The sequence below is a fragment of the Nicotiana tabacum genome, chromosome 4 (assembly GCF_000715075.1).
Source record: "Nicotiana tabacum cultivar K326 chromosome 4, ASM71507v2, whole genome shotgun sequence".
NCBI lineage: Eukaryota > Viridiplantae > Streptophyta > Magnoliopsida > Solanales > Solanaceae > Nicotiana > Nicotiana tabacum.
The window spans coordinates 49,854,397-49,926,485 of NC_134083.1; the positions used below are offsets into that span (position 1 = coordinate 49,854,397).

A 72,089-nucleotide genomic window follows, 5' to 3' on the forward strand; every position below is an offset into this window, starting at 1 on the left:
CCGCTGAACTCACCGGAATAATGAGGTCTCTTGTCAAACCCCTGGCCTCCCTGAGCAAAAACCATCTCGACTCGTATGGCGACATTAGTAGCCACCTGAAAAGAAATCTCACTCTCAGTCTCCTTAGCCATCTGCAATCTGATAGGCTGAGCAAGTCCATCAATAAACCTCCTCACCCCCTCTCTCTCGGTAGGAAGCAGAAGAATAGCATGATGTGCCAAATCCACAAAATGGGTCTCATACTGAGTAACGGTCATACTGCCCTACTGGAGATGCTCAAACTGACGGCGATGCTCCTCTCTCAATGTGATAGGCAAAAACTTCTCTAGGAAGAGTTGAGAAAACTGGTCCCAAGTAAGAGCAGGCGACCCAGCTGGTCTGGTCAGCAAATAATCTCCCCACCATTTCTTGGGGGAACCAGTCATCTAAAAATGCAGCAAAATCGACCCCATTAGTCTCCACTATACCCATGTTCCGTAGAACCTCGTGACAGCTGTCGAGATACTCCTGGGGATCCTCTGAAGGAGCACCACTAAAGTGAATTGGGAAGAGCTTGGTAAACCTGTCCAATCTCCATAAAGCCTCAGAAGACATAGCTGACCCATCACCGGTTTGTGGCGCAACAACCGGCTGAACTTCTCCAACTGGATGAGTTGTTGGAGCCTGATACTGGAGAGCTATCTGCTCTGGAGCGGGAGTAGTGGGATTCTGGGCTCCTCCTCCAGCCTAAGAGACTGCTGGTGCATGGGAAATACGCCAGTCTGGGCCACACTCACCATAAGGCCCACCAAACAGACTAAAGCGTTCTGAAGTACTAGGTGGCAATGAACCCCTCCAGAACCTGAGCTGGCCCGACAGGAACAGTTTGGGCTGGAACCTCCTCGTCAAGCTCTATCTGAGGCTCCACTGTTAGGGCTACTGCTTGGGCTCTAGGCTGAGCCCTGCCCCTACCTCGTCCACTGGCACGGCCTCGGCCTCGACCTCTACCCCGCGTAGGAACTGCCACTAGAGGATCTGGCCGCTGGAAGTATAAATCCCCAAATTTCCGAAATCCCTAGTTTCTACCCAAACCCCTAATTCTACCATGAAAACTCTAGATTTTAGGTTGAAAATTCATGAAATGTAATGGGTAGTTGAAAGAAAATGGTTTAGAATCACTTATCAACACTTTGGGGAAGAAAATAACTCTTGAAAATCGCCTCTAGCCCGTTTGGTTTTTTTGAGAAAATGAATTAATGGCTAATTCCAGTTTTTGATTTTGTTTTAAGTGCTGGGCGACAGTGTTCATCGCGTTCGCGAGAACACTATTGCGTTCGCGATGAGTAAAGGCTGCCAAGCCTTCGCGTTCATGAGACCGTATTCGTGTTCGCATAGGCTACCCCCCCAGCCTTCGCATTCGTGAGACATTGCTCGCGTTCGCGATGAAGGAAAGACTGACTCCTCCCCCCTCCCCCCAGTGCCTAACACTACGCGTTCGCGAAGGGTAACGCCCCTATTGCTTCGCGTTCGCAAAAAAGAAAATTCCAGCCTGGCCAGCTTACCCTTCGCGTTCGTACGAGAGCCTTCACAAACGCGAAGAAGGACATACCAGAACACATGCTGCAGCAAAATACCAGATTTTCTAAGTTCAAAACATCCCATAGCCTATCTGAAACTCATCCGAGCCCTCGGGGCTCCAACCCAAATATGCACACAAGTCTAAAAACATCATAAGAACTTGCTCGCACGATCAAATCGCTAAAATAACACCTAGAACTACGAATTTAGAACCAAATCAAATGAAATTCTCAAGAACACTTTAAAATTTCTATCTTCTCAACTGGACGCCCAAATCCGTTTCTCACCAAATTTCACAGACAAGTCTTAAAAATTATAATGAACCTGTATCGGGCTCCGGAACCAAAAATACAGACCTGGTACTAACAATGCCAAACATCACTCAATTCTTAAACACAAATAATTTTCAGACTTTTAATTTTCATCAAAAATTCATAACTCGAGCTAGGGACCTCCGAATTCGATTCCGGTAATACGCCCAGGTCCCATAATTCGATACAGACCCACATGGACCGTCAAAATACGCATCCGGGACCGTTTACCTAAAATATTGACATAAGTCAACTAAAATCAACTTTTAATGTAAAAATTCTTATTTTCATCAATTTTCAACATAAAAGTTTTCTAGAAACATGCCCAGACTGTGCACGCAAATTGAGGAGGGTAAAAATGAGATTTTAAGGCTTAAGAGGGCAGAATCGAGTTCTAAAACATAAGATGACCTTTTTGGTCATCATATACGAGCATCAGTTTGAGGTGTTAGAGGGATTTGGAGCCGGTTATGGAACTTCGGAGCGAGGTAAGTCTCTTGTCTAACCCTGTGAGGGGGAAACAACCCCTAGGTGATATTTATTGTTATGTGAAACTAGTTGTGGATGCTACGTATGTACGAGGTGTCAAGAGTCTGTACGTAGCTAAAGCATGCCTATGTCCGGGTAGACTTAGGACCTTATCCTATAATAATTGAATTATTTGAACTTGTTCTGTTGGATTATTTAATTAAAGTTATAACTGAAATTGATTTAGAAATAAAGGTATCAGGTCAAGCTTTAATACCCTGAGTTATTGCTAAGGTATTCAATAAATGTAAAGAGATGTACTTATCATTATGCTCATGTACTTTATTGTAAGCGCGTATCTTGTGATTCGGAAACTTCCTTCCTTTCTTGTGGAGCAGGCCGAATTCCTCAGCAGTAACTCTCGGAATGGGATAAATTCCTTCCTTTCTTGTGGAGCGGTCCGAACGCCTCGGCAGTATCTCTCGGAATGGGATAAATTCCTTCATTTCTTGTGGAGCGGGCCGAAACGCCTTGGCAGTATATAGAGGTGCATCTCTGGTTCGTGCCATTTGACCCTTAGCAGTGTACACACTACTCCGGATCGGGCCGAACGACCTCGGCAGAATCATGCGTTATACCGCTAATAGTCCGAATATTCACGAGATAAACTTTTCACTGACGCCCGGTATTTTATGGTATTTCTTATTTAATTGGTATTGGCACTTGGCATTTATTCTGAGGTATTGAGGTAGGAAACATGATCGATAAATTTATGATAAAAAGGAAATAATTGGACATTATAAAACTTCAGATTTTTCCCCTATTGCTGTGTACTTTACAATTGTATGAATTATCATATTATTTATTTAACTGGACCTCTAGTAAGTGTCGATGTCGACGCCTTGTCACTACTCCTCCAGGGTTAGGCTAGATACTTACTGGGTACGCATTGATTTACGTACTCATACTACAATTGCTGCACATTTTGTGCAGGTGAATATATACCTGGTGGTCTTCTGGGTGCAGAGGCGCGGATGTTGCGGGGACTTACCGTGAGCTGCATTTCATGTTATGATCCGCAGCCTGCAGAGTCTCCATCAAAGTTATTTATGTTTTTCCTGTCTAATTTATATTCCAGACAGATGTTGTATTTTATTATATTTCCTAGTTGATGCCCATGCTCTTGTGACATCGTGTTTTAGAGTGATTATGGGTAGTTTGATATTGAAATTGTGAAAATATTTTTATTTACTTTGTAAAGTCCATCTTTTATTATTAAATTGAAGGAAATCATGATTTTAAATATTAAAAGGAGTAATTAAGTTAATTAATTATGGTTGGCTTACCTGACAGTGGTGTTAGGCGCAATCACGACCTATAATGAATTTTGGGTCGTGACGACATGATATCAGAGCATTAGGTTCACTTAGGTCTCACGAGTGATGAGCGAGTCTAGTAGAGTCTTGTGGATAGGTACAGAGATGTCTGTACTTATCTTCGAGAGGCTACAGGACTGTTAGAAGCACTTTCCTTTTTGATTCCTCATCGTGCGATTTGATTTCTTTGAGTCATATGCCTTCATTTCCTTCCTATTCAATCTTGTGCGACGTGAAGCGCTTGTTATAAATTTGGAAATGAGGAATTTTAATGTTATTGCAGATGTAGTGCGGGATGTTTCTCCCTACTTATTTGATTAGGCTATTGTCGTCGCCTTGCGGAAGGCCGTTCCATCATTTCAGTTCAGTATCAGCATTTCCTATGGTTTGAGATTTGTCAGTGATTGTTATGATGATTTGTGGGTTGCTATCGCATACTGTTGGTGTAATGGTAGGATGCTTATCTATGGATCGCGGTAGTAAATGACTTGATAAAAGGACTTTTCCTTTCACGGCTTAGAGGTTCAGCATTTAGCTCCGGCGGAGGAGAGGCAATCGAACTATGAACGTTCAGGTTTGGGTTGATGGAGCAACAAGACTGGGTATTTCGAGCGTGGTGGAATTTTCATCTGTGATGTGGTGTCATCGTCCTGGATTGGATGCGTTAAGTTCGCCGGTGTTGTGATCTTCTTCAATTCGCCTTCGGGGCGGGGTATTGTGAAATGGTGCCGAAAAAGCAGTTGTCAGAAATAACAAGGTGTAGCGATTTCGGAATCGAATTGGTGTTTTTAGTGTTGATGGATCGAGAAAGATGATCTTCGGAAAGGTTTAAAGTTGGTAGCAATTGATTGGTTCAAGTGCTACAGAGATAGATTTTGATTTAAGGCAACAACTGGACAGCAAAGGATGAGGAAGGACATGTGGGAGGTATCTTGCGATGGTTAAAATTCTAGAAGGCCAAGTGTGAGAAATAGAAGTCGAGTAGTTGCTTAATGGAGAGGGTTTGACCAAAGTGGGAGAGTAGTATATGGGTTTTGTGGTAGGATATCTACACGCCTTGGGGAAAGTTTAGAGTGATTTAGGATTCATAGTGGACAGCAACTAGGACTACAGACTAATTGGGAATATTGGCTACTACTGAGAATGGTTGGATACGACAGGAGGGAGTTGCTTAATATAAAAGGGGAGGCAACATAACTTTGATTGGAATGTATTGTCGCACCTTTAGTTGATGTTAATGGGGAGTGAACGGACTTGTACAGCTGTTGAATGAGCACGGGCTCAGGAGGGTTTATTGGTTTCGTAGTAATTGTACTCGGTGAAGCATCGTTGAAAAAGGTCGGCATGGAATTTCCACAGGTGGGATATCTCCTGTGAGCAGGTTAGCGATTGAGTGGTGTTCATGAATCTTCTACGAAGAATTTTACTGGCTATCCGGTAAGAAGTCGAATATGTAAATGTGGCTAGTGATTCAGAGCGTTCATGGAATGGCTAATAGGAAGATTTCGAGGAATTTGGCGGGCCAATTATGCGAGGTCATGTCAGTAAGGAAGAAGGAATCTTGGTAGGTTCCAGGGTCATGTAATGGTAGCTTCAATCTAAGTGGGAGAGCCCCACCGCCTACGGTTGGATTGCATGGTTGTCTACTTATGAGGTTTCTGGTTATCGGCATATTTGTGGGTTGTTATGACTAAGGAAAGAGAACATAAGTGGTGATTTGAGCCAAGGATTTGAGGAATATGTGCTACAATTGGCCTTATCGATTCATGTTCATGCTTTGGGAAGACTCAGAGTTTATACTTCGTGTAGATGTGATGTACAAGGGAAGTGAGTCAGCCGAGTGCTTCTTTGAGAAGGTGTTCATGTGCTAGCAGGGCCTTGGAGTTTGATCATAATTGGGAACAAGTCAGAGTGGGTGACTCTCAATAATGGTTCTAGTGGGTTCAAAAATTCAAAGTGCGGTGCCTAAGGATTTCGAGCCAGTAGTATAGTTAAGTATTGAGCTTTTGCAGTGGATTATGAAAAGTGGCTTGGAGTGTTCTACGTTATCTTCAATCTGTGGTGTGGCATTGGAGGAATGTGAGAAAATAACTTCGGATTTATATAGGGATTTTCAGAATTGGTGTACCAGTTGAAGATGAGAATATGCGCGTAAGGAGGGTATGGGATGGTTTGTGGGTTTTGGAGACAATGTCGTCTCGTGAAATAAGTTCACTCAGGATGAGTGCGTATATGGGTTCATGATGTTTTGAATGGATCGATTAGTATTCCTAAGGCAAGTCCAAAGTAAATTAGAAGAAGTCGGATCGGTTAACAATGGTTGAATTGGCATGATGGTGGCAATGATCATTTCCTTTAGCGTATTAAGTTATACATGTGATTTGTGGCGGTATGTGTAAGGCTTGACGGTCGTCGTAATTGTTTTTAATTGGAGGCATTCTAGTATTATGGCTTGTTATGTGTAGATGGATCCCGGAAGAGTTATGGTGGTTTAGAACACTACTTGAGGATTGTATTTTCTGCGGTTGTGAGAATTCAGCCGCGTGTTGCAATGGTTCTCCGAAAATTAGTTAAGTGAACAGTTTATATATGATGAAGTGTGTACCCTATTAGTGGTTCAGGAGTTTTGATGAAATTCTTGTACTCTCACGTATTGGCATGTTAGGTGCAGTGGGCGGCATGGAAATTTGAAGCTGAGGATCAAGGTTGCGGTTCGGTGTTGACAAGAATGTCATGAGCTCGGATGAGCAGGGAAGAATTCAGATGTTTGGAGTAAGTTGGTATTGTCTTTAGCGTCACCTGAGATCGGTGTCCTGTGTAAGAGGCTTTGTGTACTGATTTACGGCTTCTTGATTTGCTTTATAGCATTAGTGTGGCTGGTGGTATGGATGTGCAGACTTATTACCTAGTACGGAAGGTCGTGGGAGAGTATCCCACGAGAAGATTGTATAAGTGTGACATGTAGTCACTTGATTGATTAAAGATTGAAACCAAGTATGGAGATTTGGTATTATCGCTAACGTGGGAGTTTAGGCCTGAAAGGCGCTCTATTCAGTTGGTTGTGAATTGTGGAAGTTTGTTCCGGATTCAACGGTTATTCTTGTGTGTCATAAGAAAAAAGGTCATTGGGGATCCTTGAGATGGTATTTTCCCGAACATGGTATGATCAGAATCGGTTTGAGGTCTGCTGATGGGTCCATATGTGGACGTGTATTCTACACCAGCATAGGTGTGTTTATTCAGCATAGCATTCCTTATGGAGGAGTATTCGGGCATTGGATGATTATTTCATCGTCATCTACTTCATGTAATACTCAATGGTGCCACGTGGGTTGTGAGACAGCTTAATTATTTGCACATATGTTGAGGTCCCGCGTAGCTTTGATGTTATGTGAGAAGGATGGCTCTAGAGATACAGATCGTATATCGCACCTTAGTTGTTCTTGAATTTCGTAGCGTAAGGCGCTATCCGTCTCCCTAAGATTCGTATTATGCACTTGGCGTGATCAGGGTTGATATTTGGACATTTTGTGAGTATAAGTGTTACGGCTTGATGTGTGTTTTCTTTTGATCGTTATGTGCAAGTCGGGTGGCACGCCGCCACAGGTATGTTGTTTGGATCAGGTTGCATGCCGCAACGGGTATCATGGTTGGATCAGGTTGCACGTCGCAACGGTATCATGTGTGGATCGGGTTGCACGCCGCAACAGTGTGATGTTGAGCACAGTTCCCTATATCTATTCATGTGTGTTTTGTCCCGCATTTTCTAAGAAAGATTCATGACACCTTTTCGGTTGTTTAATTAGTTATGTGGGTTGAGTAGTTCTTTCTAGAGTTCGTTTTCCTTTTGTACCACATTCGAATTTGTGGATTGTTGGCACATGATGGCATCATATGAGACCTTTGCTAGTGGTTGTGGTGGCTTATTGCCATAGCAACTTATACTGGATGAGACAAGATTTATTGGACCTGGGATCAGTGCGATCAGATTTATATGAGGCACATTAAAGAGTAAATATCGATATTCAATCTAGAATGAGGTAATGGTTCTTGTCTGGAGGAGAGACTCCATGAGTTGTGATTCAGCAGATGGTTATGAGTTTTTGCACATCTATTCTGCCATGGCAGTATTGCGAGAGCTAAAACGGGACTTATATGCTTCATGAGGTGTGATTTGGGCATCAGATTCGTGGGATTTTGTCTATTGTTGTCAGGCGATGTCATTATGGTAATGTGAATAATACGGTGCATGGTGTGAATTCGGTAAGATTATACAATCATGTATTGGTACATCGTGTAGTGATGGATACGGTGTTCGTATGTTGGAAACAGACCTGGTAGAGAATTTCAGATGTTGGAATTTGGCTCTAAGGCTTATTTGACTAGATAGAAGGGAGGATTTTCAGGTTTTCTCTAGCTAATGTGCTCAACTGGGTTGTGGTAGCACGGGTAGGTGCACGATGTGTTAAATAAGGAATTCGGACAACTCCAGAGCAGTTCTTTGCATGTTCGAGGACGAACGTATGTTTAAGTGGGAGAGAATGTAACGACCCGACCGGTCATTTTGAGCTCTAGCGTGTCATTTGGCGGTTTGAGGCCTTGAGTAGCTTCACTTCAAGCATTATGACTTGCACGTATGGTCGGAATTGAATTTCGGAAAATTCGGAGTTAGTTTGAGAAGAAAATTCTAATTTCGGAAGCTTTAAGTTGGAAGAACTTACTAAGGTTTGATTTTTGAGTAAACGACCTCAGAATCATGATTGGAAGGTTCCAACAGGTTCGTATGATGATTTTGGACTTGGGCATATGTCCGGATCGTGTTTTGGATAACCTGGGAGCGTTTCAGCGCTTATTGTGGAAGCTTGGCCTTTTGGAAGAATTTCATAAATTTGGGTTGAAGTGCATTTCAATGTTATTAATGTCCGTTTGGGATTCTGAGTTTGGGAATAGCTCCGTATGGTGATTCTGGTATTGGGAGCGCGTTCGAATGTGGATTTGGAGGTCCGTAGGTCATTTCGGGGTCATTTGGCGAAAATTGAAAATTTGGATAATTTTTGAGAAGTTTGACCGGGAGTGAACTTTTTGATATCGGGGGCGGATTCTGATTCCGGAAGTGGGAGTAGGCCTGTAATGTCAATTATGACTCGTGCGCAAAATCTGAGGTCAATCGGACATAATTTGGTAGGTTTCGGCATCGATTGTAGATGTTTGAAGTTTCAAAGTTCAATAAGTTTGAATTGGAGGGTGATTCGTTGTTTCGATATTGTTTAGCATGATTAGACCTAGACTAAGTTTGTAATATGTTTTGGGATGTGTTGGTATATTTAATTAAGGTCTCGAGGGCCGAGGGTGGATTCCGGATGATCGACGGATCGAGTTTGGACTTGGAAGAAGTGCTGGAGCAGTTGCCTTCTGGTGTAACCGCACCTGCGAGGTTTTGGCCGCAGGTGCGGAGCCGCAGAAGCGGCCAAAAGGGCGCAGATGCGATTTTTGTTGGGCAGTGCTGAGACTGCAGATGCGGTCATCTCACCGCAGAAGCAAGACCGCACATGCATAAGGGAAGGCGCAGAAGCGGAAGCAGGCAGCTGGGGGCATCTCCGTAGAAGCAGAATATTTGCCGCACTTGCGGAACCGCAGGTGCGAGAAGTCACTGGGCAGAAAGGTTCTTTAAGAACAGGGAATTGGCCCATTTTCTTCCATTCTCTCTTGGTTGGGCGATTTTTGGAGAGCTTCAAGTGGGGGTTTTTCTTCATCTATGCCAAGGTAAGTTATTCCCATCCATTGCAAGATAAATACATAGTTTTTATATAGATTCAAGCATGGAAATTTGTAGAAATTTGGGATTTTGGTAGAAAACCTAAAAATTGATATTTTGGAATTTTGACCACGAATTTGGGCATGGAATTGAGAATAAATCATATATTTGAGTTCGTAATGTTATGGGTAATGTTTATCTTCAAATATTTTCGGAATCCAGGCACGTGGGCCTGAGGATTGCTTTATCGGCTTTTCGAGCGGAGTTGGAAATTTATCTAAATTGATTGTTATGAGTATTAGAATATATTTTTATTGGTTTGTACATTGTTTGACTAGTTTGGAGCGACGAGCATCGGTTTGAGGTGTTAGAGGGCTTTGGAGCCGGTTATGGAACTTCGGAGCGAGGTAAGTCTCTTATCTAACCCTGTGAGGGGGAAACCACCCCCTAGGTGATATTTATTATTACGTGCAACTAGTTGTGGGAGCTAATAACATACGAGGTGACGAGAGTCCGTACGTAGCTAAAGCATGTCTATGTCCGGGTAGACTTAGGACCTTATCCTGTAATAATAAAATTATTTGAACTTATTCTGCTAGCTTATTTAATTAAAGTTATAACTGAAATTGATTTAGAAATAAAGGTATCAAGTCAAGCTTTAATACCCTGAGTTGTTGCTAAGGTATTCGATAAATGTAAAGAGATGTACTTATTATTGTGCTCATGTACTTTATTGTAAGCGCGTATATTGTGATTTGGAAACTTCCTTCCTTTCCTGTGGAGCAGGCCGAACGCCTCGGCAGTATCTCTCAGAATGGGATAAATTCCTTCCTTTCTTGTGGAGCGGGCCGAACGCCTCGGCAGTATATAGAGGTGTGCAACTCTGGTTCGTGTCGTTCGACCTTCGGCAGTGTACACACTACTCCGGATCGGGCCGAACGACCTCAGCAGAATCGTGCGTTATACCGCTAGTAGTCCGAATATTCACGAGATAAACTTTTTACTGACACCCGATATTTTATGATATTTCTTATCTGATTAGTATTGACACTTGTCATTTATTCTGAGATATTAGGGTAGGATACATGATCGATAAATTTATGATAAAAAGGAAATAATTGGAACATTATGAAACTTCAGATTTCTCCCCTATTGCTGTATGCTTTACAATTATATGAATTATCGTATTATTTATTTAACAGGACCTCTAGTAAGTGTCAATGTCGACCCCTCGTCACTACTCCTTCGGGGTTAGGCTAGATACTTATTGGGTGCACGTTGATTTACGTACTCATACTATACTTGCTACACATTTTGTGCAGGTGCATATATACCCGGTGGCCTTCTGGGCGTAGAGGCGCGTATGTTGCGGGGACTTAACGTGAGTTGCATTTCATGTTACGATTCGCAGCCTGCAGAGTCTCCTTCTCCTGTCTAATTTATATTCTAGACAGATGTTGTATTTTATTATATTTTCTAGTTGATGCTCATACATTTGTGACACCGGGTTTTGGGGATGGATTGTTTGGTATTAAAATTGTGAAAATATTTTTATTTACTCTGTAAATTCTATCTTTTATTATTAAATTGAAGAAAATCGTGATTTCAAATATTAAAAGGAGTAATTAAGTTAATAAATTATGGTTGGCTTGTCTGACAGCGGTGTTAGGTGCAATCATGACCTATAATGGATTTTGGGTCATGACAAGTACAATCAGTAGTTCAAACAATGACGAAAGCATAAACTGTAAAAGCTAACTTGCCAAAATTATACTTATGGTCTCAAATGAAAAATATTCAAATGACAAGAAATATAAAAGTAAGAACATATCCATCATTCGGTGACTTCTTGCTTTGCGTCGAAAACGGAGAAGAGCATCCAATAAAAGATGAGTTGGTTCTTCTAGAATACTTGGTAATCAACCTCAGTAGTAGTAGTAGTAGTGTATTCAATAAGAAACGTATTTTGATCATTAGATTAAAATATAATTTGTGCAAATTATATGATAGAAATTATAGAGTTATCTTAGCTAGCATAAATGAATATGTTGATTAACTAAATAAAAGATTGATTGCTAAGTTTTATGGTAAATACAAAATATTTTTCAGTTTTGACTTAGCAGAAGATGGTACCAACAATTACTATCAAGAAGAATATTTAAATACTTTAATACAAAATGACCTTCTATTGTACATGTTTGTTGTCAAGTTCATTATTTCTTACATATGTTAGTGTCACCATATATATAATAGACTAAGTTAAAATTGATCTTTCATTGCATATAGGTTTATTTTGAAGAAAGATATGCCCGTCATGCTACGAAAAACTTAAATCCGCTGAATAGCTTATGTAATAGTACACATATGGTATATAGAAGTTTTGACAATAACGCCATACATGCAGAACTTATGATATTGGTCAATGTGCTTCTAAGTATGTGTTTATCCCCGAACTCAACTTTCGTCTTTCGAAACTAAAGAATATCCTTTTAAATTTGTGTGAAAATAATTTTTAGTATGTTTATGTTTTGTAATTATAATAAATAAAGTACAAGGACAAACATCCTAAATATTGAACTATATTTATAACAATATATTTTCTTACACGAATAAATATATATTGTACTTTCAAAAGAAATATCAATATCGACAACAAAAATTTTGGTTATGGCAGAGCAGCCAAAGCATTAGAAGGAAAAATATGGGCAAAATAGCCTTTGGGCCACTTAAATTTGTACTCATTCGTCAATCCGGTAAATGAACTTATAAGTTTCTCATTTGAACACTTGTACTTGATGGAATGAATACCAATAAACACCTCCAGCTGAGCGTGTTACTCAGCCGCTATGACTGACTGACACATCATATTCTTAACCTATTATTGTTTGACATGTGTAATTTGTAGGTCCCAATCTCTTTTTAATAATTTATTACGAAAATTAAAACATTTTTCTTTGTTTTCTTCTTCTTCACCATGGCAGCACCAACGCTACATGTTTCATCCACCATGAACAGTGAACATCACCCTCATACACTCTAAAATCCCTCAAATTAACAATGAACACCATCCTTCTTACTCTAAAACTCTCAAATGAATAAAAAAAAGTAAAACGAACACAAACAAAATCAGTAAAATTCATAAAATCCAGACAAATCGGTAAAAACAACTCTTCCATTATCTTTGAAAATCCTCATAGAAATTAGTAAAAAGAAAAAAAATCTCAATAATCTCAAATGAGAGCTCACTCATACATACCAATTCTACTTCTACTTCTTCCTTTTACGTCTTCTGAACAGACATTTTAGAGAAAGACTCAAAATCTATCTCTGAAAATTTCAATTGAAATTTTGTTATTTATTTTTTCTAACCAGTATTTTTCTATTTGAATTGTGGTTATGTCAGATTTGTTAAAAGGCAGTTGGGAGGGCGGGGAAGAGGATAGACAAGAAAAGAAAGGGGAATGGGAAGGGAATCAAGCAACAAGAAAATGAAAGGGTGAAGAAAGAAATATGAGAAGGGAGGGCGTGGGGTGGGTGAGAGTTTTCAACTTTTGCAATTCCATTTTTGTTTTTCCTTTTTATTTGCTTTCTTTTTTTATTTTAATACTTTTTTAATCAAAATTATTATATTCACGTGCCTCTATATCATGGTCTGCACGTATTTGAGCCACATTATTTAAGTCGTTCTCACACAAGCATGGTCGATGGCCAAATGTGTTTATTAGTACTCATTCCGTCAAGTATAAGCGTTCAAATGAGAAACTTATAAGTTCATTTACTGTATTGACAAACGGGTACAAGTTTAGGTGGCCAAGAAACCATTTTGCCAAAAATATATACAAAAAATAGTAAAAATAGCACGGGCTAGCCAGTTTTCGGATTAATAATTCAAAAATAGCCAGCGTTTGCAAAGTCGTTAAAAAATAGCCACGGACCGGTCTAGCATAATATACTGGAGATTGGTGCACCTGTGTATGAACTTCCAGCATATTATGCTGGAACTCCAACACGCGGAAAGTTCCAGCATAATATACTGGAGATTGGAGCACCTGTTTTATGAACTTCTAGCATATTATGTTGGACCGGTATATTATACTGGAATTATGCTGGAGTTCCAGTATATTATGCTGGAATATTTTCCGGATTTTGAACAGTATTTTCGTTCAGATTTATCTTTACATGAAAGTGGCTAAATTTCGATTACTTTTGAAGTTTTGGCTATTTTTCAATTACCACTTGTAAATCTGGCACCTGTGTATGAACTTCCAGTATATTATGCTGGAACTCCAACACGCGGAAAGTTCCAGCATAATATACTGGAGATTGAAGCACCTATCTATGAACTTCCAGCATATTATGTTGGACCGGTATATTATACTGGAATTATGCTGGAGTTCCAGTATATTATGCTGGAATATTTTTCGGATTTTGAACAGTATTTTCGTTCAGATTTATCTTTACATGAAAGTGGCTAAATTTCGATTACTTTTGAAGTTTTGGCTATTTTTCAATTACCACTTGTAAATCTGGCACTTGTGTATGAACTTCCAGTATATTATGCTGGAACTCCAACACGCGAAAAGTTCCAGCATAATATACTGAAAATTGGAGTACCTGTGTATAAACTTCCAGCATATTATGTTGGACCGGTATATTATACTGGAATTATGCTGGAGTTCCAGTATATTATGCTGGAATATTTTTCGGATTTTGAGCAGTATTTTCGTTCAGATTTATCTTTACATGAAAGTGGCTAAATTTCGATTACTTTTGAAGTTTTGGCTATTTTTCAATTACCACTTGTAAATTTGGCTATTTTTGAATTTCTCCCAAAAGAACATTGTCTATAAAGAAGTGTTCGGTAAGATACCGTCACATTAGATACCTTTAAACTACAATACATAATTATCTGAGTAATATGACTAAAATTGATTATTTGTGTAAGTTCTGATGATATCTTTTCATTTTGAATTCACGTATTATGTAAATGACACAATATTATTCTATATTTAAATGATTGTTGTATTATTATATATAAAATTTCTCTCATTAATTAAATCATATTGTTCATTCATATAAATAAATATTTAAACCATTACGTGCCATTATTAACGTGCAACGCACGTTTATGGATACTAGTATAAAATAAAAATACACGTATCAGTAATTAGTATTATATAACATTCTCGGTATTCTTATTACCGCAAAACAATCTCTACTGTTTATGGAAAATATTCATTTATTTTGTTAATTCTTACGTACATAACTAGCATGTAAGGAGTAAAATTGTGCTGATTCGGGTTAATTCCAATAGGAATTTCCTATTGAACTATATGAACAAAAGATAAAGGAAAAAGAGAAAGGAAAAAAATGTTGAGTTGCCAATGGAGCAGCAGCTTCACTAGAATATGCTACAGTTCACCGTTTCCCTCGCAGCAATAATAATAAGGCGTTAAACTTGAACAGACACTTTTCCCTTACCAAATCATCTATGGAGGATTCCAGTTCTCAGGTTTCGCAATCGCCCTTTCAATTTCTCACAAAGAAGCCTTACGAGCCTCCTCAATGGGCCTCTCATCTTAGTCCCCTTCCCTCTCACACTTTTTCCCTTGGACATGTAAGATAACAATCTGTTTTTATTTGTTTGGTTTATACGAACGAGAGGATTAATCATTCTGTTGTTTTTGTTGCGGAAGTCGAATATATATAGAGTGATTAAATCACAACTACTATATATAAAGGTAGTTAATAAATAATAAATGAGACAATAATAAAATGAACACAAAAAATTAACGAAGTTCGGCAAAATTTGATTTTTTGCCTAGTCCTCGGACACAATCAACTCAAATTTATTTCACTCCAAAAATACAAGTGAAATACTACAAGAGAGAAAGAAGATTCAAATGCTTTAGGAGATAAGAAGGCAAGTGAGAGATATTTTACAAATGAACAAAACCCTTGCTATTTATAGAAGAGAAATGGCCTTAATAATGTCATGCATGACATCATATTAAGTGTGAACATGCAATGTAAATGCATGAAAAATGCATCTACCAATTTCTTCCTAAAAGGAGGCTTCAAATGTTCACACTAGTTCACATTAATCTTGTCAAAATTCAACAAATCTTCACCTTGGCAAGATTCTACTTTTGCAATTTTCTCTTACTGATAAATTTTGATTATGTCTTCAACTCCAATCTTCAAAGTTCAACAATGTTGATCAAGTTCAAACAATGTTGAAACTTGATCGCAGTCACTACTTTTGTTAGCATATCGGCAGGGTTGTCTGTAGTCCGAATTTTCTGTACCGTGACTCCACCTTCTTCTATAATATCTCGTACAAAGTGATATCGAACATCAATGTGCTTCGTCCTTGCATGATAAACTTGATTCTTTGCTAATTGGATAGTACTCTGACTATCACAAAATAGTGTGATGTTTTCTTGACCAATACCAAGATCTATAAGCAACCCTTGAAGCCAAATTGCCTCCTTTACAACCTCCGTAATTGCCATGTACTCTGCTTCAGCAGTAGACAAAGCAACCGTTGACTGCAAAGTAGACTTCCAACTAACTGGTGCATTTGCAATAGTGAAAACATAACCAGTAGTTGATCTACGCTTGTCCAAATCACCCGCATAATCCGAGTCACAATATCCAACCAGATACTGACTATCTTCCTGCTCAAAAATCAATCCAACATCTACAGTATTACAAATATACCGTAGAATCCATTTCACAGCTTGCCAATGCTCCTTTCCTGGATCATGCATATACCTGCTTACAACTTCGATAGCATGTGAAATATCAGGTCTTGTGCAAACCATTGCATACATCAAGCTACCAACGACATTCGCATATGGCACTCTTGACATATACTCTTGTTCAGCTTCATTCTTCGGCGACATAGCAGCACTAAGCTTAAAGTGAGGAGCAAGAGGAGTGCTAACCAACTTCGTGTTCTCATTCATGCCAAATCGATCTATTACTTTCTTCAAGTATTCTTTCTGAGATAGATAGAGTTTCTTTGAATGTCTATCTCTTTTTATCTCCATGCCAAGAATTTTCTTCGTCTCACCTAAATCCTTCATCTCAAACTCCTTTCTTAGCTGAATCTTCAACTTCTCAATTTTCTCTTGACTTTTGAAAACTATCAACATATCATCAACGTATAGGAGAAGATATATGAAGGATCCATCTTCAAGCTTGCGCAAATACACACAATGATCGTATTTGCTTCTTTTGTACTTCTGCCGTAACATAAACTTATCAAATCGTTTGTACCATTGTCTAGAAGATTGTTTCAATCCATACAGTGATTTTTCAAGTTTGCACACCATATTTTCCTTTTCAGCAACTTTGAATCCTTCTGGCTGAGTCATATAGATTTTCTCTTCCAAGTCTTCATGTAAAAATGCAATTTTTACATCTAACTGAACTAGTTTCAAATTCAACTGTGCTACCAAAGCCAAAAAAACTCTAATGGAGGAGTGTTTCACGACTGAAAAAAATACCTCATTGTAATCAATTCCCTCCTTTTGAGCGTACCCTTTGGCCACCAATCTTGCTTTGTAGCGAGCATCTTCTTGGTTAGGAAATCCTTCTTTCTTTGCAAATACCCATTTGCACCCAATTACTTTCTTGCCCTTCGGGAGATTGGCCAATTTCCATGTGCAATTCTGATGAAGGGACTGCATTTCTTTATTCATGGCAATCCTCCACTTATCTTCTTCTGAACTTTGGACTGCGTCTTTATAAGTGGTAGGAACATCATCAGCTACAATTGAGGCTGAACAAGCCACCGTCTCTATGAGACGAACAGGTTTCTTTATTGTTCTTTTTGGCTTGCTGGTTGCTATTGATTCAAGTTGTTGTTGGGGTTCCTGAGTTGGAATCTCCCCTTCCACTGACTCTTCTTCCAGGGGAAAATCTTCTATTGTTTCCTCATTTTCTCCCTGTGTTGGGAAAATTAATTTTTTCTTAAACTCCACCTGCTTTGAAGCACCATCAGTTTATTTGACATATTCAAATGTCACCTTATCTATTATGGAAGATTCATCAAAGGTAACATCTCTGCTGAATATAACTTTTCTTGTCTCTGGACACCATAATCGGTATCCTTTGACTCCAGAAGTAATCCCCATAAATATAGCTTTCTTTGCCCTCGGATCCAATTTTGACTCTTTCACATGATAATATGCAATTGAGCCAAATACATGTAAAAAAATTATAATCTTCAGCAGGTTTTCCATACCATTTTTCAAATGGTGTCTTGCCTCCAATAGCGGCAGATGGTAGACGATTAATGAGGTGGCATGCATATGTTATTGCCTCAGCCCAAAATTCTTTGCCCAAGCCAGCATTGGACAACATACACCGAACCTTCTCCAGCAAAGTTCGGTTCATGCGTTCTGCCACTCCATTCTGTTGTGGTGTATTTCTGACGGTGAAATGTCTCAAAATGCCATCATCTTCACAAATCTTATGGTAAAGATCATTTTTGTATTCTCCACCGTTAACTGTGCGAAGACACTTTATCTTTCTGCCTGTTTGAGTCTCTATCATTGCCTTCCATTTGAGAAAAATTCCCAGCACCTCATCTTTGGTTTTCATAGTATACACCCACACTCTCCGGGAAAAGTCATCAATAAAGGTTACAAAATAGTATTTCCCACCTAATGAAGGTGTTTTGGAAGCACCCCAAATATCAGAGTGAACATAATCCAAAATACTTTTAGTATTATGGATTGCTGTTCCAAATTTAACCCTTGTTTGTTTTCCCTTAACACAATGCTCACAAAACTCCAAATTTCAAGTCTTTACTCCTTTTAACAATCCTTGATCTAATAAAATCTTTAAGGATTTTCCTCCAGCATATCCCAAGAGCATGTGCCATAGCTTGGTTGCTTCTGCCTCCTTGTCATCACTGGATATCACTGTTGCTGTCCCAATAACTGTATTACCGCGATAGTGGTACATGTTATTATTTCGCCGGATTCCCTTCATTACCACTAGTGCACCAGAGCATATTCTCATTACCCCATTTTTTGCAACGACTTTGAGCCCCTTTGACTCTAGGGCTCCTACAGAAATGAGATTTTTCTTCAATTCCGGTACGTATCGAACATCTGTTAATGTTCTGATCAATCCATCATGGTTACTTAATCGGATTGAACCAATACCATATGCGGTAAGAGGATTGTTATTTGCTGTGTGAATAACTCCACATTCTCCTTCTTGAAAATCAACGAACCAGTCCTTGTTGGGACACATATGATAGCTACAAGCTGAATCCATCAGCCATATGTCAAATAGTTTGAATGGCTCAGTTGTAACTAGAGAGAAATCAGAGTCGTCACAATCAGCTACATTTGAATCCATGACAGCCTTTTCATTATTAGGTTTGGCCTTGTTTTTCAACTTTGGACAGTCTTTCTTCCAATACCTCTTTTCTCGGCAAAAGGCACATTTATCTTTGCTGGGTCTGGATCTTGACTTGGATCTTTCTTTCTTCGTTCTCATATGATTTTGAGAACGACCTCTCGCGACCAGTGCTTTTCCTTCTCCACTCTTTTGTTTTTCTCTCTTTCTTTATTCATAGCTGTACAAGGCAGAACAAACTTCTTTGAGAGACACTTCATCATTCCCATAAAGTAGAGTAGTTTCGAGGTGCTCGTACTCATCGAAAAGTGAACTTAATAACATTAAGGCCATATCTCCATCACTAAAAGTCACGTCCATATTCTGCAAATCTGTCGCCAACTTATTAAAGCTAGTGATATGATCATTCATTGTAGTACCATGAACATATGTGAAGCGTAACAGTCTTTTTTTCATGTAAAGTTTATTTTGACTGTTTTTCTTCAAGAATTTATCTTCCAACGCATTCCACAATTTACTTGCAAAAGTTTCTTTTGTGTATGGATACTCCTGTTCTCTTGCGAGGTAAGATCGAATGGTACCACAAGCAACACGGTTGATAATCTTCCAATCTCCTTCTCCGATATTGTCTGGTTTATTTTCTTCTATGGCAATATCTAGCCCTTGTTGAAAAAAGACATCAAGAACCTCAGCTTGCCACATCCCGAAATGTCCTGACCTGTCAAAAATTTTAACTGCAAATTTCGCATTTGACATAATTCTTGTCATAAGCGAAGATGCCAACGACGTATTACTGACACCCGATGTGGACTCTTCATTTTTATTATCTCCCATTTTGCTATAGATACTATTTATTTGCTGACAGTACAGAACATCAAAGTAATTCTTTTCTGATGTGGAAGTTCAGACTATGCTGCAACTACAGAGCATACTAAGATAGAACTTTGGCTCTGATACCAATTGTTGCGAAAGCCGAATATATAGAGAGTGATTAAATCACAACTACTATATCTAAAGGTAGCTAATAAATAGTAAATGAGACAATAATAAAATGAACACCAGAAATTAACGAGGTTCGGCAAAATTTAATTTTTTGCCTAGTCCTCGGAACAATCAACTCAAATTTATTTCACTCCAAAAATACAAGTGAAATACTACAAGAGAGAAAGAAGATTCAAATGCCTTAGGAGATAAGAAGGCAAGTGAGAGATATTTTACAAATGAACAAAATCCTTGCTATTTATAGAAGAGAAATGGCCTTAATAATGTCATGCATGACATCACACACATGCAATGTAAATACATGAAAAATGCATCTACCAATTTCTTCCTAAAAGGAGGTTTCAAATGTTCACGCTAGTTCACATTAATCTTGTCAAAATTCAACAGTTTTTAATTGAAAAAATGGTGGGATTGTGCTTAGTTTCCGACTCCAATTCACAAGTGGAACCTGCCTAATTTGCCCAAGGACACTGAGATTTGGTTAATTGTAATACTTTTTTTTCATTTCTTCTCCATTTTAGCCTAGCTCACTTGAAAATAAAGATGGACCAAGGCAAACATGCAAAGTATTTTCTATGCACTAAAAATAGGAAGAAATGCTTAAGCTATTAACTAGTATTATGTTTGATCCTTTTCTGTTGAAGCAACGAGACAATGTTATGCAAGGAAAATTTTACTCTGAGGGTTTTCTGATGTCTTACAAGGCAAGCATATTGTTGCCTGATTCAACCAACTCAGGACTCTGGAAAAAGTTGCAGTTATAGCAGACTTTTTCGCAATTTTGGTTTAGCAGTGTACTGCTTGAAGCAAGTTCTTCTGATGTAGTCCCTCATACTAGCATTTGCGACAGGATCTCTTTAATCCACCGCAGATTGCTAAAGTATGACATAGAGTGCCCCAATTTTCACTTTTTTAGGTCCTCGCTGGGCAAAAATATTTTTAGGTAAAAAGGAAATTTTAAAAAAGGAGACAGGTCTCAGAAACTATTACTTATTTGATAACAGATATTTCTTTCCATTTTCTTTTACTGGAGTGATTACTCAAACATTTTAAATGTAACTTTTTTTAATTGGAGTGATTACCAAAACATTTTTAATGTAATATCTGAGCACCTACTTTATGTGTTTGTTATACTGAAAATTACCGTAAACTAGGGGGTAATATGATAATAAATGTGGTATCATCGTGCAAATACTGAAGAATGACATAATCTAAATAATTGAAATATTTTATGAAGTTATTTGCTGTGGCATTAGACATGAGTCCTCTTTTAACATGTGTGTGTGCGTGTATAGTAAAAAGAGGGAAACAAAACAAAAAGGAAAAAGTTAAAGGACATGACTATGCACCATACTAAGAAAATATTACAGTCAATTAAGAAGCTGAGTGAAGTGAGAACATCACATCAACCTATGTGCCGTCAAGTACACAATGCAGCTTGATTGTCTGGATATTTTGCTCGTTGTTGGGTCAATACTAACAGGTACTACTAGACCATCGATCATTTATAAGATAGACGGTATAGTTTCCTCTAGGAAATATTTTATAGTATATCTAAAGTATGAGTTCTGGATCTATAGGGAGCCTGAGGATGGGTGTTCTTTGATGCTATTGTTTCCCTCATGTGCTCTGGTTACCTTTTTCACCGTGCCACTATTCCATATTTATTCTAACATGAACGAACTTTAAATTTACAGCATGATGATATACCAGGAATGCAGTTGAGTGGAAACAAGGTCAGGAAGCTGGAGCTCTTGTTGGGACATGTTGTAGCTCAGGGGGCTGACTGCATAGTGACCATAGGTGGCATACAAAGTAATCACTGTCGTGCTACTGCTGTCGCTGCCAAGTACTTAAACCTCGACTGTTATCTCATCTTACGCACTTCAAAGGTATACCTTAGTTGTTCTTTTGGTATTTTGTTTGATTCTTACATCTGCCGCAAGTCGCCACTTCCTATTTATGTGAATAATTTCTTTAGCTTTGTCACAGTTACTTGTGGATAAAGATCCTGGATTGATAGGGAACCTCCTTGTTGAGCGATTAATTGGAGCACACATCGATCTTGTCTCAAAAGAAGAATATGCAAAAGTTGGCAGTGAGGTCTATACTTTCTTAATTAGTAAGTTGTGGAGTGAATTTCAACAACACACAAGACTGAAGCTGGGAAATGGAAGTAAAATCAGATTCTACTGAAGTATGGGTGGGGGATGTGAAGTTAAGTAACAGATTTCCAAGCCTATATAATTGCTCTATTAGCAAAGATGGACATGTTGCCGAGTTTTTGTAACGACCCGGACGGTCGTTTTGAGAGTAATAGTCCCGATCCCCTATTCACTGCTTCTCCCATATCTATTTCTGCTATTGTGACTTGCCGGGAGGTTTCATTTTGGTTTTTTGAGTGTTTTGGGACACTTAGTCCCTAAATGGGGGTTTAAGCCTTAGGATTTGGACCGTAGTCGAAACTGTATGAAGACGACTCCGAAATAGAGTTATGTTGGTTCCGTTAGCTCCGTTATGTGATTTTGGACTTAGGGGCATGTCCGGATTGTGTTTTGGAGGTTCGTAGCTTATTTAGGCTTGAAATGGCGAAAGTCGAAATTTTGGAGATTCGGACCGGTAGTGAAAATTTTGATATCGGGGTCGGATTTCGATTCCGGAAGTTGGAGTAGGTCCATAATGTTGAATATGGCTTGTGTGCAAAATTCAGGGTCAATCAGACGTGGTTTGATAGGTTTCGGCATCGGTTATGGAACACTGAAGTTTCAACTTTATTAAGTTTGAATTGGAGGGTGATTCATGATTTTAGCGTTGTTTGATGTGATTTGAGGGCTCGATTAAGTTTGTATGGTGATTTAGAACTGGTTGGTATGTTTGGTTGAGGTCACGGGTGCCTCGGGTGTGTTTCGGATGCTCAACGGGCCATTTTGGACTTAAGGAAGATAGCAGATTTTCTGGTATTTTGTTGCAGACTTTTTCTTCATCATGTTCGCGAGGGAGGTCTCGCGATCGCGTAAGGCAATTTGAGAGGCCAACCAAAGTTGTTCTTTGCATGCGCGAATTTGAGGACGCGATCGCATAAGCTTGCTGGGCGAGAGGATGTAATTGTTCTTCGCGTTCGCGGGCAGGGGCATGCGAATGCGTAGTGAAGTGAGGTGGTGCTTCGCGAACGCAGAGACAAGGTCGCATTCGCGTAGGGTTATGTGGACCAAAGCTGGGCCACGCGCTTTGCTCATCGCGAACGCGTGAGGGCGTTCGCGATCACGTGAGTCTGAGAGCCAAAGCATCGCATTTGCGTGGTGTTTTACGCGTTCGCGTGGTGTTTTACGCGTTCGCGTGGTGTTTTACGCGTTCGCGTAGAGTTAATTTCTGGGGCAGCAAAGTTGTTCTTCGCGATCGCGAGGCTATTTCCGCGATCGCGATTAAGGAAATGTCTGGGCAGTATTAAAGTTTCCAAAAATGGGGGTTTTGCTATTTTATCAAAAACTTGAGTTGGGAGCTCGGATTTTGGACGAGATTTTGAGGGATTTTCAGAGATATCGATTGGGTAACGATTCTTGACTCCTTTATGGTTATATTCCACTAATCTATGGTTGATTTCATCATTTAATTTTGGATTTTGGGGTTGAAATTAGGAAAAATTTGGAAGAACTTCTTCAACAAAGATTTCGAGTTTTGAAAGGGGATTTGTGGTCGGATTTGAGTAATTTTCATATGGTCAGACTCGTGGTGTTCGTATTTTGTGACTTTTATCCGATTCCGAGACGTGGGCCCAAGTTGACTTTTTAGGACGGATTTCAAAATTTTTATTAAAATCTTGATTTCAATATTTCATTAATTAGATTAGTCTATTATAGTTGTATTTATGATATGTAATTGCTTTTGGCTAGATTTGGGCCATTCGGAGTCGGATATTCATGGAAAAGGCATTGTTACCGATTGATTGAGCTTGGTTCGAGGTAAGTGGCTTGCCTAACCTTATGTGGGGAAAATTTCCTTAGGATATGGTACTGTTTTGATATGTGAGCGTCGTGTACGTGAGGTGACGAGTACGTACACGGGCAATTTGTTGTAAAACTCTGTTTTCCACTAAGTAATAACATGTTTCTCCTTATTTGAGCTACACTAGCATATGTAACTATCTTGTTTAGTTTAGAATAGCATGCCTACGTGTCTTAACTGCCTATTTGAACTCTGTGCAGTATGTTTAGTGAAGTTTTCTATTTTTCCTTGACTTGAACTTAGTCTCAATTATAGGTTTTCTTGCTGTAACTGTTATTTTTGTTGGTTGAGCTGCATATTTACTTTGGGACTACGGAACGGTATTCCGGGAGATCCCCATGTACTGCATATTTACTTTGAGACTACGGAACGGTATTCCGGGAGATCCCCCTGTACTACACATTTACGTTTGGGACTACGAGATCGTATCTCAGGAAAACCCCTGTTGTTATTTCTGTGTACTGAGCTATTGTCTTCTATGATTTCATTCTTGTTAAATTTCAGTCTTTATTTTGCTGCGGTATTTCATTCTCTCTTGTGTTATTATATATATACCAGTAGGGACCGACCTGACCTCATCACTATTCGACCGAGGTTAGGCTTGACACTTACTAGGTATCGATTGTGGTGTACTCATGCTACTCTCTGCACATGTTTTTTATGAGCAGATCCAGGTGCTCCTTATCACCCACACTATTAGTGAGCCGGGACAGCTTTGGAGTCTTCAAGGTATATCTGACGCGTCCGCGTACCTCGGAGTTCCCTTCTACTCTTCCCCATGTCCATTATCTTCTGTATTTTCATTGATAGACTCTGATGTATAGTGACACTAGATTTTCCTCCCATAGTTTGTGATTCACGATGTTCCGGGTTTTGGGAATGTTGTGTAGTATATTGAGGAGTTGGTTATTGTACATGCCAAGTGGCATGGTATCCAGTTATGTTGTTATTGCTACAGTTAGTTGTTAAATTTATGTTTTTATTTTATTATTCCGCAAATATTAGGCTTACCTAGTCGTAGAGACTAGGTGTCGTCACGACGTTATACGGAGGAAAAATTGGGTTGTGACAAGTTGGTATCAGAGCCCTAGGTTCATGGGTTTCGTGAGTCACAACCCGGTTTATTAGAGTCTCGCGGATCGGTATGGAGACGTCTGTACTTATCTTCGGGAGGCTATGGAACTGTTAGGAACAATCATACTTCTTTTGATTCCTTGTCGTGCGAGTTATTGGCATCAAATTCTAAACTTCTGTATTCTATTCTCTCACAGATGGTGAGGACACGTACAAGTGGATCTGATGACCAGGCACCAGCGCTCCCTGCTAGAGCCGCGAGAGCCGGGGCCGGGGTAGAGGCCGAAGACGTCCACGATGTGCAGCCAGAGCACCTGCACGAGCTGCTATAGAGGAGCCCCCAGTAGCTCCAGCTGGAAGGCAGACACCTGAGGTACCTGTTTCTACACCAGCCCTCCAGGAGACTCTAGCCTAGATTCTGAGCATGTTCAGCACCTTAGCTCAGGCTGGATTGATTCCACTTGCTCCTTCCACATCTCAGGCCGGGGGAGGAGCATAGACTCCAGTCGTCGGTATTCCAGAGCAGCGGGTCCAGGTAGATAAGGTTCTAGAGATTTTACCAATGCAGCCGGTAGCTCCAGCTCAGCCCGAGGTTAGGGTAGCAGCTTCTAAGGTAGAGCAGCTCAGACTTGAGAGGTACAACAAGTACCACCCACCTACCTTCAGCGGATTGGCTACGGATGATGCTTAGGGTTTTCTGGATGAGTGACATCGTATTCTCCGTACTATGGGCGTAGCGGAGACGAGTGGGGTTTCTTTTACTACATTCCAGCTTAGACGAGCAACCTATCAGTGGTGGCGTGCTTATGAGTTGACTAGTCCAGTTGAGGCAGCTTCACTTACATGGAGTCAGTTCTCGAATATGTTTTTGATAGAGTATGTCCCTCAGAGCCTCAGGGGCTCATGGCGTGCGGAGTTTGAGCAGCTACACCAGGGATCTATGACTATGTCAGAGTATGCAGTTCACTTCAGTGATTTGGCCCGACATGCACCGGCCTTGGTTGCCACAGTTCGAGAAAGGGTTAGGCGGTTAATTGAGGGACTCCACCCCAGCATCTGAATTAGTATGGCCAGGGAGTTGGAGATGGATATTTCTTATCAGCAGGTTGTTAGTATCGCCAAGAGATTGGAGGGCATGCTTGCCCGGGATAGAGAGGAGAGGGAGGCCAAGAGGTCTCAAGAGACTGGTTCTTATTCTGGTGCTCGTGCCCCAGCAGCTCACCATGGTATGGGTTATGTGAGTTGCCCCGTTCATTCAGCTCTTCCAGCCGCTAGCGGTGTTCCAGCTCCTTCTAGGCCCCAGGAGCCTTATTATGCACCGCCAGTATCTAGTGTGCCTCCTACACGAGGTGTTCCTAGCGGCCAGTCCAGCAGATCTGGCCCGAGCCAGCCACAGCAGCCACGCCCTCCCAGAGCTTGTTTTGAGTGTGGCGACACTCGCCATATGGTGAGGGATTGCCCCAGGTTTAGAAGGGGTGCACCTCCACAGACTTCTCAGCCACAACATACTCCACCAGGTCCTCAGGCTATGATTACAACACTAGCTGCCACCCCACCTGCTCAGCCAGCTAGAGGAGGAGGTCGGGGAGGTAGAGGTCGCCTTGGAGGGGGAGGCCAGGTCAGATATTATACCTTTCCTACTCGTACAGAGGCAGTCACTTCCGATTCTGTCATTACAGGTATTGTCCCGGTCTGTCATAGAGATGCGCCGGTATTATTTGACCCAGGCTCTACATATTCTTATGTGTCCTCTTAAATTGCCCCGTATTTGGGCATATCTCGGGATTCTTTGAGTTCCCATGTTTATATGTCTACTCCTGTGGGAGATTCTCTTGTTGTGGACCACGTGTATCGGTCGTGTTTGATTGCTCTTAGTGGTTTTGAGACCAGAGACAATTTATTATTGCTCAGCATGGTGGACTTTGATATTATTTTGGGCATGGACTGGTTGTCGCCCCATTATACTATTCTTGATTGTCACGCTAAGACCGTGATACTGGCTATGCCAGGTTTACCAGGATTAGAGTGGTGAGGTACCTTAAGGTATACTCCTAGTAGATTTATTTCACTTCTTAAAGCTTAACGAATGGCTGAGAAGGGGTGTGACGCGTATCTAGCTTATATGAGAGATGTCAGTATTGATACCCCTACAGTTGAGTCAGTTCCATTAGTGAGGGACTTTCCAGATGTGTTCCCAGCTGATCTTCCGGGCATGCCGCCCGACAGAGATATTGATTTCGGCATTGATTTGTTGTCGGGCACTCAGCCCATCTCTATTCCTCCATATCGTATGGCTCCTCCTGAATTGAAGGAGTTGAAGGAGCAGTTACAAGAGTTGCTTGATAAGGGCTTCATTCGGCCCAGTGTGTCACCTTGGGGTGCTCCTATCTTATTTGTGAAGAAGAAGGATGGTTCTATGCGGATGTGTATTGATTACCGCCAGTTGAACAAAGTCACAGTGAAGAAACGGCATCATTTGCCTCGTATTGATAATTTATTTGATCAGTTACAGGGTGCCAGAGTGTTTACCAAAATTGACATGCATTCAGGTTATCATCAGTTAAAGATTCGGGAGCCAGATATCGTGAAGACTGCTTTCAGGACTCGGTATGGTGAGTATGAGTTGCTTGTTATGTATTTTGGGCTGACCAATGCCCCAGCAGGTTTTATGCACTTGATGCACAGTGTGTTCCGGCCCTATATTGACTCATTCGTCATCGTGTTCATTGACGACATTCTGGTGTACTCCCTTACTCGGGAAGATCATGAGCAGCACATGAGGACTGTGCTCCTGAATTTGAGAGAAAAGAAATTATATGAAAAATTTTCAAAGTGTGTTTTGGCTAGACTCAGTGGCATTCTTAGGTCATATAGTATCGAGTGATGGGATCCAGGTGGATTCGAAGAAGATTGAAGTAGTGCAGAGTTGGCCTAGAGCGTCCTCAGCTACAGAGATCCGGAGTTTTCTTGGTTTGGTGGGGTATTACCGTCGATTTGTTGAGGGTTTCTCGTCTATTGGAGCACCTATGACCAGGCTGACCTAGAAGGGTGCTCCGTTCAGGTGGACAGAGGAATATGAGGAGAGCTTTTAGAAGCTCAAGACAACTTTGACTACAGCCCCAATATTGGTATTGCCTACAGGTTTGGGGTATTATACTGCGTATTGTGATGCATCGCGGATTGGCATCAGTGCGGTGTTGATGCAGGACGATAGGGTAATTGCCTATGCGTCCAGACAGATGAAGGTGTATGAAAAGAACTATCCTATCCACGACCTTGAGTTAGCAACTATTGTTCATGCCTTGAAAATTTGGCGGTATTATTTGTACGTTGTTCCTTGTGAGATTTACACCGATCACCGGAGTTTGCAGCATCTGTTCAAGCAGAAGGATCTTAATTTGCGGTAGAAGAGGTGGTTGGAGCTTCTTAAGGATTATGATATCACTATTTTGTACCACCTTGGGAAGGCCAATGCGGTGGCCGATGCTTTGAGTCACCGGGCAGAGAGTTTGGGGAGCTTAGCATATCTACCAGTAGCAGAGAGGCCCATGGCATTGGATGTTCAGTCCTTAGCCAGCCAGTTAGTGAGATTGGATAATTCTAAACCGAGTCGAGTGTTGGCTTGTGTGGTCTCTCGGTCTTCTCTTTATGATCGTATCAGGGAGCGTCAGTATGATGACCCCCACCTGCTTGTCCTTAAGGACATGGTCCATCACGGAGATGCTAAGGAGGTCACTATTGGAGATTATGGTGTATTGAGGATGCAGGGCAGGCTATGTGTGCCCAATGTAGATAGTTTGCGTGAGTTGATTCTCCAGGAGGCTCACAGTTTGCGGTACTCTATTCATCCGGGTGCCGCATATATGTATCAGGACTTGAGACAGCATTACTAGTGGAGGAGGATAAAGAAGGACATAGTAGAGTATGTGGCCCGATGTCTAAATTTCTAGCAGGTGAAATATGAGCATCAACGGCCAGGTGGGTTGCTTCAGAAGTTGGAGATTTCGGAGTGAAAATGGGAGCGGATCACTATAGATTTTGTTGTTGGACTCCCACGGAGTCAGCAGAGGTTTGATGCAGTTTGGGTGATTATGGATAGGCTGACCAAGTCGGCTCATTTCATTCCTGTGATGACTACCTATTCTTCCGAGCAGCTAGCTCGAATCTACATCCGTGAGATCGTCAGGCTTCATGGCGTACCAGTATCTATTATCTCTGACCGAGGTACGTAGTTTACATCACGATTCTGGAGAGCCGTACAGCAGGAGTTGGGTACTAGAGTGGAGTTGAGCACATCATTTCACCCTCAGACGGACGGACAGTCCGAGCGCACTATTCAGATACTAGAGGATATGCTCCGTGCTTGTGTGATAGATTTTGGGGGTGCTTGGGACCAGTTTTTGCCACTTGCGGAGTTTGCTTGCAATAACAGTTATCAGTCCAGCATTCAGATGGCACCGTATGAGGCTCTGTATGGTAGGCGGTGTCGGTCCCTAGCGGGTTGGTTCGAGCCGGGCGAGGCTAGATTATTGGGTACAGACTTGGGTACAGACTCTGTGATTCAGGATCAACTTCGCACAGCCCAGTCCAGAAAGAAGAGTTATGCAGACCGGAAGGTTAGCGATGTTGCATTCATGGTTGGAGAGCGGGTCTTGCTCCGGGTTTCGCCTATGAAGGGATTTATGAGGTTAAGAAAAAAGGGCAAGCTGAGCCCACGGTTTATTTTTCCCTTTGAGGTGTTGCGGCGAGTTGGGGAAGTTGCTTACGAGCTTGCCTTACCTCCCATCCTAGAAAGAGTTCATCTGGTATTTCATGTTTCAATACTCTGAAAGTATCGCGGCGATCCGTCTCATGTAATGGATTTCAGCCCAGTCCAATTGGTCAAGGATTTATCTTATGTTGAGGAGCCAGTGGCTATTTTAGACAAGCGGGTCAGAAAGCTAAGGTCAAAGAACATTGCTTCTCTGAAGGTTCTGTGGAGGGGACAGCCGGTCGAGGAGGCAACTTGGGAGACCGAGCAGGATATGCGCAGCCGTTATCCTTATCTTTTCACCACTTCAGATATGTCTCTATACTAGTTCGAGGACGAACGATTATTTTCAGAAGGGAGGATGTGATGACCCGGCCGGTCATTTTGAGAGTAATAACCCTTATCCCCTTTTTACTGCTTCTCCCATATTTATTTCTCCTATTGTGACTTGCCGGGAGGTTTCGTTTTGGTTTTTGGAGTGTTTTGGGACACTTAGTCCCTAAATGGAGGTTTAAGCCTTAGGATTTGGACCGTAGTCGGAACTGTGTGAAGACGACTCCGGAATATAGTTTTGTTGATTCCGTTAGCTCCGTTAGGCAATTTTGGACTTAGGGGTGTGTTCGGATTATGTTTTGGAGGTCCGTAGCTTATTTAGGCTTTAAATGGCGAAGGTCAAAATTTTGGAGATTTGGACCGGTAGTGAAAATTTTGATATAGGGGTCGTATTCCGATTCCGGAAGTTGGAGTAGGTTCGTAATGTTGAATATGACTTGTGTGCAAAATTTGGGGTCAATCGGACGTGGTTTGATAGGTTTCGGCATCAGTTGTGGAAAATTGAAGTTTCAAATTCATTAAGTTTGAATTGGAGAGTGATTCGTGATTTAAGCGTTGTTTGATATGATTTGAGGACTTGACTAAGTTTGTATGGTGATTTAGGACTGGTTGGTATGTTTGGTTGAGGTCCCGGGAGGCTCGGATGTGTTTCAGATGCTCAACGGGCCATTTTGGACTTAAGGAAGATAGCAGATTTTCTAGTGTTTTGTTGCAGACTTTTTCTTCATCGCGTTCGCGAGGGAGGTCTCGCGATTGCATAAGGCATTTTGAGAGGCCAGCCAAAGTGTTTCTTCGCGTTCACAAATTTGAGGACGCGATCGCGTAAGTTTGCTGGGCGAGAGGATGGAATGTTTCTTCGCGGACAGGGGCATGCGAACGCGTAGTGAAGTGAGGTGGTGGTTCGCGAATGCAGAGACAAGGTCGCATTCGCGTAGGGTTAAGTGGACTAAAGCTGGGCCATGCGCTTTGCTCATCGGGAACGCGTGAGGACGTTCGCGATCACGTGAGTCTGAGAGCCAGAGCATCGTGTTCGCATGGTGTTTTACGCGTTCGGGTAAAGTTAATTTCTGGGGCAGCAAAGTTGTTCTTCGAGATCACGAGGCTATTTCCGTGATTGAGATTAAGGAAATGTCTGGGCAGTATTAAAGTTTTCAAAAATGGGGATTTTGCCATTTTATCAAAAACCTAAGTTGAGAGCTCGGATTTTGGATGAGATTTTGTGGGATTTTTAGAGATATCGATTGGGTAACGATTCTTGACTCCTTTATGGTTATATTCGACTAATCTATGGATGATTTCATCATTTAATTTCGGATTTTGGGGTTGAAATTAGGAAAAATTTGGAAGAACTTCTTCAACAAAGATTTTGAGTTTTGAAAGGGGATTTGTGGTCGGATTTGAGTAATTTTCATATGGTCAGACTCGTGAGTGAATGTGTATTTGTATTTTGTGACTTTTACCCAATTCCGAGACGTGGGGCCCGGATCGACTTTTTAGGACGTATTTCAGACCTTTTATTAAAATCTTAATTTCAATATTTCATTAATTAGATTAGTCTATTATAGTTGTATTTATGATATGCAATTATTTTTGGCTAGATGTGGGCTATTCAGGGTCGGATATTCGTGGAAAAGGCATTATTATCGATTGATTGAGCTTGGTTCGAGGTAAGTAGCTTGCCTAACCTTGTGTGGAGGAAATCCTTTAGGATTTGATATTGTTTTAATATGTGAGCGTCGTGTACGTGAGGTGATGAGTACGTACACGGGCTATTTGTTGTAAAACTCCGTTATCCACTAAGTAATAATATGTTTCTCCTTATTTGAGCTACACTAGCATATATAACTATACTGTTTAGTTTAGAATAGCATGCCTACATGTCTTAACTGCCTATCTGAACTCTGTGCAGCATATTTAGTGAAGTTTCCTGTTTTTCCTTGACTTGAACATAGTCTCAATTGTAGGTTTTCTTGCTATAACTGTTATTTCCGTTGGTTGAGCTGCATATTTACTTTGGGACTACGGAACGGTATTCCAGGAGATCCCCCTGTACTGCATATTTACTTTAGGACTACGGAACGGTATTTCGGGAGATCCCCCTGTACTGCATATTTACTTTGGGACTACAGAATGGTATTCCGGGAGATCTTCCTGTACTGCACATTTACGTTTGGGACTACGAGACGGTATCTCAGGAAAACTCCTGTACTGAGCTGTTGTCTTCTATGATTTCATTCTTATTAAATTTCAGTCTTTATTTTACTGCGGTATTTCATTCTATCTTGTGTTATTATATATATACCAGTAGGGGCCGACCTGACCTCGTCACTACTCGACTGAGGTTAGGCTTGGCACTTACTGGGTACCGATTGTGGTGTACTCATGCTACTCTCTACACATATTTTTCGTGTGCAAATCCAGGTGCTCCTTATCAGCCGCACTATCAATGAGCCGGGGCTGCTTTGGAGACTTCAAGATATATTTGTCGCGTCCGCAGACCTTGGAGTCCCCTTCTACTTTTCTCCATGTCCATTATCTTCTGTATTTTCTTTTGATAGACTCTGATGTATAGAGACACTAGATTTTACTTCTGTACTTTGTGATTCACGATGTTCCGCGTTTTGGGTATTTTGTGTAGTATATTGAGGAGTTGGTTATTGTACATACCAAGTGGCATAGTATCCAGTTATGTTGTTATTGCTACAATTAGTTGTTAAATTTATATTTTTATTTCATTATTTCGCAAATGTTAGGCTTGCCTAGTCGTAGGGACTAGGTGTCGTCACGACGTCATACGGAGAGGAAATTGGGTCGTGACAGTTTTACTCCACAAATGGGTGGAAATTAAACTTCAGAAGAGGTTAGACTGGGAGATGAAATAAGTGGGACAGATACTCTAATTGTTGAGCACAACAGTGATAGAGCAAAACAAGGAGGATCAATTGGTATGGACAGCAAGTAGTGATATGCAATACTCTGTTAAAAGCTGTTATAACCTTCTCCAGAAACAATCTGATTCTTATGATTCTAATTGGCCTTGGAAAATGTTATGGAGAACCAGAGCGCCTACCAAAGTGGCTTGTTTTGGGTGGGTTGCCATCAGAGAAGCTTGTCTTACGCAAGATAATCTGTAAAAAAGAGGATTTAGTCTAAGTAACTGGTGCTATATATGTGAAGAAGAGTTGGAAACTGTTAATCACCTGTTTATCTACTGTAAAATTACTAAACAATGCTGGGAGCTTTTCTTGAATCTGTGTGGTGTTTCTTGGACTATGCCTTCTCGTTACTGTTTAGCTGGCATGGACAGAAGATAATAAGAAGTAGGAAGCAGCTATGGAGGACCATTCCTTTATGCATCTACTGGACCATTTGGGAAGAAAGAAACAGCGCTTGCTTCGAGAATAAGAGGATTCACATCTCTAGAATTAAAAATAATTGTATGCAAAAAAAAATAGGTGTAAACGACGTTCAATTAAGAGTGTGGATCAATATTTAGAGTTTTTTGATTCGTTAGAAAACTTGTAACTGAATTTCTGCTGCTGCTGGTGTTTGGCTGCTCTTGATATAACTTTTGTACCATCTTGGTACCTTTATTAATAAAATCTTTACCTTATAAAAAAAAATGTTTGTACTTTCTTAATCCATACAAATTTTATTTGTGTTTATAGTTATTTTCTTGCATTACATTATATTTATAAAAAGATTTTCTTGTGCCCCTTTCTTCACTAAAGGACTCCCCTTGATTGGCGTTAGGCCTAGCTGACACTTGCCCCTGGCCTACACTTTGTTTCGAAACACTGGTAAGTACAGAGGTATTTTGCATCACTGACTCATTTTGTATCCTTTTTTTCCGACCAATTCCTGGTATTCACAAAGTTAGATTTCAATGTGAAGTGTCAAAGAGTTTTCTCTCTTCTTTTTTCCTTCAAAGATTCTGATCTCCTTTTCCTCTCCTCCTCTGCCCCTCACCAAAGGAAAAATTTACATGCTGGAGCTTTTCCTTTTTCCGTTGATATATGGATGCCGATTGAGAATTTCTTTCACTATTCAAGCGTTGTCGACTAGTGCTAGTCAATGCAAGAATATGAAGCCACACATACCACGTGAAATCAGTAATCTGTGTGATAAATTAAAATAGAAATAAGTTGCTTAATTGGTGGGCTGAGAAATAGTGTTGTCCTCCAATTTTGGGATGTGCTCTTCCAAATGGAACCAGTATTTGAACCTTGTACAATTTTCAGTTGTGCGGAAGCTAAGTCTGTCTCATAGTAGCCTTAAGCTGATAGGTCTTATCTTTAATAGTATTGATCTTAATGTGTGTTACATCTCAGGCTCTTACCAAATTATTGAAAGAAAAGTTTTTAAATGAAGGAAGAAAGTCGTATGTCATCCCTGTTGGTGGATCCAATTCTTTAGGAACCTGGTGAGGCTCGTTTTCTGCAACTGGAATGTTTCCTACATCTGATAAATCCTAGACCTACTTCCTTTTTTCCCTATTTTTCAGCGTTTCACTTGCACCTTGAGATGTGTATTGGGTACTTTCAGCATCAGATTATAGCCAAGAGTTATTAATGATAACCTTCAGGTTTTAGTTTAGAGCTTTCTATACAGTTTCTAAACTCATTGTGTTTTCCTTAATATGTACTTCAATATGTGATCCATTTCCCTTTTCATTTTGAAGCCTTCGAGAGTTAATATCTTTTTCCATCTTGTGGCCCTAATTGAGCCATACCCTGCTATTAGTTATTTACTTTGGTGCATATGTTGACTCTACTTAAATCATTATGCAACTCCATTGCGGTATGGCATACAGGATACTTACCCGTGTCACCTTTTTTTTTGTGTAATAAGAAGGATACCTACCTCTGTCACTACCCTTGTCTCATTGAGTTTTTTGTCTGTAGTGATAGTTTTCATTCTGCATTAAGTGGCTACATAAACTCTTGTAGTGAACATCTATCCATCATTCAGAAAATCATTCAATTTATCCTTTTGAATAAGATGGAGTTTTTCTATAATCCTCAAAGTTTAACCTACAATATGTCAAGGAAAAACAAATAGGTTCAAAAGGTTAATTTTGAGAGTTTTTAGTTTTGCTTTAAGCAAAAGATAAATATAGACTCTCTTTCTGGAGCTACTTGTGGAAGAGTAGAGTGATTAATGATTAACAAACTAGAAAAGATAGAAAGAGCATTAATGTCATATATGCATGTTATAGGATGTTTTTGGTTGGTTATTGTGGTACCTTCTTGCCGTAGTGTGAGTAATTAGTTTATGAGCTGTGTATGGTGCCTATGAATGATTTGTTATAGTTATTTGGTAGTTGGTGGTGTAGTTGTAGTATTGGTGACAGGGATATTTTTTTGGATATTCCAATTTATAGGGGAGACTCTGCCAAAATTTTTGAAAATTTGAGGAGTTAGCCAAAATTTTAAGTCCCTTGAGAAAGTGAGTAGTGCTAAGAAAATTTAAGAAGTTCAAGTGAATAGTGCTAGCAACATTCGAGGACAAATGTTTTCAAGGAGGGAATATTGTAACACTCCTCAAATCTATAAAAGTTTCAACACACGCTAATTATAGAATTTAATTTTTTTAATCTTGCCTTGAGTGCATAAAAATTATACTTCTATTTAGGGGTGGACATTCGGTATTTCAGTTCAGTATTTAAGAATTTCGGTTATACAATTAGAGAAATATTAATAATTTTATATTATTAATTATTAAAAATGAGTATCATTAATTATTAATTAAGTTTAAAAAAAAAATAACAAAAAAAAAGTGGGGCCCGCCTAAAGCCCATAAAATGGGGAGATAAAAGGCTTAAAGCCTTAAACAATGGGTCATTCATGCAAAAGGCAAAAGGATAAAAAGCCTTATACGAAAAAATTTGTTCAATCGCGAAACAGAGGTTGCTTACTCACGCAGGCAGTAGAAAGTTTTAGGTTTCTTTACAAATCACTAGTTCTTGAACTCAGGTATATAAAATTCCCTATTGTCAATTATCGTACAGTAGTAGTAGGTAAGAATTGAATAGTTAATTCCCTTCGTCCTCTGTATCAACAGTAAGTTCAATGTTTAGGTGTGAAACTTTTAAATTAATTAAAATGCACTGATTTTTGTAGAATCGATTGTTTGACGGGTACAAGTTGGACTGGAGCCTACTTATTGGCTCGAGGAGTTTTGAAGTGAGTTGATATAACCCTTTACTTAAGTGGTTTAACCTACAAAAGCACGCATATAAGGGGTTCGATGAATTGCTTTAAAGAGTTAAATTGTACTTAATCGGAGCGAGTTAGTACATATTAACTTAGAATTGATCCAATTAAAGTTTGGATGATTTATTATGATATATGTGCATAAATATTCAGATTGTTGTATTATTCTTATATGCCATTTTCATGTTGAAAATTCAAGAAAAAGCAAGAATCTTTAGAAATACTTTTGAATATTTATTTCATTCTTATGCCATGCTTTACATGTACGAGGATACTAGTATGAGTATGTATAAGATGTTCTAAAAAAGATTTAGACTTGAAAAATCACAAGAAGAAGTTTTAGAAAGAAAATATTGTTGGGAGTATCCTTTATTCTGAGAAGAGGTCATCGTCCAGGCCGAGGGTCCTAACCAAGGCGTTGACTTCCTGAAACTACTTGTGCCAAAGTAGGGAGCACACGAACCGAGGGTCTCGTTGCTGAGAATTTACTTAGCCAGGCTAAGGTATGATACATGAGCGCTGAGAACCATGAAGCGAGTGGCACCTCGTGGATTGGGCCTATTCGATCAGGTTGGGATCGAACCCGTGCTGATAACACGCTGACTAAGACAGAAATAAGTCAGGATAGTTGGAACTCTCGAAGTATAAAGTGAACTATTTTTTTTATAAGAAAGAAAAAGAAAGGAATTTCTTTTAGAATATTCATAAACTGCTACTATGCAATTATTTTAGAATTGTTCTTAGAAGCTTTATGTTTTCCGTGCATTCAGAATCTTTATTTGTAATGTATATTTTATTAAAGTTTCGTCCCCTATCTTCGAGACTCACCGAGTACAATGGATGGTACTGACGTTCTCTTTTGGGAACCTACGTTGGTCTGCGGTACAACGTAGAAACCGATTTTGCAGGTGACGAGGCTACAGATTAGGACTTCCCTCTCTTCCAGTTCTATTGGTGTGCTCTGATTTTGTTCGTGGAGTATACTTTTGAGTCATCTTTATTTAGTTATTTCTTTGTTTACTTGTAGAGCTAGCCAAGCAATCTTATGTCCTGAGCAGTGCATCAGTTTATCAGTAGAGGCTTCATAGACATAGTCGGTGGGTTAAGATTCAAATGTTTTTGATAATAAATTAGCAGTATTTCAGTAGTTACTACGAACAAAGTTTGGGAGCTGGTTATTTTAGATATTCAAATTAATTAAAAGTATTTGGTTAAAGTATTGCCTTGTTGCATATAAAGTTTGAGCAGTGAGTCTTGTTTATGGGTATGAAGCACGCCATACTTATAAAAACAGGAGGCTACAAGCATTTAGGAAAAGTCTCATTTTTTTTCATACTTTAGATCGTGTAGTAGAGCCTACCTCTATGAAATTATCTAATGTATTCGTTTCTCCAAAACTCGCAGAAATGGCTCGTACTCGCAACTCCGACACCGACACTCCGGATGCTACTCAAGAAACTATTGCTACTATTGTGGCTCAAGGTAGAACTAAGAAGGCTTCAACTCAGAAAAGGAAGGGTAAATCCACAAAGGGGGTTCAAGTACCCCGGGTTGAACATGAATAAGGGGTGAAGCATGATGAGCCAGTACCTCAGGATCCAATGCCTCCCCCAACAATAGTTCCGGCTCAGACATCTATATCTCCAGAGGTGGGTCAGATGTTTAATGGTGTCAACAGTGCTATGGAGATATTTAAAGCCTTCATGGCCAACCAGAATGAGAGAAGAGATGAGATTCCACCTCAATCAAATAGATAGAACAATTCTGAGTCCTCAAGAGTGAATGAATTTTTAAAGCTGAGTCCTCCATTGTTCCGTGGTACTATAGTTGATGAAGATCCAATGTTGTGGCTGGAGGGTGTCAAGAAAGCTCTCCTAGCGATGAAGGCATTTGATGATGAAGCTGTGGAGCGGGCTGCCTACCAGCTTAGAGATGTGGATGGCGCTTGGTTTGAGATGTGGGAAAATAAAAGAGATGAAGATGATGGTCCGCCTACTTGGGAAGAATTTGAAGAGGCCTTCATGGCTAATTTTATACCAGAAGAGGACAGGAAAGCTAAGGCTACAGAGTTCGAGCAGCTCAAGCAAGGGAATAAAAGTGTGCAAGAGTACTATATGTAATACATAAGTTTGGCTAAGCATGCTCATCACATGGTTAAGACAGAAAAAGCAAAGATTCGCAGGTTTGTTGGCGGTTTGTCTTACCACATCAAGGATTCGACATCAGCTGCAGCGGTAGGAATGACAACTTTCTCCTATGTTGTGGGATTTGCCAAGCACTTAGAAAAAGACATACAACAAAGGAGAGAAGAAAAAGAGCATAACAAGAAAGCCCGGACAGCGGGCGGGTTTAATGGCACATCTAGCGGAGGTGGAAGGGGTTCCTCCAATAAGGAGTCATTAGCACCAGCTCAGTCCAGCCATCAGTCAGGTGGTGGATCTTCCTTCATACGTACTCAGAGTTATGGAAACCAGTCTCGCCAGAATCAGAATTTTAGGACATCTTCCTCACATAGCCAAAGTCATGCTGAAAAACATTCACAACAACAAGGTCTTTGCAGTACATGTAAGCGGCAACATTTAGGTCAGTGCAAGCTCGGGTTTCACAGTTGCTATCATTGCAGAGACATTGGTCATATAAAGGCTAACTGCCCAAAGTTGTGACGTAATTTCAGTGGGGGATCAACTCGTCCTTCTAGTTCCTAAGCTACTACAGTTGCACCACCCCAGGTCGGATATAAAGCAGGCAGAGGTGCAGCTTGAGTTACTCAGGGAGGGGAACAACCCCGTTTGTTTGCTACACTTGATCGTCAGAGTGCAGAGGCATCTGCAGTAGTTATTACATGTATACTTCTAGTCTGCTCACATAATGCGTATGCCATAATTGATCCAGGTTCAACGTTTTCATATGTGACTCCATACTTTGCAATTAACCTCGGGCTAGAACCTGAATCACTTAGTGAGCTATTCCTAGTGTCTACTCCAGTTGGAGAGCCAGTGGAAGCCACAAGAGTCTATAAAGGTTATTTAGTTTTAGTCCAAGGTCGCAACACCGAGGCCAATATCATAGAGTTAGAAATGGTGGATTTCGATGTGATCATGGGTATGGATTGGTTGTCTTCCTGCTATACCATGTTAGATTGTCATGCCAAGATAGTCAGGTTCCAATTTCCAATGAAGAAGTCTTAGAGTGGAAGGGTAGTTGAGCATCGCTTGTAGGTAAGTTTACTTCTTATCTTAAGGCACAACGAATGATCGGCAAGGGGTGTCTTGCCTATTTGGCTCACATCATTAATGCAGAATCAGAACCACCAGCTCTTCAATATGTGCCAGTTGTTAGAGAATTTCCAGAAGTTTTCCCATATGACCTTCTCGGACTTCCTCCTGAAAGAATCATAGACTTTGGCATCGATCTCATGCCAGGCACTCAGCCCATATCTATAACTCCTTATAGGATGGCTCCAGCAAAACTTAATGAGTTGAGAGAACAGTTGAAAGACCTTCTTGATCAGGGCTTCATCTGGCGGAGTGTTTCTCCGTGGGGTGCCCCGTCCTGTTTGTCAAGAAGAAAGATTGGTCTCTCAGAATGTGCATCGACTATCGGCAGTTGAATAAAGTTACCATTAAGAACAAGTACCCACTTCCAAGAATTGATGATTTATTTGATCAACTTCGGGGTGCAAAGTACTTTTCAAAGATAGACTTGAGGTCGGGGTACCATCAATTGAGAATCAGAGAAGAGGATATATCTAAAACAGACTTTAGAACTCGCTATGGGAACTATGAATTTCTAGTAATGTCCTTCGGGTTGACAAATGCTTTAGCTGCATTCATGGACCTCATGAACAGAATTTTCAAGCCATTCCTTGATACCTTTATTATCGTGTTTATAGACGATATTTTGGTATACTCTAAGAGCAAGGATGAGCATGCCGAACACCTCAGGATAGTCTTGCAGACCTTGAAGAAGAATGAGCTTTATTCCAAGTTTTCAAAATGTGAGTTTTGGTTGCAGTCAGTGGCATTCTTAGGCCACGTGGTATCTAGTGAAGGCATAAAAGTAGACCCTCAGAAGACAGAAGCATTCAAAAATTGGCCAAGGCCGACAACGCCAACCATAATCAGGAGTTTCTTAGGATTAGTTGGATACTATAGAAGGTTTGTAGAGGTATTTTCCTCACTTGCAGCTCCATTAACTAAGTTGACTCAGAAAGCAGTTAAGTTTTAGTGGTCAAACGCTTGTGAGCAGAGTTTTCAAGAGTTAAAGAAGAGGTTGACCACTGCACCTGTGTTAACCTTGCCGACAGGTTCGGGTGGTTTCACAGTGTATTGTGATGCCTCCAGAGTTGGTCTTGGTTGTATTATTATGCAAGATGACAAGGTTATTGCTTATGTTTCCAGGCCGTTAAATAATCATGAGAAGAACTACCCCACACAGGACTTGGAGTTTGCAGCTGTGGTGTTTGCATTAATGATATGGCAACACTACTTTTACGGTGAGCATTCTGAAGTGTTTACAGACCTCCAGTACATTTTCAAGAAGAAAGAGTTAAATTTGAAATAGAGAAGGTGGCTCGAGCTATTGAAGGATTATGACATCAATATCCTTTATCACGCCTGGGTAAAGCTAATGTGGTAGCAGATGCACTTAGTAGGAAGTCAATGGCTGTCATGTCCCATCTTGCAGTATAAAGGCGAACTTTGGGTCGAGAAATTCAAAAACTGGCAAATGATGGAATTAGATTGGATGAGACCGAAGAATGAGGTATAACTACTTATGCCTTAGCGCAATCCTCTCTTGTTGCGCATGTTAAGGCTAAATAAGACGAAGATTCGTACTTAGTGAAGTTAAAAGAAGGAGTCAGAAACAAAGAAATCACTGCTTTCACTCTAGAAAGTGATGGAGTTTTGAAGTTGAATGATCGGTTATGTGTTCCTGATGTAGATGGTATTAGGAAGGCCATAACGGAAGAATCTCACAGCTCGAAGTACTCTATCCACCGAGGTTCTACCAAAATATATCTGGACTTGAAAATTTTGTATTGGTGGAAAGGCATGAAGAAGCAAGTAGCAGATCATGTGGCCAAATATTTGAATTGCCAGAAAGACAAAGCTGAGCATCAGAGGCCTGGTGACTTAGCTCAAGATATAGAGATATCACAGTGGAAATGGGAGATGGTTAATATGGATTTCGTAGTAGGTCTGTCTCACACATATCGTAAGAATGATTCAATTTGGTTTATTGTAGACTGATTGAAAAAGTTTGCGCATTTCCTACCAGTAAAGATGACAGATTTCGCAGAGCAATATGCGCAGTTGTACATCAAAGAAATAGTCTGATTGCATGGTACTCCAGTTTCAATCATATATGATAGAGGCCCTCATTTCACGACGCACTTTTGGCAGGCATTTCAGAAAAGATTAGGTACCAAGGTAAATTTGAGCACCGCTTTCAATCCACAGATCGACGGTCAAGCAAAAAGGACCATTCAGACTCTCGAAGATATGTTGCGAGCATGTGTTATAGATTTTGGAGGTTATTGGGATGATCACTTGCCCCTTATAAAATTTGCTTAAAATAACAGCTATCAGTCCAGCATTGGTATGGCTTCTTATAAACGTTGTATGAGCAAAGATGTAGGTCTCCAGTAGGTTGGTTTGAAGTAGCATAGGTGCCGTTGATCGGTCTAGAGTTTGTTTATGAGGCCTTAGAGAAAATTCAGCTAATCAAGGAAAGGCTGAAAATGGCTCAGAGTCGTTAGAAGTCCTATTCTTAGAGCTCATGGCTGGTGACAAGGTGTTTTTGAAAGTTTCACCAATGAAAGGAGTTATGAGGTTTGGTAAGAAAGCAAAACTTAGTCCTAGGTTTATCGGACCATATGAGATTATAGAAAAGAAGGGGAAAGTGGCTTATAAACTAGCGTTGCCCATTGGATTGTCCTCTGTTCATCCTGTATTTCATATGTCTATGCTTAGAAAGTACATTCATGATGAGTCGCATATAATACCTGCCGATACCATAGAAATTAAAGAAGGCTTGACTTATGAAGAGGTACCTATAAAAATTCTCGATAGGCAAGTAAGAAAGTTGAGAATAAAAGATATAGCATCGGTAAAAGTTTTGTGGTGTAATCATGATTCAAAAGAGGCTACGTGGGAGGTCGAGGAAGATATGAGGAAGAAGTATCCTTATTTATTTGAGGAACAAGGTATGTGAACCTAGGTTTGACTTGACATTTATATTTTATTTATTAAATACAAGTTAGCAAGTTCTTATGTCCTTACTAGATTATACTTAGTCGTTGAAGTAATTTAGTTTCTGTCAAAGCATATTTAGTTATTAAATAATTTAGTGCCATGCCAGAGTACATTTAATTCATTAAAGTGATTTGCTTTTGCTGAAGTGTTGTGCTTTAGATTTTTGGTTGGTTATTGTGGTACGTCCTTGCCGGAGTGTGAGTAATTAGTTTATGAGTTGTGTATGGTGCCTATGAATGGCCTGTTATGATATACTTGGTTGTTATTGGTGTAGTTGTGGTATTGGTGACATTGATATTTTTTTGGATAGTAAAATTTACGGGGGAGACTCTGCCGAAATTTTTGAAAATTTAGGGAGTTAGCCAAAATTTTGAGTCCCTTGGGAAAGTGAGTAGTGCTAAGAAAACTTAAGAAGTTCAAGTGAATAGTGCTAGCAAAATTCGAGGACGAATGTTTTGAAGGAGGGAAGATTGTAACACTCCTCAAATCTATAAAAGTTTCAACACACGCTAATTATAGAATTTAATTTTTTAAACCTTGCCTTGAGTGCATAAAAATTATACTTCTATTACGGATTTAACCCCTGGTGATTGACTTTTGAGTAACTTTCCTATTTAAAAATGATTGGATATACAATTAGGGAAATATTAATATTTTTATATTATTAATTATTAAAAGTGGGTATCATTAATTATTAGTTAAGTTTAAAAAACAAATAACAAAAAAAAGGTGGGGCAGCCTAAAGCCCATAAAATGGGAAGATAAAAGGCTTAAAGCCTTAAACAATGGGTCATTCACGCAAAAGGCAGAAGGCTAAAAAGCCTTATATGAAAAATCTGTTCACTCACGAAACAGAGAGCCACGTAATAGAGGATGCTTACTCATGCAGGCAACATAAAGTTTTGGGTTTCTTTACAAATTACTAGTTCTTAAACCCAGGTATATAAAATTACCTATTATCAATTACCGTACATTAGTAGTAGGAAAGAATTGAATAGTTAATTCCCCTTTTCCTCTGTATCAACAGTAAGTTCAATGCTTAGGTGTGGAACTTTTAAATTAATTAAAATGCGTTGGTTATTGTAGAATCGATTGTTTGACGAGTATAAATTGGACTGGAGCCTACGTATTGGATTGAGGAGTTTTGAGGTGAGTTGATATAACCCTTTACTAAAGTGGTTTAACCCACGAAAGCACGGATATAAGGTGTTCGATGAATTGCTTAAAAGAGTTAAAATGTACTTAATCGGAGCGGGTTAGTATGTATTAACTTAGAATTTTCTAGCTAAAGGTTAGATGATTTATTATGATATATGTGCATAAATTTTCAGATTGTTGTGTTATTCTTATATGCCATTTTCATGTTGAAAATTCATGAAAAAACAAGAATCTTTAGAAATACTTTTGAATATTTATTTCATTCTTATGCCATGCTTTACATGTACGAGGAAACCAGTATGAGTATGTATAGGATGTTCCAGAAAAGATTTAGACTTGAAAAGTCACAAGAAGAAGTTTTTGAAAGAAAATTTTTTTGGGAGTATCCTCTATTCTGAGAAAGGGTCATCTTCTAGGCCGAAGGTCCTGACCAAGGCGTTGACTTCCTTAAACTACTTGTGCCAAAGTAGGGAGCATACGAGCCGAGGATCTCGTTGCTGAGAATTTACTTAGCCAGGCTAAAGTATGATACATGAGTGCTGAGAACCATGAAGCGAGTGGCACCTCGTGGATTGGGCCTATTCGATCAGGTTGGGATCGAACCAGTGCTGATCACACGGTGACTAAGACAGAAATAAGTCAGGATAGTTGGAACTCTCAAAGTATAAAGTGAACTATTTTTTTTATAAGAAAGAAAAAGAAAGGAATTTCTTTTAGAATATTCATAAACTACTACTATGCAATTATTTTAGAATTGTTCTTAGAAACTTTATGTTTTCCATGCATTCAGAATCTTTATTTGTAATGTATATTTTATTAAAGTTTCGTCCCCTGTCTTCGAGACTCACCGAGTACAATGGATGGTACTGACGTTCTCTTTTGGGAACCTACGTTGGTCTACGGTACAACGTAGGAACCGGTTTTGCAGGCGCCTAGGCTATAGATTAGGACTTCCCTCTCTTCCAGTGCTATTGGTGAGCTCCGCTTTTGTTATTGGAGTATTCCTTTGAGTCATCTTTATTTAGTTATTTCTTTGTTTACTTGAAAAACTAGCCAGACAATCTCATGTCCTGCGTAGTGCGTCAGTTTATCAGTAGAGGCTTCATAGACACAGTCGGTGGGTTAAGATTGAGATATTTTTTATGATAACTTAGCAGTATTTCAGTAGTTACTACGAACAAAGTTTGGGAGCTGGTTATTTTAGATATTCAAATTAATTGAAAGTATTTGGTTAAAGTATTGCCTTGTTGAATATAAAGTTTGAGCTTATAATAGTTTTAATGAGTGTAGATGGATCGTCCGGTTAAATTTAGCGACCGGGTGCCGGTCACGGCTTGTTCAGAAAATGGGTCGTGACACCATCGATGCCCTTACAACTGCTCGTTTCTTAGGATTAAGGCTTAGTTGCCAGAAAAAATGCTAAACCTACTGAGGCAGAGCAGAAAACTGTGATATTCAGTGCTATAAGGCCAACAACGGTATAAAGTTTAACCTCCTGTAAGGCACTGCCAACAGAAAGAAGAAAACTTAATAGTGCATGATGTTGGACAGCAAGTGCTTTGAATTTCATATTGGACCGCAAATGCTCTCACTTTCATATCTCATATTTAGCTTTCTCATGTCTTTTCTTTTCTTCTTTGTCTCTGTTGTTCAGTTCTGCTTCTGGTTCAACCTCAATATAGCTGTTTTTTTGTGTCTTCATAAAGACACTAATATTTGAGTTTCCATGATACTGGCTGTTTAACCCCGTGTTATAGTGATACTTAGAAGGGCCTACCTGGGACCTGAAATGAAGACCGTGCTAGAAAATATAATGTAAAATCAAACATTTCATGTTCCTCTTACGAGATGAAACCCTCTCCACTGGCCACTTGGAATTGAACAGTCAAATAACCTTATGGATTATTACATTACCATTTTTCAGCTGCTTGTTGATATTCCTATTATCCTTTTCAACCCTAATATGATGACACTAGGGTAGCCATGATGACTTATTTTCATGATTGACAGAGCCCTTCAGGAGCTAGTAGCCCAGTTAGAAATACATGCCAAGGGTTGTGCCTTCTCTATGCTGATACTTATACTATCTTCCATAGAGTTACAGATACATGTTTAAAGAAATAAATCCAAGGATCAACATCATTAGTTGAAGAACCGAGGGTTCCATTCTTTAATTTATTAGTAAGCACCTAAAATGCCTAAACTAGTACTTGTACAGAATTACGCTCTGACCATCAGGTTGCCATCCTTAAGTAGTGGATAGTGATGGTACACATTCTAAACTATACACAGTTGAGCAAATTTTGCTCTAGAAGTTTGCCATACTTCAGGAAGAAATACAAATCCGTATCTTAGTTTCACCATTTTGATAAGTGTGACTATTTTTGCAGGGGCTATATTGAAGCAATCCGGGAAGTTGAGCAACAACTTCAGCACTCGAGCAGTGAATGGAAATTCGATGACATTGTTGTATCTTGTGGCAGGTTTTGCACCTCTTCTGCATAATTTTTGTGATTTGATATGCTATACATGGATTGTTACAGTTAAAAAATGGTCCATGCATGGAATCATTAAAAAGTAACACTTGCTAAAAGTATGGTTGAAAAGTTGTCGAGGAGTCCCAAAATAAGTAGGAATATACTATGAGCTTATAGAATGACTGAGACTTGTACTCTTAGTAAGGATAGTAAACTCAATTTACCCATGACATGCCTTGCCTATAGTTAGACACACACATACTTCCTCTCTTGTTTGGTATTTCTATTAATGAGTGGCTATGATAGTTTTCCTTAATGCATCACTACATGTCAGTATGTCTGATATATGTTTTAAGTGTCTATATGCTGCTTGGTATCTGTGGAGGATCTTAGCTTCTTGATCCTGGCATCACAACACCCTATGGGATGTTGTGGGGGCTAATTACCTTCTGGGACTATGGTCTTTTTGTTTGTATACAAATTGCAATTATCTTGCTTAAGGAGATTTTGAATTGTTAATAGATTCTCCGTGGACATTGGTTGCGCCCACTTTTGTGGTGAGGCTCAATTTTCCGCAGCCCGTAATAACCTGTTTTCCTATCAAAGCGTATGATTTGAGAGTATCTGCCTCTGGAAACCAGATTGAATTCACTACATTTGCTTTGCATCTCTACATGCATAATTGAGTCTCCCTATGCCAGGTGCTTTAAAAAAATGAAGAGATTCTCCATGGACATTGCCACCAGCTTTTTTGTTCCGTCTAGTGACCTATTATTTTCTACTAAGTAATACATTTGATTTGAGAACATTTATCATTGAGAACCTGATTGAACCCAAAGAAATTTTCCTTTCACATTTCTAGGTGCCTCAGTTGTGCATCTCTAGTAGAACTTCTGGTTTATTTTGATATTTACTCTTATGGGAATGCTCGTACACAATGAGTAACCTCAACTTCCAAAAAGTGATCTTTTGTTTTGTTTGGAGTTACATTATGGTGAAAGTCAATGATTTCTCTGACAGTGTTCTAAATCAATGCCATGTCTCCATGGTTTTCAGTGGGGGGTACGGTCGTTGGTTTGTCAATTGCATCCAGGCTCAGTGGCTTGAAAGCAAAAGTAAATTGTGTTTATCTTTATTTTAAATTGCTCTCATCTTCAGACACAGCAGATGTCACTAATAAGTGGTTCGACTTTGTAGGTTAATGCATTTTGTATTTGTGACTATCCGGATTAATTTTATGAATATGTTCAAAAACTAGAATTTTGTTCGATTCTCATATTTTCGTAAGCTATAGCCCACGCATTCTGAGTGGGCCCGGGCCCCCCGGAACCGGATTGCCTAAACTTTTTTCGGGCCATCAAATACGACCTAAGGAACCATAGTCACTGCCCTGCCATGACCGTTCCTCGTTGTTTTGCATTTTACGGCCAAAAAATTAGAATTCCGCCTAATTCCCATATTTTCGTGTGCTATAGCCCACACCTTCCGAGCGGGCCCGGGCCCCCGGACCTGGAACACCTAAAAATTTTTCGGGCCATCAAATACGACCTAAGGAACCATAGTCACCGCCCCGCCATGACCGTTCCTCGTTTCTTTGCATTTTACGGCCAAAAAACTTGAATTCCGCCTAATTCCCACTTTATCATGTGCTATAGCCCACACCTTCCAAGTGGTCCCAGGCCCCCCGGAACCGGATCGCCTAAAATTTTTTCGGGCCATCAAATACGACCTAAGGAAACATAGTCACCGCCCCGCCGTGACCGTTCCTCGTTTTTTTGCATTTAACGGCCAAAAAACTAGAATTCCTCCCGATTCCCATATTTTCGTGTGCTATAGCCCACGCCTTCCGAAAGGGCCCGGGGCTCCTGACCCGGATTTCCTAAAACTTTCTCGGGCCATAGAATACTACCTAAAGAACCATAGTCACCGCCCCGCCATGACCGTTCCTCATTATTTTGCACTTTACGGCAAAAAAACTAGAATTCCGCCCGATTCCCATTTTTTCATGTGCTATAGCCCACGCCTTCCAAGTATTCCCGGGCCCCCCCCAGAACCGGATCGCCTAAAATTTTTTCGGGCCATCAAATACGACCTAAGAAAATATAGTCACCGCCCCTTCGTCACCGTTCCTCATTTTTTTATATTTTACGGCCAAAAAACTAGAATTTCGCGTGATTCCCATATTTTCGTGTGCTATAGCTCACGCCTTTCGAGTGGGCCCGGCCTCCCCGGACCAGCATCTCCTAAAATTTTCTCGGGCCATAGAATACGACCTAAGGAACCATAGTCACGGCCTCGCCATGACCGTTTCTCATAATTTATATTTTAAGGCCAAAAAACTAGAATTCCGCCCGATTCCCTTATTTTCGTGTGCTATAGCCCACGCCTTCCAAGTGGTCCCGGGCTCCCGGAACCGGATTGCCTAAAATTTTTTCGGGCCATCAAATACGACCTAAGGAAACATAGTCCCCCCCCCCCTGACCGTTCCTTGTTTTTTTGCATTTAACAGCCAAAAAACTAAAATTGCTCCCGATTCCCATATTTTCGTGTGCTATAGACCACGCCTTCCGAAGGGCCCCGGGCCCCTCTGACCCGGATCTCCTCAAATTTTCTCAGGCTATAGAATACGACCTAAGGAACCATAGTCATCGCCCCGCCATGACCGTTCCGCATTTTTTTGCGTTTTACGGACAAAAAATAAGAATTTCGCCCGATTGCTATTTTTTCATGTGCTATAGCCCACGCCTTCCAAGTGGTCCCGGGCCCCCGGGAACCGGATCGCCTAAAACTTTTTCGGGCCATCAAATACGACCTAAGGAAACATAGTCACCGCCCCGCCGTGACCATTCCTCATTTTTTTGCATTTTACGGCCAAAAAACTAGAATCTCGCCTGATTCCCATATTTTCATGTGCTACATGCCTTCCAAGTGGGCCCGGGCCCCCCGGACCCGTATCTCCTAAAATTTTCTCGGGCAATAGAATACGACCTAAGGAACCACATTCACGGCCCCGCCATGACCGTTCCTCTTTTTTGCGTTTCACGGCCAAAAAACTTGAATTCTGCCCGATTCCCATATTTTTGTGTGCTATAGCCCACGCCTTCCGAGTGGGCCCGAACCCCCAGAACCGGATCGCCTAAAATTTTTCCAAGTCATCAAATACAACCTAAGGAACCATAGTTACCGCCCCGCAATGATCGTTCCTCATTTTGTGCGTTTTACGGCCAAAAGATTAGAATTCCCCTCGATTCTCATATTTTCGTGTGTTATAGCCCACGCCTTCCAAGTGGGCCCGTGGCCCCCGGACCCGAATTGCCTAAAATTTTTTTGGGCCATTAAATACAACCTAAGGAACCATAGTCATCGTCCCGCCATGACCGTTCCTCATTTATTTATGTTTCATGGCCAAAAAATAAGAATTCCGCCCGATTGCCATTTTTTCGTGTGCTATAGCCCACGCCTTCCAAGTGGTCTCGTGCCCCCCGGAACCGGATCACCTAAAATTTTTCTGAGCCATCAAATATGACCTAAGGAAACATAGTCACCGCCTCGTCATGACCGTTCCTCATTTTCCTACTTTTTACGGTCAAAAAACTAGAATTCCTCCTGATTCCCATATTTTCGTGTGCTATAGCTCACGCCATCCGAGTGGGCCCGACCCAGCCGGACTCGGATTGCCTACAAATTTTTTTCGAGCCATCTAATACGACCTAAGAAACCATTTTCACCGCCTCGCCATGACCGTTCCTCGTTGTTTAGCGTTTTACAGCCAAACAACTAGAATTCCGCCCGATTCCCATATTTTCGTGTTCTATAGCCCAAGCCTTCTGAGTGGGCTCGGGCTCCTAGAACCGGATCGCCTCAAAATTTTTGGGCCATCAAATACGGCCTAAGGGACCATAGTCACAGCCTCGCCATGACCGTTCCACGTTGTTTTGCGTTTTACGACCAAAAAATTAGAATTCTGCTCGATTCCCATATTTTCGTGTGCTATAGCCCACGCCTTCCGAGTGGGCTCGGGCTCCTGGAACCGGATCACCTAAAAATTTTTCGGGTCATCAAGTACGACCTAGGGGACCTTAGTTACCACCTCGCCATGATCATTCCTTATTTTTTGCGTTTTACGGCCAAAAAACTAGAATTTCGCCCGATTCCCATATTCGCGTGTGCTATAGCCCACGCCTTCCGAGTGGGCCCGGGCCCACTCACCCGGATCGCCTAAAAAATTTTCGGATCATCAAATACGACCTAAGTAAACATAGTCACCGCCCCGCCATGACTGTTTCTCATTATTTTGCGTTTTACGGCCAAAAAACTAGAATTCCGCCCGATTGCCATTGTTTCGTGTGCTATAGCCCACGCCTTCCAAGTGGTCTCGGGCCCCCCGGAACCGGATCGCCTAAAATTTTTTCCGGCCAACAAATACGACCTAAGGAAACATAGTCACTGCCCCGCCATGACCCTTCATCGTTTTCTTGCGTTTTACGGCCAAAAAACTAGAATTCCGCCTGATTCGCATATTTTCGTGTGCTATAGCCCACACCTTCCGAGTGGGCCAGGGCCCCTGGACCTGGAATATCTAAAAATTTTCAGGGGCATCAAATACGACCTAAGGAACCATAGTCACCGCCCCGCCATGACTGTTAATCGTTTCTTTGCGTTTTACGACCAAAAAACTAGAATTCTACCTGATTCCCATTTTATCATGTGTTATAGCCCACACCTTCCAAGTGGTCCCGGGCCCCCCAGAACCGGATTGCCTAAAATTCATCCTGGCGATCACATACGACCTAAGGAAACATAGTCACTGCCTCGCCATGACCGTTCCTCGTTTTTTTGCATTTAACGGCCAAAAAACTAGAATTCCGCCCGATTCCCATATTTTCGTGTGCTATAGCCCACGCCTTCCGAGTGGGCCCGACCCCCTGACCCGGATCTCCTAAAATTTTCTCGGGCCATAGAATACGACCTAAGGAACCATAGTCAGCACCCCGCCATGATCGTTCCTCGTGTTTTTGCGTTTTACGGCCAAAAAACTAGAATTCCGCCCGATTCCCATATTTTCATGTGCTATAGCCCACGCCTTCCAAGTGGTCCCGGGCCCCCCGGAACCGGATCGCCTAAAAAGTTTTAGGGCCATCATAAGGAAACATAGTCACTGCCCCGCCGTGACCTTTCCTCGTTTTTTTGCTTTTTACGGCCAAAAAACTAGAATTCCGCCTAATTCCCATATTTTCGTGTGCTATAGCCCACGCCTTCCGAGTGGGTCCGGGCCCCCCGGACCCGCATCTCCTAAAATTTTCTCGGGCCATAGAATACGACCTAAGGAACCATAGTCACAGCCTCGGCTTGACCGTTTCTTATTTTTTGTGTTTTACGGCCAAAAAACTAGAATTCCACCCGATTCCCATATTTTCATGTGTTATAGTCCACGCCGTCCGAGTGGGCCCAGGCTCCCAGAACCGGATCGCCAAAATTTTTTTCGGGCCATCATATACGGCCTAAGGGACCATAGTCACAGCCTCGCCATAACCGTTCCTCGTTGTTTTGCATTTTACAGCCAAAAAACTAGAATTCTTCACGATTCCCATATTTTCGTGTGCCACGCCTTCTGAGTGGGCACGGGCTCCCGGAATTGGATCGCCTATAATTTTTCCGGTTCATAAAATATGACCTAAGGAACCTTAGTTACCGCCCCGCATGATCGTTCCTCATTTTATGCGTTTTACGGCCAAAAAACTAGAATTCCGCCCGATTCTCATATTTGCGTGTGCTATACCCACGCCTTCCGAGTGGGCCCGGGCCCACGGACCCAGAACGCCTAAAACTTTTCTGGGTCATCAAATATGACCTAAGTAAACATAGTCACCGCCCAGCCATGACTGTTCCTCATTTGTTTGCGTTTTACGGCCAAAAAAATAAGAATTCCGCATGATTCCTATATTTTCGTGTGCTATAGCCCACACCTTCCGAGTGGGCTCGGGCCCCCGAACCTGAAACACCTAAAAATTTTCCGGGCCATCAAATACGACCTAAGGAACCTTAGTCACCACCCAGCAATGACCGTTCCTCGCTTCTTTGCGTTTTACCACCAAAAAACTAGAATTTCGCCCGATTCCCATTTTATCATGTGCTATAGTCCACGCCTTCCAAGTGGTCCCGGGTCCCCCGAAATCGAATCGCCTAAACTTTTTTCGGGCCATCAAATATGACCAAAGGAAATATAGTCACCGCCCCGCCGTGACCGTTCCTCGTTTTGTTGCATTTAACGGCCAAAAAACTAGAATTCTCCCCGATTTTCATATTTTCATGTGCTATAGCCCAGGCCTTCCGAGTAGGCCCGGGCCCCCGAGACCTGGATCGCCTAAAATTTTTTCGGGCAATCACATATGACCTAAGGAACCATAGTCACCGTCCTGCCATGACTGTTGCTCGTTTTCTTGCGTTTTACGGCAAAAAAAAATAAGAATTCCGCCCGATTGCCATTTTTTTCATGTGCTATAGCCTACGCCTTCCAAGTGGTCCCGGGCCCCCCGGAACCGGAACGCCTAAATCTTTTCCGGGCCATCAAATATGTCCTAAGGAAACATAGTCACCGGCCCGCCGTGACCGTTCCTCGTTTGTTTGCCATTTACGGCCAAAAAACTAGAATTCCGCCTAATTTCCATATTTCCGTGTGCTATAGCCCTCGCCTTCCAAGTGGGCCCCGGCCCCCCGAACCCACATCTCCTAAAATTTTCTCGGGCCATAGAATACGACCTAAGGAACCATAGTCACGGCCCCTCCATGAACGTTTCTCATTTTTTATATTTTACGGCCAAAAAATTAGAATTCCGCCCGATTCCCATATTTTCGTGTTCTATAGCCCACGCCTTCCGAGCGGTCTCGGCCTCCCAGAACCGGATCGCCTAAAATTTTTTCGGGCCAACACATACGGCCTAAGGGACCATAGTCACAGCCTCACCATGACCGTTCCTCGTTGTTTTGCGTTTTACGACCAAAAAATTAGAATTCTGCCCGATTCCCATATTTTCGTGTGCAGCCCACGCCTTCCGAGTGGGCCCGGGCCCCCGGAATTGGATCGCCTAAAATTTTTTCGCATCATCAAATGTGACCTAAGGAACCTTAGTTACCGCCCCGCCATTATCGTTCCTCATTTTATGCGTTTTACGGCCAAAAAATTAGAATTCCGCCCGATTCTCATATTTGCATGTGCTAGCCCACGCCTTCCGAGTGGGCCCGGGCCCCCCGGCCCGGATCTTCTAAAAAATTTTTGGGTCATCAAATATGACCTAAGTAAACATAATCACCGCCCCGCCATGACTGTTCCTCGGTTTTCTGCATTTTACGGCCAAAAAATTAGAATTCCGCCCGATTTCCATTTTTGCGTGTGCTATAGCCCACGCCTTCCAAGTGGTCTCGGGCCCCCCGGAACCGGATCGCCTAAAATTTTTCCGGGCCATCAAATATGACCTAAGGAAACATAGTCACCGCCCCTCCATGACCCTTCCTCGTTTTTTTGCATTGAACGACCAAAACACTAGAATTCCCCCCGATTCCCATATTTTCATATGCTTATAGCCCACGTCTTCCGAGTGGGCCCGGGCCCCTCGGACCTGGATCGCCTAAATTTTTTTCGGGCAATCACATATGACCTAAGGAACCATAGTCACCGTCCTGCCATGACCGTTCCTCATTTTTTTGCGTTTTACGGCAAAAAAATAAGAATTCCCCCCGATTGCCATTTTTTCATGTGCTATAGCCCACGCCTTCCAAGTGGTCCCGGGCCCCTGGGAACCGGATCGCCTAAATCTTTTTCGGGCCATCAAATACGTCCTAAGGAAACGTAGTCACCGCCCCGCCGTAACCGTTCCTCATTTTTTTGCCATTTACGGCCAAAAAACTAGAATTCTACCTAATTCCCATATTTCCGTGTGCTATAGCCCTCGCCTTCCGAGTGGGCCCGGCCCCCCGGACCCACATCTCCTAAAATTTTCTCGGGCCATAGAATACGACCTAAGGAACCATAGTCACGGCCCCGCCATGACCGTTTCTCGTTTTTTACATTTTACGACCAAAAAACCAGAATTCCGTCCGATTCCCATATTTTCGTGTGCTATAGCCCACGCCTTCCGAGCGGGCCCGGCCTCCCAGAACCGGATCGCCTAAAATTTTTTTGGGCCATCACATACGGCCTAGGGGACCATAGTCACAGACTCACCATGATCGTTCCTCGTTGTTTTGCATTTTACAGCCAAAAAACTAGAATTCTGCCCAATTTCCATATTTTCGTGTGCAACCCACGCCTTCCGAGTGGGCCCGGGCCCCCGGAATTGGATCGCCTAAAATTTTTTCGCATCATCAAATGTGACCTAAGGAACTTAGTTACCGCCCCGCCATTATCGTTCCTCATTTTATGCGTTTTACGGCCAAAAAACTAGAATTTCGCCCGATTCTCATATTTGCGTGTGCTAGCCCACGCCTTCCGAGTGGGCTCGGGCCCCCGTACCCGGATCTTCTAAAAATTTTCTGGGTCATCAAATATGACCTAAGTAAACATAATCACCACCCCGCCATGACTGTTCCTCGGTTTTCTGCATTTTACGACCAAAAAACTAGAATTCCGCCCGATTGCCATTTTTTCGTGTGCTATAGCCCACGCCTTCCAAGTGGTCTCGGGCCCCCCAGAACCGGATCGCCTAAAATTTTTCCGGGCCATCACATATGACCTAAGGAAACATATTCACCGCCCCTCCATGACCCTTCCTCGTTTTCTTGCGTTTTACGGCCAAAGAATTAGAATTCCGCCTGATTCCCATATTTTTGTGTGCTATAGCCCACACCTTCCGAGTGGGCCTGGGCCCCCGGACCTGGAACACCTAAAATATTTCTAGGCCATCAAATATGACCTAAGGAAACATAGTCACCGTCGCACCATGACCCTTCCTCATTTTCTTGTATTTTACGGCCAAAAAACTAGATTTCCGCCTGATTCCTATATTTTCGTGTGCTATAGCCCACGCCTTCCGAGTGGGCCCGGGCCCCCAGACCTGGAACATCTAAAATTTTTCAGGGGCATCAAATACGACCTAAGGAACCATAGTCAACGCCCCGCTATTACCGTTCCTCGTTTCTTTGCGTTTTACGGCCAAAATACTAGAATTCCGCCCGATTCCCATTTTATCATGTGCTATAGCCCACGCCTTCCAAGTGGACCAGGGCCCCCAGAACCGGATCGCCTAATCTTTTTCCGGGCCATCAAATATGACCTAAGGAACATGGTCATCGCCTCGCCATGACCGTTCTTCGTTGTTTTGCGTTTTACGGCCAAACAACTAGAATTCCGCCCGATTACCATATTTTCATGTGCTATAGCCCACGCCTTTCGAGTGGGCCCGGGTTACCAGAACCGGATTGTCTAAAATTTTTTCGGGCCATCAAATACGCCCTAAGGGACCATAGTCACATCCTCGCCATGACCATTCTTCGTTGTTTTGCGTTTTACGGCCAATAAACTAGAATTTAGCCCGAATCCTATATTTTCGTATACTATAGCCCACGCCTTCCGAGTGGTATCGGGCCCCCCGGAACCGGATTGCCTAAAAATTTTTTGGGCCATCAAATACGACCTAAGGAAACATAGTCACCGCCCCACCATGACCGTTCCTCGTTTTCTTGCGTTTTACAGCCAAAATATTAGAATTCCGCGTAATTCCCATATTTTCATGTGCTATAGCCCACACCTTCTGAGTGGGCCCGGGCCCCCAGACCTGGAACACCTAAAATTTTTCAGGGCCATCAAATATGACCTAAGGAACCACAGTCACCGTCCTGCCATGACCGTTCCTCTTTTCTTTGCGTTTTATGGCCAAAAAACTAGAATTCAACCCGATTCTCATATTTGCGGGCCATCAAATACGACTTAAGGAACCATGGTCACCGTCCCGCCATGACCGTTCCTCGTTATTTTGCGTTTTACGGCCAAACAACTAGAATTTCACTCGATTTTCCATATTTTCGTGTGATATAGCCCACGCCTTCCGAGTGGGTACGGCCTCCCAGAACCGGATCGCCTAAAACTTTTTTAGGCCATCAAATACGGCCTAAGGGACTATAGTAACTGCCTCGCGATGACCGTTCCTCGTTGTTTTGCATTTTACGGCCAAAAACTAGAATTCTGCCCAATTCCCACATTTTCGTGTACTAGCCCACGCCTTCCGAGTGGGCCCGGGCGCCCGAAACCGGATCGCCTAAAATTTTTCTGGGTCATCCAATACGACCTAAGGAACCATAGTTACCGCCCCGCCATGACCGTTCCTCATTTTTTGCGTTTTACAGCCAAAAAACTAGAATTCCGCCCGATTCTCCTATTTTCGTGTGCTATAGCCCACGCCTTCCGAGTGGGCCCGGGCCCCCCGGACCCGGATCGCCTAAATTTTTTTTTTCGGGCCATTAAATACGACCTAAGGAACCATAGTCACCGTCCCGCCATGACCGTTCCTCATTGTTTAGCGTTTTACGGCCAAAAAATTAGAATTCCGCCCGATTACCATTTTTTCGTGTGTTATAGCTCACGCCTTCCAAGTGGTCTCGTGCCCCCCGGAACCGGATCGCCTAAATTTTTTTCGGGCCATCAAATACGACCTAAGAAAACATAGTCACCGCCCCGCCATGACCCTTCCTCGTTTTTCTGCGTTTTACGATCGAAAAACTAGAATTCCGCCTGATTCCCATATTTTCGTGTGCTATAGCTCACGCCATCCGATTGGGCCCGGGCAACCAAGACTCGGATCGCCTAAAAAAGTTTTTCAGACCCATCAAATACGACCTAAGGAACCATGGTCACCGCCTCGCCATGACCGTTCCTCGTTGTTTTGCGTTTTACAGCCAAACAACTAGAATTTCACTCGATTTCCATATTTTCGTGTGATATAGCCCACGCCTTCCGAGTGGGTACGGCCTCCCAGAACCGGATCGCCTAAAACTTTTTTGGGCCATCAAATACGGCCTAAGGGACCATAGTAACTGCCTCGCGATGACCGTTCCTCGTTGTTTTGCATTTTACGGCCAAAAAACTAGAATTCTGTCCGATTCCCATATTTTCGTGTGCTATGGCCCACGCCTTCTGAGTGGTATTGGGCCCCCCGGAACCGGATCGCCTAAAATTTTTTCGGGCCATCAAATACGACCTAAGGAAATATAGTCATCGCCCTGCCATGACCGTTCCTCATTTTCTTGCATTTTACGGCTAAAAAATTAGAATTCCGCCCGATTCCCATATTATTTTCGTGTGCTATATAGCCCACGCCTTCTGAGTGGGCCCAGCCCCCCGGAACCGGATAGCCTAAAATTTTTTCAGGCCATCAAATACGACCTAAGGAACCATGGTCACCGCCCCGCCATGACCGTTCCTCGTTTGTTTGCGTTTTACGTCAATAAAATTACAATTCCGCACGATTCCCATATTTTCATGTGCTATAGCCCACGGCTTGCGATAGGGCCCTGACCCCTCGGACCCGGATCGCCTAAAATTTTTCTGGGCCATCAAATACGACCTAAGAGACTATAGTCACCGCCTCGCCATGACCGTTCCTCATTTTTTTGCGTTTTACGGCCAAAAAAACTAGAACTCTGCCCGATTTCCATATTTTCGTGTGCTATATAGCCCACGCCTTCCGAGTGGGCCCAGGCCCCCCATACCCGGATCGCCTAAAAAAAAATTTTCCGGGCCATCAAATACGATTTAAGGAACCATGGTCACCGTCTCGCCATGACCGTTCCTCGTTCTTTTGCGTTTTACGGCCAAACAACTAGAATTCCGCCTGATTCCCATATTTTCGTGTGTTATAGCCCACGCCTTCCGAGTGGGCCCGGGCCCCCAAAACCGGATCGCCTAAAATTTTTTCGGGCCATCAAATACGACCTAAGGGACCATAGTCACAGCCTCTCCATGTCCCTTCCTCGTTGTTTTGTATTTTACGGCCAAAAACTAGAATTCTGCCCAATTCCCACATTTTTATGTGCTATAGCCCATGCCTTCCGAGTGGGCCCGGGCCCCCGGAACCGGATCGCCTAAAATTTTTTCGGGTCATCCAATACGACCTAAGGAACCATAGTTACCGCCCCACCATGATCGTTCCTCATTTTTTGTGTTTTACAGAAAAAAACTAGAATTCCGCCCGATTTCATATTTGCGTGTGCTATAGCCCACGCCTTCCGAGTGGGCCCGGCACCCCCAGACCCGCATCTCCTAAAATTTTCTCGGGCCATGGAATACGACCTAAGGAACCATAGTCATGGCCCTGCCTTGACCATTCCTCGATTTTTGTGTTTTACGGCCAAAAAATAAGAATTCCGCCTGATTCCTATATTTTCATGTGCTATAGCCCACGCCTTCCGAGTGGGCCCGGGCCCCTAGAACCGGATCGCCTAAAATTTTTTCGAGTCATCAAATACGACCTAAGGAAACATAGTCACCGCCCCGCCGTGACCGTTCCTGGTTTTTTTGCATTTTACGGCCAAAAAACTAGAATTCCACCTGATTCTCATATTTTCGTGTGCTAAAGCCCACGCCTTCCGAGTGGGCCCGTTCCTCCCGGACCCACATCTCCTAAAATTTTCTCGAGCCATAGAATACGACCTAAGGAACCATAGTCATGGCCCCACCATGACCGTTCCTTGTTTTTTGCATTTTACCGCCAAAAAACTAGAATTCTGCCTGATTCCCATATTTTCGTGTGCTATAGCCCACGCTTTCCGAGTGGGCCCGGCCCCCCGGACCTGGATCGCCTAAAATTTTTTTCCCGGGCCATTAAATACGACCTAAGGAACTATAGTCACCATCCTGCCACGACCGTTCCTCATTGTTTTGCGTTTTACGGCCACAAAATAAGAATATATCCCACGCCTTCCAAGTGGTCTCGTGCCCCCCGGAACTGGATCGCCTAAAATTTTTCTGGGCAATCAAATACGACCTAAGGAAACATAGTCACCGCCCCGCCATGACCCTTCCTCGTTTTTCTGCGTTTTACGGTCAAAAAACTAGAATTCCGCCCGATTCCCATATTTTCGTGTGCTATAGCTCACGCCATCCGAGTGGGCCCGGGCAACCAAGACTCGGATCGCCTAAAAAAGTTTTTCAGAGCCATCAAATACGACCTAAGGAACCATGGTCACTGCCTCGCCAGGACCGTTCCTCGTTGTTTTGCGTTTTACGGCCAAACAACTAGAATTTCACTCGATTCCCATATTTTCGTGTGATATAGCCCACAGCTTCCGAGTGGGCCCGGCCTCCCAGAACCGGATCGCCTAAAAATTTTCTGGGCCATCAAATACGGCCTAAGGGACCATAGTAACTGCCTCGCGATGACCGTTCCTTATTGGTTTGCGTTTTACAGCCAAAAAACTAGAATTCTGCCCGATTCCCATATTTTCGTGAGCTATAGCCCACGCCTTCTGAGTGGTATCGGGCCCCCCGGAACCGGATCGCCTAAAATTTTTTCGGGCCATCAAATACGACCTAAGGAAACATAGTCACTGCCCCGCCATGACCGTTCCTCGTTTTCTTGCATTTTACGGCTAAAAAATTAGAATTTCGCCCGATTCCCATATTATTTTCGTGTGCTATATAGTCCACGCCTTCCGAGTGGGCCCAGCCCCCCGGAACCGGATAGCCTAAAATTTTTTCGGGCCATCAAATACGACCAGGTTTTGATACCATAGTACTTGAGTTGTCTATGCGGATCATGATGTTTATACTATAGCACGTGAGTTGTCCGCGCGGATTATAGCGCTTCGGCTGTAGGAGCCCCTACGGAGTCTGTACACCCCCAGTGAGCGCAGGTACCTATTGAGTGTGAGTCCCGAGGGCTGAGAGGCGAGTGATTGAGCAGTTGTGATGAGTTGAGTGACTGTTGCCCTGAGAGGCTGTACTTGCTTTTCATTTGTTGTTGCACTTAGTTGCTATCTGTCATTATTGTAAAATTTTTGAAAGATTTAATATCCGGATTACCTGAACTTGAACTGTATAAAACTGATTTGACTTAAACTGCCGGATTTGAAAGTATGTCTATTCTTTGCTGGAATTATTGAAAATGAACTATAACTGTATAGCTTGTCACTATCTTTAGTTCCTTATTTATTATTGTTACTTACTGAGTTTGATGTACTCACGTTACTCCGTGCACCTCGTGTGCAAATCCAGGTATTTTCGGACACGGTGGACGTTGATCTCGAGCGTGGTTGAGTATCGGAGTCTTACGAGGTAGCTTCCGGCATTCGCAGTCCTTGTCCCTCCTTTTTTGTTATCTTTTCTTTCCTGTATTGGCATTTTGGCACAGACTGTTGTAGACTCTATTTCTAGACTAGTTGTTTAGATGCTCATGACTTAGTGACACCCTGATGTCAGGCTATTTTTCCGCACTTATGCTTTTGGTTTTACCCCATTTTTATGAAAGCTCCGGTTATTTTAAATGTCTTAATTCATTTCTGTTAAATGTTGAAAGTGTTTTGGAAATGTCAGCTTGCCTAGTATCACGATAGGCGCCATCACGACGGGTTAGGTTTTGGGTCGTGATAATTTTACTTTTATCTGAGTTAAAGATCATTACACCGTCTAAGCCAAAGATTTTATTTTATCTGAGGCAAAGATCATTACATCGTCTAAGCCAAAGATTTTGCCTTTTTCATGCTTTGTAGGATTAGTCTTGAGGGGACATATTATATTATGGATTCAAGACCATGAATATTACCTTTATAAGTTAAGTACTAATGAGCATTTTTCTCTCTTTTTGTAGTCTAAACATGGTTTACTTCAAAGACTCAAGACTTTCTTCCTCAAATTCACAATACCTTGTAATTTCGGGCCAAAAGGGAAGCAAGGTGGAGATGAGGTTATTTGTTAATAGGCCACTAGTTGGCCAATATGCTGCAGCTTTATGGCTATCTTTGAGGGATCCACCTTATTTGGCTAACTGGACACTTGAGTACAATAGTCGTCCTCCCAAAACGTGGATGCTTTGCACCTCTAATCATCATGCTTGGAATGTCGCGAGTACCTTATCATGCCTGGGGTGACGAGTTATTAATAAGGAAACTTATTAGGGCAATGATTTGCCATCCGACGGTGAGTTTCATTACATTCCTAGCTACTGGTAATGGGCAGAAGACGTCTTAAGTAGGTGCCGTCTGACGCTGAAGGGCGTAAGAATTTATGACATCGTATATGCTTCACTCTTCATATATGACCATGATGAGTGGTGATTTTACCATTTATTTTAGTCATTTTTCTTTAATTTTTGTCTCAGTTAATTATAATATGAGGTTATTTATGGTGTGTATTGCTAAAGTTTTGGGTAAATGATGCCATGAAGAGAGTTGAATTCAATTGAAGTGAAATTGAGCAAAAAAGAGTAAAAGTGCAAATTCCTTCAATGATTCCGCATCTGCGGAACACTGTGCGCTTATGCGACCTAACATCTGCAAGTGGAAGGCCGCATCTGCGGAAATGTCAATCTCCAATTGGGATCGCATCTGCAGTCAATAATCTACATTTTCGTAGTCACTTCTGTAGATCTGCGGATAAAGAGACTCCCCACAGGTTTCGCAACTGCGTATGAAAGTCCTCTTTTGTGGAGTCGCACCTGCGATGATTTATTCTGCAGGTCTGGCCAACGAGCATTAGACCTGGGCAACTTGGGCATTTCACATTTTCTCCATTCTAAATCCACAAATACACGACCTATCTTATTGGAAACGCATCTTTGGCCAATCTCTGGACATTTTTGACATATCTTGAGAAGAGAATACAAGTTTAGGAGTTAGGGTTCTTGAACACACACTTGGGTCTTGAAGATTTGAAGTTTTTGGTTGAGAATTTCTTATCTATTTATGTTCATTTCATCATTTTCTTGCTTTGTATTGTATATCTAGGTGTGTAGTATTTTTTTTCAACACTTGAATCTTGTTTATGGGAATATTCATATTTAAAGTGTGGATTAAATATCTTTTTGTGCTTATGTATTGAACGATTTTTATTTATTATGAAGTAAGTTATTGTTTCTTTAATTATTCTTGTTCTTTAATGTTTCCAAAGGGATTAGCTAACCTAGGACTCGCCCATTCACTTCGAATTAATTTTGGAAAGATAATTTGGGGTTGGAAAGATTAATTAACAAGAACTTGAGGCGTTAACCCTCATTTTATAGATTCTACGTAGGGATAGGATTGAACTACTTGTAGCCGTATCGGGTGCTCTTATTCTCTTAATTATTTTAAGGATAATTCAATTAGAAAGTCTTGTTAGTCTTCGGAAGAAGCTAATATAGAATTATTACCCGAGGATAATTAACATAAACTCGCTCACATTTGTAAAATCATGAAATACATTGGATCGTTACTTGAGTGTAATTCCCCGTGTATCCATGCTTATAGCCATTGATCATTTTACTTGCTTACTATGTTAGTTTAAATTTTTGCATTTAGATATGAATATTTCTCAAAAACCCTTTCTAAGTGTTTGGCTTAGCATAATAAGTGATAATTTTCTTACATGCCTAATCGCCTACATAGTGTTCTATGTGGGATTCGACCCCGACTATAGTTGGGTAAATTATATTGCATGCGACCGTGTCCATTTACTTTTTAGTAGTGAATTTTGACGTCATCAAAATTAGCGCCATTTCCGGGGAATAATTTGGCGCATTTAGGTTGTTTGATAAGTATGCGAACGTGCTTTGATCCAAACTTTTGAATATTTGTGTAATTATTTTTTTATCTTTGTTTATCTTCTTATTTGTTTTCTTGTTTATTTTCTTAGTTTTGAAAAATGGCATCAAGTAATGAAAATTGGTCTGATTATAGTTGTTCATACTTTGATGACCCTTGTCCTTATTGTGGAGGACCACACTCGTGGAAAAATTGTTTAAATTCTCCCGGGGGCGAATTGTGCGCACAATCTCAAACCCATGAGTGGAGTATTTGTGATAAGTGTGGTGGTCAAAATAGCCATTGTGATCATTGTGCTTAATACAAATATTATGTAGGCTTTCTGTGAGGAATGGTTCCCTGTTACAAATATATTGCTTACCTCTGCTGGAGAACTGTCCATATCACTTTGGGATTTATATAAGATCGGCAGTCTGCCTATAACAGGATCTCCTTACGAGGAAGTTCTGCTAAATGTTGAAGAGCTTACATGCACGTACGACAAGGGGAGAAGGTTTCTTTTGCTGACTTGTGAGCATTTGTTTGATGCCTTCCATCGGATCCGAGAGGGAGGTAGCAACGATACAAAGGTTTCTGTGAAAAAATGGGTAGAGTTCTGGTGCAAAAAGACAATGAAGTACACTCAGCCTCCATTAAGGAAAGAAAAGAAGTCTGCTCATTTGAAATCGACGCATAATCCTACCGGGGTCATAGAGGAAGTAGTTAATTGGTCGACTGTTGAAGAAGCCTTATTCTATAAGCTAGGAGTTATGGGTGACAAGAAAGACGAGACATACTTGGCTATTTTTCTATCTTGTTGGTTATGTATATTTGTGCTCCTTTTAAAAGAAGGTGACTTCATTCGTCCTGGGACCTTTAAGATCGTGTGTCATCTTGCTTGTTAATGAAGAGTCAGCCTTCCAATCCCGGTCATAGCTAGCATATATAAGGGTTTGAAAGTGATTTCAAAGTGCTCGTTGCTTGATCTTGCCCAAGCTTTCTTTCCAGCTCATTATGTGTATGGTTGGTTAGCACATTACTTTAAGACTCATTTTCTGTATGCAAAGGGGTCAGCTTTTCCTCTTATGGCCACATGTTCTAGTGAAGGTGCTGCTAGATATTTTGGGAAAGAGGAATCAAAGAAGCGTATTCATATTGGAGAAAATATCATTTGGACTTCGACAATGCCCCACATATCTTATCCGTACCACTACTATGACGATGGTAAGGCAGACGAGTTCGAGTTAAATTTCTTTATGAGTATTGGCTTGGATTATCTTCCTTTGAGGGACAGAGTCAACTTTATTATTGAACCTGCAACCCTCATTGATTTAGCCGCCAATTTGGTTTTTATCAAGACACCCCTGGTCACTTGGAGCGAGATTTTTGTGAGGCCTCATTAGAAGAAGGGTTAAGACTTGCACGAATTTGTGTGTTGACTAGAACTAAGTCAAGGGCAGTATTTATTCCTTTTGGGTCCAACATGAAGAAGTTTACATCGTCTAACTATAGATCTTGGTGGGCAAGGACGCATGGAAGCCTTTTTGAAGTCTACTTATAATTTTTGATGAATGCTGTTGAGCCAATCACAAATACCCTTCAATACCGAAACAAGGATGTTTTAGTGATCGATAAGCTTCCTTATTTAAAGTCTAAGGCAGTTGAAATGTGCGCAGGCAATGGACCCATGCTATACAAAGAAGTTCAAAGAGAAGAGATCCATTCTCTAGTTGACAAAAGTCTCATTCCATTTGATGTAGTCGTTGATGCCTCAAACAAGCGACTATCCCAAGAGGAGAGTGATAGAAGCAAAGGAGATCAATGTTGGAAAAAGAAAAGACCTAACCCAAAAAGAGTTGTAGAGGCCCAAAGCGTTAATAGCCCTTAAAGAACACTAACAGCTCATAACGAGAAGTTAAAAGAAAACATAAACTTTTCATTTCTGTGAACCATGGCCAAATGACTTTGCTAAAGTGTTCTTACATTTTAATTTATTTCTGTAGGCTAATAACTTTGGAGCGTTGCAACGAGGAAGGCCACAAGATAGTGGTGAGTATATAATAGGACTGAACCCGCCGAAATCATCTTCCACAACTAAGGCAGATCAAGAGGCAACTTATATTTTTCATGATGAAAGTAGGGAAAAGTTGGGTTCTGATTTGCGGGAACGACCAACAATTGCAACGTCTATTTCTGATGGAAAGAAGGTTGTCTTGGATATTCGAGTGGAGTTTATCTTGATGTTTTGGACTTCGATCCAGCGTAATCTGAAAGGTAACAATGCAGACAAGGTCTCTGAGCTTGAAGAAAATACTAAAGTGATCCTTGAGGCAATGTATGGGGATGATGTGGATATTTCCTCTTTGAGAAACCAACTGGAGTCCCTTTTTAAGCTTGCTGCTTCATATAACAAGAAACGATCTGCTTTATCTGAGAAGGTTGAAGAGACTGAAATATTAGAGGTTGAGGTACACCTTACAAATGTCATAATTTAAGAAGAAGAAGAATAAGAAGAAGAAAAAGAAGAGAAGGCTAGAGAAGTGTCATCTATCCGTCAGTCCCTAGTTACAGTGAAAGAGAAGATAGCGAAGCTCCGTTAAAAAGAGAAGAACTTAGAAGCCCTTCTAGGAGTTGCCGAGAAAGAAGTTGAAGAAACCAAGTTAGGATCCTCAACTGCTAGAAAGGAGTATGTGGCATGCTACAATGCCTTGTTGACTGTTGATCACTTGGCCGATTTGGAGAAGAAGAAGAAATATAAGTTGTCAACTACAAGTTGTGTTTAGATTAGGCTATAAAAACTGTTTTATTTGTTTTTTCCTTTCTTCTTGCATTTGATTGTTTAGTAGATGTTCTCATCAGCAATAAAACTTCTTTCTTTTCACTTTATATTGTGCGTTCTTATTAATGTTCCCTTTTATTCTTGCCCATTTTTTTTAATGTTCTTCAACAATCAGGACTTGGTAGTTTACCCATGTATTCTAAAGAAAACCCTCACTTTTCTTTTTATTAAGGTGACTGAACTTAGAATAAAACTCTAAGTTGCCTACGTACCTCAGTGAAGATGATCAAGTCATTACGTAGTTCATAACTAGTGAGATTTTTTTAAAAATACTTTATGGATTTGAAGACTTGACGGACTTGAAGTCTGTAACTTTAATACCTAGCCGGCTTGAACATTTCAAATTGATGATGTAACAGACTTGGAAAAATCAACTTGACTTAGAATCAGAGACTTCAACTTGAATATTTAGCCTCTTATTAAAGAAACTACAATCATTCCATCAAAGACCTCAATTTGACATGGAGGGCTTTCCCTCATTGAACCATCAAGATAAGACATAGGGTTCAACGAAAGAATACATGTACACCTCATTTTCAAGTGTCAATCAAGTGAATTATACTCCATCATACCTCATTTGAATAATGCCTTGGGTTAATGCATTTTTTGAACTCATATGACTGAACTTAGAATGAAACTCTAAGCTTCTTACGTACCTCGGTGAAGAGGATCAACTCATTCCGTAGTTCGAAATGCGTGAGTTTTTTTAAATATCCTAACTTTTACCTCGGCCACCTCTTTCGAGGTTTTCAACCTAGCGGACTTTTGTTTTAGGTCGTGCATAGTTTATACCCTCGCGGGCCAGGAGTAACATATAGTTTATGCTCGTGCATTAAGGAGCATATTTGTTTTCTTTAAGGATAGTATTTCTTCATGAATTTCCCGTTCATGGGGATAATCCACAAACCTTCTGAGTCAATTATCTTGTAAGCACCACTTGAGTATACTTCTTGTACAACATATGGTTCATCCCACTTAGCAGAGAATTTACCCCCAGATTGATGAGACATAATAATATGCCTTTTGACAACAAGAACTTGGTCTCCCACTTGGAAAAATATAAGGCGCACCCTTTTGTTAAAAGATCGAGACAAGCGAGCTTGATAACATTCAAGGCTTTGTGAGCTTCTAGCCTCTATTCATCAAGAGATTCCAATTCTTAAGGCATAACCAAGCATTTTATTCATTAGTGAGTCCTTCTTGAATGGAAATCCGCAACGATGCGATTTGACGCTCAAGTGGAAGGACTGCTTCAACTCCATAAACAAGTGAATAGGGATTTGCTTGCATTGGTGTGCGATATGTGGTCCTATATGCCCAAAGAGCTTCTTCCATTTTCTCATGCCAATATCTCTTAGACTTATAGAAAACCTTTTTCAACAAGTTGTAGAGCGTCTTGTTAAATGCTTCAGCAAGTCCATTGACAGCAGCAAAATACATGGAGGAATTGCTTTGCTTGAAGCCAATCACATATTTTATTCATAAAATTGTTATAAAACAACTTACTATTATCCGTCAATATATATCGAGGAATTCCAAAGGGATAAATAATATTGACTCAGATGAAGTTAGCCACATTTTCCTTCTTTACTTCCTTAAGAGAAACAACTTCAGCCCACTTTGAGAAGTAATCAATTGTGGCCAAAATGTATAAATGTCCACCAGAAGTCTTTTGCAATGGACCAAAAACATCCAAACCCCAAGCATCAAATGGCCAAGAAGCAACAGTTGGGTGTAATACTTCAGGTGGTTGATGTATGAAGTTAGCATGGAATTGGCAAGCTCTACACCTTCGAGCGTAATCTAAACAATCTTTCACCATGGTGGGCCAATAATACCCCATTCTTTTTATATGGAAATGAACCTTTGGCCCAGATTGATGCGCTCCACATACTCCAGAATGTGCTTCTTGCAGGGCTTGAAGGGATTCATCAGACCCCAAAGAACATAAAAGTACTCCGTCAAATGATCGTCTGTAGAGTGTATTTTTTAATAAAGAAAGCGAGGGGCTCTCCTTCGGATTTCTGTCTTCCATCGGGGATTTTCTGGCAATATCCCATAACAAAGATAATAGATTAATGGTTATCACCAATCCTCAATTTCAACCTCAAGAACGGCAGCAAGATGCTCAACTTTGCTTTCTTTTTCCTCGTAATCATTTGGTGGAGGAACTATCCATCTTTGGCAAACAACGACTTGCATTTGATCAGGCAAAGATAATATAGAAGCTAAGGCTGCTAATGCATCAGCTCTCTTATTTTTCTTTCTCGACACGTGTTGAATATTTACCTCTCCAAGCCAACTTACCAGTCTTTGAGCATATTTGTGATATGGGACCAACTCTGGCTTCTTGACCTCACACATACCCAAAATCTGATTGCTCGCTAACTTGGAGTCTCCAAAAACTTGTAGTTGCAATTTTTTGATATCCACAGCCATTTAAAGACCAAGTATGAGCGCTTGATATTCAGCAACATTATTGGAGCAACGTTGTGTCAGAGTGAAATAATATGGCAAAACTTCCCCTTGAGAAGTGATAAATACTATTCCAGCGCCATCTCCTTTATAATGTGCAGCGCCATCAAAATACATCTTCCAAGGAGGTTGAATTTAGATTACCATTGTATCTTCATCAGGAAAATCATCAGACAACTCCCACTCATCTGGAATTGGATGGTCAGCTAGGAAGTCTGCTAATGCTTGTCCTTTTACTGCCTTCTAAGGAACATACACAATTTCAAATTGTAGAAATCAGAGGTACCACTTTGCCAAACGATCACTTAGGATAGGTTTAGATATGACAAACTTGATAGGATTTGCTCTTGAGACGAGTCGCACAACGTGGGCTTGGAAGTAATGCTTCAACTTTTGAATAAAGAAGACAAGTTCCAAACATAACTTCTCGATAGGTGAATACTTAAGCTCATTTGGCGTCATCATCCTACTCAAGTAAAAAAGTGCTTTTTCTTTGCCTTCATTGTTTCCTTGAGCCAGAAGTGCTCATATTGACCTTTCATGCGCTGAAACGTATAATATTAATGGTTTTCCAGGTATGGGGGCTTCCAAAACTGGAGGATTCATCAAATAGGATTTAATTCTTTTGAAATAATTCCTATAAACTTGATCCCATTCAAAAGGAACACCTTTCTTCATGAGGAGACTGAACGGTTGGTATCTTCCAGCCAGATTCGAAATAAATCTTCTAAGATATGCCAACTTACCTTGTAAGCTTTTTAATTCATTTATACCCTTAGGGTCGGGCATTTTCAAGATAGCATCCTCCTTAGATTGATTAATCTCAATACCTCGATGCCAAATAATAAAATCGAGGAACTCTCCAGAAGTAACCCCAAAGGCGCACTTCAACGGATTCATTCTGAGTTGGTATCTCCAAAGTCGTTCTAATACCACCCTCAAATCATGTAAGTGATCATATCTCTTCCTTGACTTTACCACCAAGTCGTCAACATAACACTCCACATTTTTGTGAAGTATGTCGTCAAAAATGTTTTGCATGGCACGTTGATATGTAGCACCATCATTTTTCAAACCAAAAGGCATTACCTTATAGCAGTATATACCTTTAGGGGTTTGAAAGGCGGTAAGTTCTTCATCCTTTTGTGCCATAAAAATTTGATTATATCCAGATGAACCATCCATGAAAGACATCGCTTCATATACAGTCGTGGCATCAATCATGAGCTATGAGATGGGAAGATGAAATTCATCCTTAGGACAAGCATTGTTTAGGTCTCTAAAGTCAACACAAACTCGGATTTGTCCATTCTTATTTCTTAATGATGCTTGAAATCCATGTAGGATATTTAACTTTACGAACAAAATCAGCCTCAATAAGCTTGTTAACTTTGGTTTCAATCAAGGGAACCACTTCAGGTCTAAAGCGACATTGTGCTTGCTTTACGGGATGAGCACCTCTCTTGACAGCAAGATGATGAACAACCACCTTGGGGTCTAAACTTGGCATTTCTTTGTAACTCCAAGCAAATACGTCTTTGAACTCCTTAAGTAGCTCAATATATTTGCTCTTTTCATCACCAGTTAGAGAGGCACTTACATATATGGGCTTTGGATCTTCAGTAACTTCGAGATTGACTTCTTTTAATGCATCAACCGTTGTCTTCACCCCTTCTTCAAGCTCAAGTGGTGCATCTTTAGCTTCTTCATACTCTTAAGGATCACCGTCATTGAAAGGTATGTGATGACATACATAAATGTCAAGGCACATTTCCTCGACTTTTGTGTAAGATGAAACATTTTGTTCGTCATGAATGGTGATATGATATGATGACCCCACACTTTATTCATCTTCCTCCCGTTATTTAGTGTGGACTATAGTATGATCATTTACTTTGAGGACCTCTCCGCATGAAACTACAAGTTTTGTCTCTCGTTTCATTCTAGAAGGAATCAGACTTGGACAATCTATGGTAAAAATCTCATTTTTAGCGAAGATAGGTGCTCCAATCATTCTATTACTTCTATGATGCTTATTTTCCTTCTTCAGTGGTCCCAACCTATTAAAGACTGAGGTTCTTGGTTTAGTAAGTCGATCAAATACAGAAGGCTTCTCCTTGAGCGTCGTAGACACTTCTTTAAAAGTAATGTAGTTACAACTTGACCTTTTAATGGAGATACGGATTGGCGGGGGTTGTTTGTAACCCAAACTTTCACGTGATTTCTTCAGTGGGTACCCTTTCTCCATCATCATCTTTTGAGTAGAGTTTGAAGATTCAGGTGGGAGCTTTCCTAACTTGGATGGTTCATTGGTATCGTATCAAGTTTTTGCTAACAACTTGTAGGCATTTGGGTCAAATCCCTCATCTCTGCGCTTTGCAAAAAGTGCTAGATTTTGAAGCAAATTATGGTTTGATGATTTGACAAACCCTTTAAGCAACTTTGTAGAAGACATAATTGCATCAATTCCCTTGATAGGAAGGGTCAAGTCTCCTAACACATTACCTTGTAGTTTAGAAGATGGATCTTTAGCCTTCCTTGCCTTTGGTACGTAGCGAAGAACAAGATTCACTTTCTTATTTGAAGATTCCTCATTCATCTTGTTCCTATCATAAAGCACCTGATCTTTTTCAACCGTAGTCTTTGCCTTGCTAGTTGTGACATCAACCTTCTTTTCAACACTTTTGGTCAATATCACTTCATCAACCTTAACCTTATTTGAGATGTAATTCTTTAAGTAGAATTTCGCATAGGCAAAGTATGATTCAGCCTCGGTAAAGAGCTTATCATCAGCAACTATCTTCTTTTTGACCACATCTTCACAGTACTCACAATACTTCAAGAATTGATGGTATGTGGATGAAACCACTTTGTTCTCGTGTATCCATGGCCTTCCTAACAAGATATTATATGAGATCTTTGCATCGATAACGTGAATCCATGCACTCGAACGCATATCTTCCATATTGATTTCTAATTTGATGGCCCCTATAGCTCTTTGCCCCCTTGATTGGACCCTTGAGTCATCAAATGACTTTCATATAGTTCATCCATCGGTATGCCGAGCTCTTTGATGGTACAAATTGGGAGAATATTCACGCCGGATCCATCATCGATCAAAATTCTACATATTCTCTATTCCCGTACAAAGCCAACCATAAATAAGGGACGCTTATGATGTGCTTAACCAAGAAAAAGATCATCATTAGTAAATATGATTTTTGCATCACAAATGTCCACTTCTTCAGAGAGATACTCAGTGCATTTTTCAGACAAGGTAGGTGGCAGCAATGATGGATCTTTCTTCTTTGTCTCTTATTCATCTACCTTATAACACGAGGCCTTGATATATTCACAGGAAGCTTGCGGGCGTAACCATCTTGACAAGAATTCATCCAATGTCACTGCACGATGTAGCCTTTGATAGTGATTCTCCTCCATTTTTGTTTTTTCCAATTCTTCTTTATCATTTTCTTCTTGGGTATTTTCACCATTTTTCCTCTAGTCAATTGCTTACTTAACTCCCTTTATGAATTTGCCTTGCAGTATCTCCACCGAGTTACAAGAATCCAACATTCATAATCAGTTTGACCATCACGTGATTCACTTTCCTCTTGAAATATTTCCTCCACTATTACTTTATTCACTATAGGGAGAAGCAATGGTTTGCTCACATCGATAGGTTCAAAGTCACCAAATTTAATCATGTTTAGTGACGATGCAATTTGGATTCCATCACATTCATGTACTTCGACAAAATTGCAAAGGACAATGGGAGCAAGTGAACCTAAAGTGATAGAGACTTGATTTGAACTTTCCTTCTCATCCTCGAGCAGGATTTTTCCTTCAGTGACCAAGTCCATGACTTTCTCCTTGAAGATAAATCACTTTTCAACAATGTAGCCAATCAATCGATGGTACTTGCAATAATTTGTATCATTAGTCCTTCCAGGTT

The 72,089-nt window shown here is 41.1% G+C and overlaps 1 pseudogene; it reads left to right on the forward strand.

Annotated features, from left to right (window-relative positions):
- Positions 1 to 14,657: 14,657 nt before the first annotated feature.
- LOC107780179 (D-cysteine desulfhydrase 1, mitochondrial-like) lies at positions 14,658 to 47,403 on the forward strand (annotated as a pseudogene).
- The last annotated feature ends 24,686 nt before the right edge of the window (positions 47,404 to 72,089 follow it).